General features: G+C 38.3%; 2 protein-coding genes across 3 annotated transcripts in view; both read left to right on the forward strand.

The window, feature by feature from the left end:
- The first annotated feature begins 40,206 nt into the window (after positions 1–40,206).
- On the forward strand, positions 40,207–56,558 carry acbd3 (acyl-Coenzyme A binding domain containing 3). The gene is made up of 8 exons (XM_056481170.1): positions 40,207–40,534; positions 41,968–42,109; positions 43,967–44,107; positions 44,304–44,462; positions 46,143–46,317; positions 49,374–49,557; positions 52,201–52,485; positions 54,682–56,558. Exons 1-8 carry the CDS (start codon positions 40,264–40,266, stop codon positions 54,894–54,896), a joined length of 1,572 nt encoding a protein of 523 aa, XP_056337145.1. The 5' UTR covers positions 40,207–40,263; the 3' UTR covers positions 54,897–56,558.
- A 5,162-nt stretch (positions 56,559–61,720) lies between these two features.
- nhsl1b (NHS-like 1b) overlaps positions 61,721–72,089 on the forward strand; it is a 166,240-nt gene continuing 155,871 nt past the window's right edge. For both annotated transcript variants that reach the window (XM_056445450.1, XM_056445452.1), the window contains exon 1: positions 61,721–62,262. In XM_056445450.1, coding sequence (XP_056301425.1) covers positions 61,941–62,262 — 322 coding nt within the window. In that variant the 5' untranslated portion in view covers positions 61,721–61,940. The remainder of the gene's footprint in view (positions 62,263–72,089) is intronic.

Below are 72,089 nucleotides of genomic sequence, written 5' to 3' on the forward strand. Positions count from 1 at the left end.
CTTTGTGTAGTCTCGTCTTTTTGCCCAGATTTCGGGATTATAAGGTAACATTTTCTCTGTTCTTTTGTGATATTTGTTAGTCTCTTTTTACCCAAGCTCAATGTTACTAACTAATGTTTTTTTTGTGTAGTTTTTAACTCGTTGTTGTTGTTGTTGTTGTTGTTGTTGTTGTCTTTTTTGTGTCTTTTTGTCTTTTTTTCCCAGGTTTCGGCATTGTAAGGTAACATTTTCCTTGTTTTTTATAATATTTGATATTTGTTTGTTTCTTTATACTCAAGCTCAATGTTACTGATTGATGTTTTCTTTGTGTAGTTTATATGTTGCTGTTGTTGTTGTTGTTGTTGTCTTGTCTCTCTCTTTGTGTCTTTTTGTCTTTTTATGCAGATTTCAAGATTATAAGGTAACATTTTCTCTGTTCTTTTAATAATGTTTGATGTTTGTTTGTTTCTTTATACTCAAACTCAATTTTATTAATTGTTGTTGTTGTCTTTTTAGTGTGTTTTTTGTATTTTTTTTAGGTTAAAAGGTAAAATTTTTGGTTTTCTGTTGGCTGTGTGAGTGGGGATGTGGTGGGTGGGCCATCATTTACTCAGCCATTGTATCTTGCTATTTTCTTTAAGCACTTTATACAGAGTTTTTCACTTTTTGTCTCTTTATCAAGTTATTGAGGTTATAATGTGATTATTAACATTTTCTGTGTTTTTCTTTGTGTTATTTGTTGTTTGTTTCTTGTTGCCCAAACTCGGTGTAACTAGTTGTTTTCTTTGTGTAGTTTCTTTGTGTAGTCTCGTCTTTTTGCCCAGATTTTGGGATTATAAGGTAACATTTTCTCTGTTCTTTTGTGATATTTGATATTTGTTAGTCTCTTTTTACCCAAGCTCAATATTACTAACTGATGTTTTTTTTGTGTAGTTTTTATCTCGTTGTTGTTGTTGTCGTTGTCTTTTTTGTGTGTCTTTTTGTCTTTTTTTCCCAGTTTTCGGGATTATAAGGTAACATTTTCTCTGTTCCTTTTAATAATATTTGATATTTGTTTGTTTCTTTATGCTCAAACTCAATGTTACCGATTGATGTTTTCTTTGTGTAGTTTATATCTCGTTGTTCTTGTTGTTGTTGTCTTTTTTTGTGTGTCTTTTTGTCTTTTTTCAAAGATTTCAGGATTATAAGGTAACATTTTCTCTGTTCTTTTGTGATATTTGTTAGTCTCTTTTTACCCAAGCTCAATGTTACTAACTAATGTTTTTTTTGTGTAGTTTTTATCTCGTTGTTGTTGTTGTTGTTGTCTTTTTTGTGTCTTTTTGTCTTTTTTTCCCAGGTTTCGGCATTGTAAGGTAACATTTTCCTTGTTTTTTATAATATTTGATATTTGTTTGTTTCTTTATACTCAAGCTCAATGTTACTGATTGATGTTTTCTTTGTGTAGTTTATATGTTGCTGTTGTTGTTGTTGTTGTTGTCTTGTCTCTCTCTTTGTGTCTTTTTGTCTTTTTACGCAGATTTCAGGATTATAAGGTAACATTTTCTCTGTTCTTTTGTGATATTTGATATTTGTTAGTCTCTTTTTACCTAAGCTCAATGTTACTTACTGATGTTTTTTTGTGTAGTTTTTATTTCGTCGTTGTTGTTGTTGTTGTTGTCTTTTTTGTGTGTCTTTTTGTCTTTTTACCAAGATTTCAAGATTATAAGGTAACATTTTCTCTGTTCTTTTAATAATGTTTGATATTTGTTTGTTTCTTTATACTCAAACTCAATTTTACCAATTGTTGTTGTTGTTGTCTTTTTAGTGTGTTTTTTGTATTTTTTTTTAGGTTAAAAGGTAAAATTTTTGGTTTTCTGTTGGCTGAGTGAGTGGGGATGTGGTGGGTGGGCCATCATTTACTCAGCCATTGTATCTTGCTATTTTCTTTAAGCACTTTATACAGAGTTTTTCACTTTTTGTCTCTTTATCAAGTTATTGAGGTTATAATGTGATTATTAACATTTTCTGTGTTTTTCTTTGTGTTATTTGTTGTTTGTTTCTTGTTGCCCAAACTCGGTGTAACTAGTTGTTTTCTTTGTGTAGTTTCTTTGTGTAGTCTCGTCTTTTTGCCCAGATTTTGGGATTATAAGGTAACATTTTCTCTGTTCTTTTGTGATATTTGATATTTGTTAGTCTCTTTTTACCCAAGCTCAATATTACTAACTGATGTTTTTTTTGTGTAGTTTTTATCTCGTTGTTGTTGTTGTTGTTGTTGTTGTCTTTTTTGTGTGTCTTTTTGTCTTTTTTTCCCAGTTTTCGGGATTATAAGGTAACATTTTCTCTGTTCTTTTGTGATATTTGATATTTGTTAGTCTCTTTTTACCTAAGCTCAATATTACTAACTGATGTTTTTTTTGTGTAGTTTTTATCTCGTTGTTGTTGTTGTCGTTGTCTTTTTTGTGTGTCTTTTTATCTTTTTTTCCCAGTTTTCGGGATTATAAGGTAACATTTTCTCTGTTCCTTTTAATAATATTTGATATTTGTTTGTTTCTTTATGCTCAAACTCAATGTTACCGATTGATGTTTTCTTTGTGTAGTTTATATCTCGTTGTTCTTGTTGTTGTTGTCTTTTTTTGTGTGTCTTTTTGTCTTTTTTCAAAGATTTCGGGATTATAAGGAAACATTTTCTCTGTTCTTTTGTGATATTTGTTAGTCTCTTTTTACCCAAGCTCAATGTTACTAACTAATGTTTTTTTTTGTGTAGTTTTTATCTCGTTGTTGTTGTTGTTGTTGTCTTTTTTGTGTCTTTTTGTCTTTTTTTCCCAGGTTTCGGCATTGTAAGGTAACATTTTCCTTGTTTTTTATAATATTTGATATTTGTTTGTTTCTTTATACTCAAGCTCAATGTTACTGATTGATGTTTTCTTTGTGTAGTTTATATGTTGCTGTTGTTGTTGTTGTTGTTGTCTTGTCTCTCTCTTTGTGTCTTTTTGTCTTTTTACCAAGATTTCAAGATTATAAGGTAACATTTTCTCTGTTCTTTTAATAATGTTTGATGTTTGTTTGTTTCTTTATACTCAAACTCAATTTTATTAATTGTTGTTGTTGTCTTTTTAGTGTGTTTTTTGTATTTTTTTTTAGGTTAAAAGGTAAAATTTTTGGTTTTCTGTTGGCTGTGTGAGTGGGGATGTGGTGGGTGGGCCATCATTTACTCAGCCATTGTATCTTGCTATTTTCTTTAAGCACTTTATACAGAGTTTTTCACTTTTTGTCTCTTTATCAAGTTATTGAGGTTATAATGTGATTATTAACATTTTCTGTGTTTTTCTTTGTGTTATTTGTTGTTTGTTTCTTGTTGCCCAAACTCGGTGTAACTAGTTGTTTTCTTTGTGTAGTTTCTTTGTGTAGTCTCGTCTTTTTGCCCAGATTTTGGGATTATAAGGTAACATTTTCTCTGTTCTTTTGTGATATTTGATATTTGTTAGTCTCTTTTTACCCAAGCTCAATATTACTAACTGATGTTTTTTTTGTGTAGTTTTTATCTCGTTGTTGTTGTTGTCGTTGTCTTTTTTGTGTGTCTTTTTGTCTTTTTTTCCCAGTTTTGGGGATTATAAGGTAACATTTTCTCTGTTCCTTTTAATAATATTTGATATTTGTTTGTTTCTTTATGCTCAAACTCAATGTTACCGATTGATGTTTTCTTTGTGTAGTTTATATCTCGTTGTTCTTGTTGTTGTTGTCTTTTTTTGTGTGTCTTTTTGTCTTTTTTCAAAGATTTCGGGATTATAAGGTAACATTTTCTCTGTTCTTTTGTGATATTTGTTAGTCTCTTTTTACCCAAGCTCAATGTTACTAACTAATGTTTTTTTTGTGTAGTTTTTAACTCGTTGTTGTTGTTGTTGTTGTCTTTTTTGTGTCTTTTTGTCTTTTTTTCCCAGGTTTCGGCATTGTAAGGTAACATTTTCCTTGTTTTTTATAATATTTGATATTTGTTTGTTTCTTTATACTCAAGCTCAATGTTACTGATTGATGTTTTCTTTGTGTAGTTTATATGTTGCTGTTGTTGTTGTTGTTGTTGTTGTTGTTGTTGTTGTCTTGTCTTTCTCTTTGTGTCTTTTTAGTCTTTTTACGCAGATTTCAGGATTATAAGGTAACATTTTCTCTGTTCTTTTGTGATATTTGATATTTGTTAGTCTCTTTTTACCTAAGCTCAATGTTACTTACTGATGTTTTTTTGTGTAGTTTTTATTTCGTCGTTGTTGTTGTTGTTGTTGTCTTTTTTGTGTGTCTTTTTGTCTTTTTACCAAGATTTCAAGATTATAAGGTAACATTTTCTCTGTTCTTTTAATAATGTTTGATGTTTGTTTGTTTCTTTATACTCAAACTCAATTTTACCAATTGTTGTTGTTGTTGTCTTTTTAGTGTGTTTTTTGTATTTTTTTTTAGGTTAAAAAGTAAAATTTTTGGTTTTCTGTTGGCTGAGTGAGTGGGGATGTGGTGGGTGGGCCATCATTTACTCAGCCATTGTATCTTGCTATTTTCTTTAAGCACTTTATACAGAGTTTTTCACTTTTTGTCTCTTTATCAAGTTATTGAGGTTATAATGTGATTATTAACATTTTCTGTGTTTTTCTTTGTGTTATTTGTTGTTTGTTTCTTGTTGCCCAAACTCGGTGTAACTAGTTGTTTTCTTTGTGTAGTTTCTTTGTGTAGTCTCGTCTTTTTGCCCAGATTTTGGGATTATAAGGTAACATTTTCTCTGTTCTTTTGTGATATTTGATATTTGTTAGCCTCTTTTTACCCAAGCTCAATATTACTAACTGATGTTTTTTTTGTGTAGTTTTTATCTCGTTGTTGTTGTTGTCGTTGTCTTTTTTGTGTGTCTTTTTGTCTTTTTTTCCCAGTTTTGGGGATTATAAGGTAACATTTTCTCTGTTCCTTTTAATAATATTTGATATTTGTTTGTTTCTTTATGCTCAAACTCAATGTTACCGATTGATGTTTTCTTTGTGTAGTTTATATCTCGTTGTTCTTGTTGTTGTTGTCTTTTTTTTGTGTGTCTTTTTGTCTTTTTTCAAAGATTTCGGGATTATAAGGTAACATTTTCTCTGTTCTTTTGTGATATTTGTTAGTCTCTTTTTACCCAAGCTCAATGTTACTAACTAATGTTTTTTTTGTGTAGTTTTTAACTCGTTGTTGTTGTTGTTGTTGTCTTTTTTGTGTCTTTTTGTCTTTTTTTCCCAGGTTTCGGCATTGTAAGGTAACATTTTCCTTGTTTTTTATAATATTTGATATTTGTTTGTTTCTTTATACTCAAGCTCAATGTTACTGATTGATGTTTTCTTTGTGTAGTTTATATGTTGCTGTTGTTGTTGTTGTTGTTGTCTTGTCTCTCTCTTTGTGTCTTTTTGTCTTTTTACGCAGATTTCAGGATTATAAGGTAACATTTTCTCTGTTCTTTTGTGATATTTGATATTTGTTAGTCTCTTTTTACCTAAGCTCAATGTTACTTACTGATGTTTTTTTGTGTAGTTTTTATTTCGTCGTTGTTGTTGTTGTTGTTGTCTTTTTTGTGTGTCTTTTTGTCTTTTTACCAAGATTTCAAGATTATAAGGTAACATTTTCTCTGTTCTTTTAATAATGTTTGATGTTTGTTTGTTTCTTTATACTCAAACTCAATTTTACCAATTGTTGTTGTTGTTGTCTTTTTAGTGTGTTTTTTGTATTTTTTTTTAGGTTAAAAGGTAAAATTTTTGGTTTTCTGTTGGCTGAGTGAGTGGGGATGTGGTGGGTGGGCCATCATTTACTCAGCCATTGTATCTTGCTATTTTCTTTAAGCACTTTATACAGAGTTTTTCACTTTTTGTCTCTTTATCAAGTTATTGAGGTTATAATGTGATTATTAACATTTTCTGTGTTTTTCTTTGTGTTATTTGTTGTTTGTTTCTTGTTGCCCAAACTCGGTGTAACTAGTTGTTTTCTTTGTGTAGTTTCTTTGTGTAGTCTTGTCTTTTTGCCCAGATTTCAGGATTATAAGGTAACATTTTCTCTGTTCTTTTGTGATATTTGATATTTGTTAGTCTCTTTTTACCCAAGCTCAATGTTACTAACTGATGTTTTTTTTTGTGTAGTTTTTATCTCGTTGTTGTTATTGTTGTTGTCTTTTTTGTGTCTTTTTGTCTTTTTACCAAGATTTCAGGATTATAAGGTAACATTTTCTCTGTTTTTTTTATAATATTTGATATTTGCTCGTTTCTTTATACTCAAACTCAATTTTATCAATTGTTGTTGTTGTTGTTGCCTTTTTTTGTGTGTTTTTTGTATTTTTTTAGGTTAAAAGGTAAAATTTTTGGTTTTCTGTTGGCTGTGTGAGTGGGGATGTGATGGGTGGGCCATCATTTACTCAGCCATTGTATCTTGCTATTTTCTTTAAGCACTTTATACAGAGTTTTTCACTTTTTGTCTCTTTATCAAGTTATTGAGGTTATAATGTGATTATTAACGTTTTCTGTGTTTTTCTTTGTGTTATTTGTTGTTTGTTTCTTGTTGCCCAAAATCAGTGTAACTAGTTGTTTTCTTTGTGTAGTTTCTTTGTGTAGTCTCGTCTTTTTGCCCAGATTTCGGGATTATAAGGTAACATTTTCTCTGTTCTTTTGTGATATTTGATATTTGTTAGTCTCTTTTTAACCAAGCTCAATATTACTAACTGATGTTTTTTTTGTGTAGTTTTTATCTCGTTGTTGTTGTTGTTGTTGTCTTTTTTGTGTCTTTTTGTCTTTTTTTCCCAGGTTTCAGGATTATAGCAACCCAGGCTCATTCTGAGAACGTAGTCCCGGGTACGTTTCTGGAGACCGCGAAATACGTAGCCGGGGGTACGTACGGCTGCATTTCATTTTTTTAAGCGAACGCTGCAGGGCGGTGTGACGCCGTTCCCTTCGGCGCTTGCCGGCCAGCCGGCAACTCGCCTCCGTGTGAAGGGCTTTCCCGCTGCAGCCAGTTTGTCCGGTTAGCTCTTCGTGTACTCTGGCGGACTCGAGGCGCAGAGAGGGGCTGACCACGACGACGACGACCGGGTTCGAGTCCGGGGAAGAGCCGTTCCAGAAATCAGGTAAGAAAACAAAAACAAAATCCAAAAAATGAAGCGAACAAGTTCGTCACAGGGTGAGAATGTGGTCAAAATCCGAAAACGTGGTAAAAATCGGACGAGGGCTTTTCTTTTTCTGGACGGCTTTTGTGAATCGTCGTTGGTTGGGTTTAGGGACGGAGGAGGGTGGGTCAGCCGATTGGCCGGTCGCACGGTCAATCATTCCGTCATGAAGACAGGCAGACAGGCGGAAGGTCGTTCGACAGCGGCCTCTAGCAGGTTTACGTGAGAACGGCGCGGGAAAAAGCACACACAGCAGCCTCTCGCGGACTCGCGAAAACAAAAACTGCTCAAATACCAAGCGGCAACCTCCCGCTCTCTCTCGGGAAGCCAATACGGAAGTAACTGAAACTGCAATTCATCAAAATTCCGCTAGTCCTGGCTCCATAATAGAGCAAGTGGCAATTGAGCCCACTGTTAGAATGGCCAATTTTACAACAGAAAAAAAGGTGTTTACAGCCTGGTACAAAGAACGATTTTGGGTCATATAGCTATTATTACCCTTCATGACAACTGTGAGGGGGGTGAATTTTTTTATAACTCATCCATTTCCTTTATATTAGGTTATATTAAGTTTGCATAATTAAGGGCGTGGCCACTTGAGTGACAGCTAGGTCTTGCTGGTCGCAGTCACTTCACCTCAGCTGAATCCGGCAGATTAGCCACTGATCTCGGCATATTCCTCGTATTTTTGTTTTGTTTTATGTGGCTTTACACAGTCAGCTGCCTTTTGGACTTATTTCTTACAATTATCAGATGATATGGGATGCTGTGTGCACTTAATTGTGCTCACAAACCATTCACGTGGCCTCGTTTCCCATGTGAGTAAAGTTATATACTTGTATATGATCTCTATAAATGTATTTGTTTTATTTAAGATCATTTATCATTAATATTTTTCTTTAGACCCATAAAGCACTCCAGAATGTGACAGATTGATTAGCTGTAGGCTCTAGAACAGTCATCTGAAGCGTTATCATACAGTGTTGTGCTGGATTTCATCAATATTCTTGCATTTACTAACACAGACTATATTTGAAGTGTTTGGAAGTAATTCGCGTTTTCCTTCTGTAGAAAAACGTCATAAGAACAATGTTTAGTGGCTCACTGTATTACTACAGTGTTTTGAAAAGTCTAAACACTTTATTGATATAATGTACAGCCAAGCACATGTGGTCAGAACACAAACGAGTCGCAGGTAATAAAGTATCAAGCGTTTCTCCCAAAGTAAAGTCTGTCTGCTAGGTCTAAGCAAAGTGCCAGCAGGCGTCTGTAGCTCCGCCCACTCTCCGCCTCTTTGCCCTTATTTGGTATTCCGCCGTGGGTGCGATGACGCGCGAACAAAATGGCGACGGTTGGCCGCGCCTACTAGTAGCTTCTTTTGCAGTGTTCAGAAACCTATGGGTGACGTCACGGATGCTCCGTCCATATATTTTACAGTCTATGTCAAATACGTACCTCCCGGGACGTATTTCGCGGTCTCCAGAAACGTCCCCGGGACTACGTTCTCAGAATGAGCCTGGGTTGGATTATAAGGTAATATTTTCTCTGTTCTTTTTAATAATATTTGATATTTGTTTGTTTCTTTATGCTCAAACTCAATGTTACCGATTGATGTTTTTTTTGTGTAGTTTTTATCTCGTTGTTGTTGTTGTTGTTGTTGTTGTTGTTGTTGTCTTTTTTTGTGTGTCTTTTTGTCTTTTTTTCCCAGGTTTCGGCATTGTAAGGTAACATTTTCCTTGTTTTTTATAATATTTGATATTTGTTTGTTTCTTTATACTCAAGCTCAATGTTACTGATTGATGTTTTCTTTGTGTAGTTTATATGTTGCTGTTGTTGTTGTTGTTGTTGTCTTGTCTCTCTCTTTGTGTCTTTTTGTCTTTTTACGCAGATTTCAGGATTATAAGGTAACATTTTCTCTGTTCTTTTGTGATATTTGATATTTGTTAGTCTCTTTTTACCTAAGCTCAATGTTACTTACTGATGTTTTTTTGTGTAGTTTTTATTTCGTCGTTGTTGTTGTTGTTGTTGTCTTTTTTGTGTGTCTTTTTGTCTTTTTACCAAGATTTCAAGATTATAAGGTAACATTTTCTCTGTTCTTTTAATAATGTTTGATGTTTGTTTGTTTCTTTATACTCAAACTCAATTTTACCAATTGTTGTTGTTGTCTTTTTAGTGTGTTTTTTGTATTTTTTTTAGGGTAAAAGGTAAAATTTTTGGTTTTCTGTTGGCTGAGTGAGTGGGGATGTGGTGGGTGGGCCATCATTTACTCAGCCATTGTATCTTGCTATTTTCTTTAAGCACTTTATACAGAGTTTTTCACTTTTTGTCTCTTTATCAAGTTATTGAGGTTATAATGTGATTATTAACATTTTCTGTGTTTTTCTTTGTGTTATTTGTTGTTTGTTTCTTGTTGCCCAAACTCAGTGTAACTAGTTGTTTTCTTTGTGTAGTTTCTTTGTGTAGTCTCGTCTTTTTGCCCAGATTTCGGGATTATAAGGTAACATTTTCTCTGTTCTTTTGTGATATTTGATATTTGTTAGTCTCTTTTTACCCAAGCTCAATATATCTGACTGATGTTTTTTGTGTAGTTTTTATCTCGTCGTTGTTGTTGTTGTTGTTGTTGTCTTTTTTGTGTGTCTTTTTGTCTTTTTTCCCAGATATCGGGATTATAAGGTAACATCGTCCCTGTTTTTTGTGATATTTGATATTTATTTTTTTGCTTTATACTCAAGCTCAATGTTACTGATTGATGTTTCTTTGTGTAGTTTATATGTTGCTGTTGTTGTTGTTGTTGTTGTTGTTTTGTCTCTCTCTTTGTGTCTTTTTAGTCTTCTTACCCAGATTTCAGGATTATAAGGTAACATTTTCTCTGTTCTTTTGTGATATTTGTTAGTCTCTTTTTACCCAAGCTCAATATTACTGACTGATGTTTTTTGTGTAGTTTTTATCTCGTTGTTGTTGTTGTTGTTGTCTTTTTTGTGTCTTTTTGTCTTTTTTTCCCAGGTTTCGGCATTGTAAGGTAACATTTTCCTTGTTTTTTATAATATTTGATATTTGTTTGTTTCTTTATACTCAAGCTCAATGTTACCGATTGATGTTTTCTTTGTGTAGTTTATATGTTGCTGTTGTTGTTGTTGTTGTTGTCTTGTCTTTCTCTTTGTGTCTTTTTAGTCTTTTTACGCAGATTTCAGGATTATAAGGTAACATTTTCTCTGTTCTTTTGTGATATTTGTTAGTCTCTTTTTACCCAAGCTCAATGTTACTTACTGATGTTTTTTTTGTGTAGTTTTTATTTCGTCGTTGTTGTTGTTGTCTTTTTTGTGTGTCTTTTTGTCTTTTTTTCCCAGTTTTCGGGATTATAAGGTAACATCTTCTCTGTTTTTTTTTGCAATATTTTATATTTGTTTGTTTCTTTATGCTCAAACTCAATGTTACCGATTGATGTTTTCTTTGTGTAGTTTATATCTCGTTGTTCTTGTTGTTGTTGTCTTTTTTGTGTCTTTTTTCCCAGATTTCGGGATTATAAGGTAACATCTTCCCTGTTTTTTGTGATATTTGATATTTGTTTTTTTGCTTTATACTCAAGCTCAATGTTACTGATTGATGTTCCCCTTCTAGGGAACTTGAACACTGCGTCTAACCAGAATGCTAGGGGAACACCTCTTTTATACGTGTCTTGAAGCACATGTGAAATCAGTCTAATGGAATTAAGCGGTGTCGTCAGACCAGAGAGTATATAAGCCTGCACTGAGCATTCAGTGTTAACTTCAAATTTGCTTGAAAGAAGTAACAGGCAGAAGAGAGTATGGCGGAAGACGCAGTGTCTCGTTCCCTCTCGGGGAACTATGGTTACATACGTATGCACATATACATTCAATTTTTCTTGGTCCGACGACGGAAATGGGGGCGGATTAAAGGCCTGCAGCACAGCAGGTCTCGCCACATGAGTGGGCACCTTCGGCACATACCCAGGTCTGGGATAAAGAAAGGCTTTAGACATGCCCTGAGCAAACTCCAGAAATGAAGGTGCAACCGACAGAGCCTGGAGGTCACCAACCCTTTTTAGAGAAGAAATAGCTAATAAAAAAGCTGTTTTTAGTGTCAGAAACTTATCTGAAGCCTCCTGCAGTGGCTCAAATGGGGGAACAGAGATGCCCTCGAGCACCAATGTTAAATCCCATGTCGTTACTCTGTGTGTGCTGATAGGCCTTAGCCCTATGGCTCCACGTAGGAAGCGATGAATTAGCGGATCCTGCCCTAGTGACTCATCATCTAGGAGGGAATGGTAGGCCGCTATAGCTGAAACATACACTCTTAGAGTGGATGCACCTAACCCAGCAGACAGGAGATCTTGGTCCCTCCTGATGAGGATCTCCCACGGGAGACCCGCCAGCAGGGTTATGAGGTCTGAAAACCAAATTCTTGTAGGCCAAAACGGGGCTACCAGCAGTAACTGAACCCCGTCGTGATGGACCCTCTCAAGAACTCCTGGGAGCAGAGTGACCGGGGGAAAAGCATTCAGACGTAGCCTCGGCCACATCTGCACCATGGCATCCAATCCCAGAGGGGCTGGATGCGAGAGTGAAAACCACAGTATGCAATGCGTGGTCTCTTGGGAAGCAAACAGGTCTACCTGCGCTCTCCCGAATTTTTCCCAAATGGTCTCCACCACCTCGGGGTGAAGTTTCCATTCCACGGATCTCACCCCCTGCCTCGACAGGAGATCTGCTCCCATGTTCAGATGGACCGGGACATACATTGCCCTGATGGACAGAATTTTGTTCTGGGCCCACAGGAGGATCCGATGTGCCAACTTGCATAGCATTCGAGACCTCAGACCCCTCTGATGGTTGATGTAAGCAACCACCGATGTGTTGTTCGTGTGGACTAGAATATGATGGCCCCTTAAATCCGGGAGAAAGTGTTTTAAGGCCAGAAACACGGCCATCATCTCCAGGCAGTTTATGTGCCAAGAACGATGATGTTCTCCCCATTGTCCTGCTGCAGGAAGCCCCCTCAGGGTTGCTCCCCAGCCCGTTAAAGAAGCATCTGTCATAATGACGCGATGACAGACAGCTCCCAACACTGGGCCCTAGGACAGGAACCAGGGCATTTTCCACATACTTAAGGCTCGAAGGCAGCGCCGCGAGACCTTGATCATGCGGAAAGGATTCCTCTTGAGGGGAAACCCCCTGGATTTGAGCCACCACTGCAGGGGTCTCATGTACAGCAGACCAAGCGGAATCATGCTGGCTGCTGATGCCATGAGCCCCAACACTCTCTGAAAGTGTTTCACAGTGATGAACTGGCCTAGTTTGACTCTGTGTACGGCTGACTGAATCGAAGCGATTCGTGGCGGGGACAGCCGTGCTCGCATCGTCATGGAGTCCCATAGCACACCTAAAAAAATGGTCGTCCTGGCTGGAACAAGCACACTTTTTGCGGTGTTTAACCGAAACCCCAACCTTCTGATATGGGTAAGAACGACATCTCGATGTCGAACTGCCATATCGTGAGTCTGAGCTAGAATTAGCCAATCGTCTATGTAGTTTAGGATACGTATACCCTGCACACAAAGTGGTGCTAGTGCCACTTCGACTACTTTGGTGAAGGTTCGAGGTGACAGAGCTAGGCCGAATGGAAGAACCCGATACTGGAACGCTTTGCCCCCGAAAGCGAACCTCAGGTACTTCCTGTGTTGGGGAAGGATGATATATGGAAGTATGCGTCTTTCAGGTCTATTGTCACAAACCAGTCCTTGGACTGAATTTGTGACACCACATTTTTGATGGTTAACATCCTGAACCTGAGCGCCCCGACGGACCGATTTAGATTTCTCAGATCTAATATGGGACGCAGTCCCCCATCCTTTTTGGAACTATAAAATAACGGCTGTAAAACCCTGATTCTCTGTTGAGTGGGAGAACACGCTCTATCACGCCTTTTTTTAATAGAGCCAGTACTTTCTGTTCCATAACCAGAGCCTGTTCTGGCTTCACTATGGTGGGTGTAACACCGTTGAAGTGAGGTGGCCGTGCACAAAACTGTATTTTGTAGCCGTGTTCCACCGTGAACAGGACCCTCTGAGACACCATCGGCAGGTGTTTCCACGCTGCCAAAAAATGTGCTAGGGGTACCAGCCTCTCGAGACTGGCCTCTGGTTGCTCTTGGACCCTCCGAAGAGGGGGTGGGGCCCCCAATGCCCTCAGACACTGAGGAATACCCACCCCTGGAGACAAAGATCCCCCCACCAACGTAAGTGGTAAGGTGGTGTGTCCCTTTCTCCACGAATCCTGGTTCAATAAGGGGACCGAATGGTGCTCTCGATGTCCAGGGGGGCCCTGGGAAGCCTGACTCCCAATACGTCAGGACTTCCTTTTATCCTTCGCCTTCCTCGAAATTACTATTTTCCTTGTGGGATTTTTTGAGGAAGGCTCAGGCTGAGAGCGTGCTCTCAAGGCCCTCTTTTCCTGAGGGGGAGCCCGAGACGCCACACTCTCCTTTTGTACCGCACAATATGAGGAGCTGGTTGACGGCTGGGGCTGTCTTTTAACAGCCCCCTGACTTTTAGATTTTGGGTGGAGAAAGTCCCCGAGGGAGCTAGAGCGTTTTTTCACTCTGTCAAAGGATTCGACGACGCAATTGACGGCGTCACCGAAAAGCCCTGAGCTCGATATTGGAGCGTCCATAAAAATAGCTCTATCAGTTTCTGACACCTCTGCTTGTGTCAGCCAGAGGTGCCGCTCAGTAGCCACCAGGGTTGCCATAGACTGCCCCAAACTAGAGTCCGCCTCTTTAGTAGCTCGTAAAGCTAAATCCGATGCCCTAAGAGCTTCTCGAAGCTGTTCGGGTGTTGCTCCCCCACTATCTAAGCACTCTTTTATTAGGTCAGCCTGATATGCCTGCAACACTGACATAGTGTGCAGGCATCTGACAGACTGACCAGCTGTCATATATGCTTTGCCGACTAGACCAGATGTGACCCTTAATGGTCTAGACGACAAAGGATGGACCCTTGCAGATTTTAAATCTGGACGAAGATGACATGCTAGATCCTCTTCTATTTTTGGCATTTCTGTACATGCTTTTTCCCCCATTCCACGAACTGCTGAATAAATAACCGTTTTTGGTGTCATTAAACGAGCTGAATACGGATTATTCCATGATTTAGAAACAGCATTATGTAGTTCGGGACAGAAGGGGAGGTCCCTCAGTGGAGGATCAACTCTGCTGGGTAATTCTCTCTCATCCAGCATTCCTGTCAGATGCAGCTGCTGCTGCTCATGTGCTGGCTGCCAGTCTATTACATCAAACCTGTCAGCAGCACGTGAAATCACCTCCACTAACTCCTCATATTCTACTGACTGGGGTGGCAGATCCCCCGACCCTCTTTGGCTTTGCTGCAGCGGCGCATCGGTTTCCTCGGCACACAGCGTTTAAAGTTTTTTTCTGCCATATCGAAAACAAAAAAGCAAGTTTGTCAGTTTTTTTGTATTTTGTGTATGCAAAATCAGTAATGAATGGTCACAGAGAGGCTGTTTTTTCACGTGCGTGCTTCTTGAAAGCAAAGAAGTTAACACTGAATGCTCAGTGCAGGCTTTTATACTCTCTGGTCTGACGACACCACTTAATTACATTAGATTGATTTCACATGTGCTTCAAGACGCGTATAAAAGAGGTGTTCCCCTAGCGTTCTGGTTAGACGCAGTGTTCAAGTTCCCTAGAAGGGGAACATCAATCAGTAACATTGAGCTTGAGTATAAAGCAAAAAAACAAATATCAATAATTCCCTCTCGGGGAACTATGGTTACATACGTAACCTGAGACGTTTTCTTTGTGTAGTTTATATGTTGCTGTTGTTGTTGTTGTTGTTGTTGTTGTTTTGTCTCTCTCTTTGTGTCTTTTTTGTCTTTTTTCCCAGATTTCAGGATTATAAGGTAACATTTTCTCTGTTCTTTTGTAATATTTGATATTTGTTAGCCTCTTTTTACCCAAGCTCAATGTTACTAACTGATGTTTTTTGTGTAGTTTTTATTTCGTCGTTGTTGTTGTTGTTGTCTTTTTTTGTGTGTTTTTTTTGTCTTTTTTTCCAGATTTCAGGATTATAAGGTAACATTTTCTCTGTTTTTTTATAATATTTGATAATTGCTCGTTTCTTTTTACTCAAACTCAATTTTATTAATTGTTGTTGTTGTCTTTTTTTGTGTGTTTTTTGTATTTTTTTTAGGTTAAAAGGTAAAATTTTTGGTTTTCTGTTGGCTGAGTGAGTGGGGATGTGGTGGGTGGGCCATCATTTACTCAGCCATTGTATCTTGCTATTTTCTTTAAGCACTTTATACAGAGTTTTTCACTTTTTGTCTCTTTATCAAGTTATTGAGGTTATAATGTGATTATTAACATTTTCTGTGTTTTTCTTTGTGTTATTTGTTGTTTGTTTCTTGTTGCCCAAACTCGGTGTAACTAGTTGTTTTCTTTGTGTAGTTTCTTTGTGTAGTCTCGTCTTTTTGCCCAGATTTTGGGATTATAAGGTAACATTTTCTCTGTTCTTTTGTGATATTTGATATTTGTTAGTCTCTTTTTACCCAAGCTCAATATTACTAACTGATGTTTTTTTTGTGTAGTTTTTATCTCGTTGTTGTTGTTGTTGTTGTTGTCTTTTAAGTGTGTTTTTTGTATTTTTTTTTAGGTTAAAAGGTAAAATTTTTGGTTTTCTGTTGGCTGTGTGAGTGGGGATGTGGTGGGTGGGCCATCATTTACTCAGCCATTGTATCTTGCTATTTTCTTTAAGCACTTTATACAGAGTTTTTCACTTTTTGTCTCTTTATCAAGTTATTGAGGTTATAATGTGATTATTAACATTTTCTGTGTTTTTCTTTGTGTTATTTGTTGTTTGCTTCTTGTTGCCCAAACTCAGTGTAACTAGTTGTTGTTTTCTTTGGGCCTGTTTCAGTAAGGAGGTTCAACTAACTCTGAGTTTTAACTTGAACTCTGAGTTGATTTACCGAGAGATTAAAAACTTAGAGTTTTCAGTTTTAGAATAGCTGATCTGAGTTAGGTCAATCAACTTTGAGTAGACCAACTCAGAGTTAAGCGCGCAGAACGCAACTATAAAAAGGCATTATCAATGGAGCGCAGATATTACGAGTGACCATTGCAACATCTGAAAAAACAGATCACCGTTTCATTCTCCAACTGAATTTGATGTGCTCTTGCAGAGTTAAAGCAAATGTGACCAAATATTTTAAAAAGCAACACCACTGCATCAGGGAAACAGAGACAACGTGTGAAGACAGCTGCTCAAGTTAATGCGTAACTTTACATTTAAATATTTAAATATTTAAGTATTATATCATAAGTAATGTAATGTGTGACATTTATAAATTTTTTACACACAATCCCACATTTTTACATGTTTTAGTAGATTTAAAAGTGCACTTGTGTGTGTCTGCCTTTTTATTGATCAAGTGATGGAGGTTGATATGACATTTAGAATGTAAGCATAACTAAACAATAGTTTTTAGAAAGAATAATAATCCCATTAATCTAGTTACAGGACATGTCTCTGTCGAAGGTCAGTGAATTTAAGCTAATTATTTATTAAAAAAGGACAAGCCATTCTCGTACGTGACTTTGTTCTTTGTGTGACTGAAATGTTGGCAATAGCTATGTTTACATCCAAATATATTAATTAAATGTATGTGTAAAACTGGAATAACGCATAAAAGATGTGCGAATAAAGCAGCATTTTCATCCAATGAGTCACAGAGAATAAAATTGTCACTTCCTGATTAAACCGGCGCCAAATATCAACAGTAAAAACAGAATTTACTGCGGTAGAAGAAGCTACGTTAATCTTTTCATTATTTAATAAAAGTACTTGCGCCTCAGAAGACAATGCTGACACACAATGAACACGTGGGGGCGTTTGAAGCATGAGACGTGGAGAACAGACGCTCTTGACATGCTCCAGATGCTTTGGAGGTCATTAATAATATAATAACATTAATACTGATACAGTTAAGGCGTTTTAGAATGACCAAAACAACATTTAAGATGTGTTACAGTGTGCTCGGCCCACTGGTTTGTCCATACACACATATTTTCATCATCATATGATCTCTTATAACAAACCTTTTTTAATGCACATAATGTAATTTGTTCAGTAAAAGTGTTTACATAGTTTATGCGCATCTCTTCTGTTGAATAAAAGTTTATCCTACTCGGTTATGCGCGTTTTTTATGCATACCTTCAAAAGTTATGTGCATCATGACATTTCCAGCAATCGTTTTTATGCGCATCTCCAAAATGAGCATTAAAATAGGTGGGGGAAAACATAAAGGCTAAGACGAGAAATGCCACTTCGTCTTTAAAAAAGGGGAGGAGACCGACAGAAACTCAGAGTTTAGAGAATAAAACTTGCTCCTGACCAGGTTAGATTGACAGAGTAAGTTACCACAGTAACTGACTCTGAGTTAAAGTTACCTCTCTGTCAGAAACAGGCTTGACTTACCCTGCTTTCTCGAGTTTAACAAACCTACCATTTTGAAAGGAAAAACCCAGAGTTTCTCTCATTTCAGGGTTAAAATACTTTTTAGTTTTTACTTATCCTCCTTTCTGAAACAGACCCTATATGTTGTTGTTGTTGTTTTGTCTCTCTTTGTGTCTTTTTGTCTTTTTCCCCAGATTATAAGGTAACATTTTCTCTGTTCTTTTGTGTTATTTGATATTTGTTTGTCTCTTTTTACCCAAGCTCAATGTTTCTTTCTTTATACTCAAACTCAATGTTACCGGTTTATATTTTCTTTGTGTTGTTTATATGTTCTTGTTGTTATTGTTGTTGTCTTTTTTTGTGTGTCTTTTTGTCTTTTTTCCCCAGTTTTCAGGATTATAAGGTAACATCTTTTCTGTTTTTTATATTTGATATTTGTTTGTTTCTTTATACTCAAACTCAATGTTGCCGGTTGATGTTTTCTTTGTGTAGTTGTTATGTTATTGTTGTTGTTGTTGTTTTGTCTCTCTTTGTGTTTTTTACACAGATTTTGAGGTTAAAAGGTAAAATTTTTGGTTTTCTGTTGGCTGAGTGAGTGGGGATGTGGTGGGTGGGCCATCATTTACTCAGCCATTGTATCTTGCTATTTTCTTTAAGCACTTTATACAGAGTTTTTCACTTTTTGTGTAGTTTCTTTGTGTAGCCTCGTGCTTTGTTGTTGTGTTTTTTTTGTGTCTTTTCGTCTTTTTTCCCAGATTTCGGGATTATAAGGTAACGTTTTCTCTGTTGTTTTTTATATTTGATCTGTTTGTTTCTTTATCTTCAAGCTCAATGTTACTGATTGATGTTTTCTTTGTGTAGTTTTAAAAGTCATTGTTGCTTTTTTTGTGTGGTTTTTGTCTTTTTTCCCAGATTTGGGGATTATAAGGTAACATTTTCCTTGATTTTTATAATATTTGATATTTGACTCAAGTCTCTTGCTTTGTTGTTGTCTTTTTTGTGTGTCTTTTTACCCAGATTTCAGGATTATAAGGTAACATTTTCTCGCTTCTTTTGTGATATTTGATATTTGTTAGTCTTTTTTTACCCAAGCTCAATGTTTCTGACTGATGTTTTTTTGTGTAGTTTTTATCTAGTTGTTCTTGTTGTTGTTGTCTTTTTTTGTGTGCCTTTTTGTCTTTTTTACCCAGATTTCGGGATTATAAGGTAACATCTTCTCTGTTTTTTATATTATTTGATATTTGTTTGTTTCTTTATACTCAAACTCAATGTTATCGATTGATGTTTTCTTTGTGTAGTTTATTTGTTGTTGTTGTTGTTTTGTCTCTTTTTGTGTTTTTTTCTCTTTCTAAACAGATTTTGAGGGTAAAAGGTAAAATTTTTGGTTTTCTGTTGGCTGAGTGAGTGGGGATGTGGTGGGTGGGCCATCATTTACTCAGCCATTGTATCTTGCTATTTTCTTTAAGCACTTTATACAGAGTTTTTTCACTTTTTGTCTCTTTATCAAGTTATTGAGGTTATAATGTGATTATTAACATTTTCTGTGTTTTTCTTTGTGTTATTTGTTGTTTGCTTCTTGTTGCCCAAACTCAGTGTAACTAGTTGTTGTTTTTTTTTTTTTTTTGTAGTTTTTTTGTGTAGTCTGGTGCTTTGTTGTTGTCTTTTTTTGTGTGTCTTTTCGTCTTTTTGCCCAGATTTCAGGATTATAAGGTAACGTTTTCTCTGTTCTTTTGTTATATTTGATATTTGTTAGTCTCTTTTTACCCAAGCTCAATGTTACTGACTGATGTTTTCTTTGTGTAGTTTTTATCTCGTTGTTGTTGTTGTTGTTGTTGTTGTTGTTGTTGTTGTTGTTGTCTTTTTTGTGTGTCTTTTTGTCTTTTTTCCCAGTTTTCTGGATCATATGGTAACATTTTCTCTGTTTTTTTTTGTGATATTTGATATTTGTTTGTTTCTTTATACTCAAGCTCAATGTTACCGATTGATGTTTTTTTGTGTAGTTTATATGTTATTGTTGTTTTCTTTTTTGTGTTTCTTTTCGTATTTTTGCCTTGATTTCGGGATTATAAGGTAACGCTTTCTCTGTTCTTTTATGATGTTTGATATTTGTTTGTCTCTTTTTACCCAAGCTCAATGTTACTGACTGATGTTTTTTTGTGTGTAGTTTTTATCTCGTTGTTCTTGTTGTTGTTGTCTTTTTTGTGTGTCTTTTCGTCTTTTTGCCCAGATTTCGGGATTGTAAGGTAACATTTTCTCTGTTTTTTTATATTTGATATTTGTTTGTTTCTTTATCTTCAAGCTCAATGTTACTGATTGATGTTTTCTTTGTGTAGTTTTAAAAGTCATTGTTGCTGTTGTTGTTGTTGTTGTCTTTTTTTGCGTGTCTTTTTGTCTTTTTTCCCAGATTTCAGGATTATAAGGTAACATTTTCTCTGTTCATTTGTGATATTTGATATTTGTTAGTCTCTTTTTACCCAAGCTCAATGTTACTGACTGATGTTTTTTTGTGTGTAGTTTTTATCTTGTGGTTCTTGTTGTTGTTGTCTTTTTTGTGTGTCTTTTTGTATTTTTTTTCCCAGATTTCGGGATTATAAGGTAACATTTTCCTTGTTTTTTATAATATTTAATACTTGTTTGTTTCTTTATACTCAAGCTCAGTGGTTCTCAAACTGGGGGTCGCAGAGTAATTTCAAGGGGTCGCGAGAGTGATTTAAAAATTGTAATTTTCAGTGATTATAATAACTATTTTTCAGTATTACAAGTGAAAGCTAATATTTTCAGATTTCTTAAAAAATATTACTGATAAATTCATAAAGTATTTAGGACACGTTCAGGCAGAATGCATCTTTGTACTTGAAACGCAGTGCTCAGGAACAGTTAAAGACTTGTCATGTCAACTTGCCACAGTAAACAAAGCCAAGTGGTGCTCAAAGCCTGCAACGCTTGCCCCGCCTTCGCGCTCTTCATATAGGCCCGCTGCTCTAAGAACTGAACACAAATGGATTGGCTAAAATAAGCTGTCAATCACTCAGTCAATGCCTCCTGTCTTCAGATGACAGGAGCTACAACCGCGAAAATATAAAGCGCTGAAGATGAGAATGAAAACAACACTGACAGATTTTGTTTTAGAAACACCTAAAGCTACAAATAATGGCACATCTGATTACTGATTATGTGGTGAATGTTAATCCACAATCTACATTTTTTGAAGAGTGGATAAAAGACTTCCATTGGCTTCAAGTCCGCTCTGAAAATAACAAAAGCATTCATTGTTAAGTCAGTGGGATGGGATTTTCAGGTAACTGTTTGCCACATCTATACATTTTAAGCATTTAATCCTTTATTTAATGGCCAGATGATGTCAGCTGGGCAGCTATATGTAAACGTTAACACCAGGTACAGCATCGCAAAAGGGCTTGCACTGACTAAGATTAAACTAATATTGCAGCTCATGAAAAGACCGGTATTGCTATTAAAATGACCTATGCATTTAATAAGGTATATGTCAAAAGCATCTGTGCAATATCAGACACCACCCGTGAGAACACAGCACAGTTACCGTTAACAGATTCATTAATGAATTCATGTCAAACAGTGCGTGCAGGGCTGGTGAGCGGTCTGTCTGTGTATGTTTTGGTCACTCAATTATGCTATAAAAATGTATTTTCTTGTGATAACGGGATTTCATAGAGACATATTTTCTTCACGAATGCATATATATTTTTTGCTTGTTAGTTTTGATTATTGTTGGTTTCAAATTTTGGCTGGTGCGCCTACATTTTTAAAGATAGGAGCACCAGTACTACCAAGCAAAAATGTTAATTTCGAGCCCTGTAATGTATAGTAAATATAGTTAAAATATTGTGAACTGCTTAAAAAAGGTTATTTTTATTGTTTGTATATACTTTGTTAGTGGGGGGTTGCGAGTTCTTACATTAGGGGTCGCTGGTTTAAAAGTTTGAGAGCCACTGCTCAAGCTCAATGTTACTGATTGATGTTTTCTTTGTGTAGTTTATATGTTATTGTTGTTGTTGTTGTTTTGTCTCTCTTTGTGTTTTTTACACAGATTTTGAGGGTAAAAGGTAAAATTTTTGGTTTTCTGTTGGCTGTGTGAGTGGGGATGTGGTGGGTGGGCCATCATTTACTCAGCCATTGTATCTTGCTATTTTCTTGAAGCACTTTATACAGAGTTTTTCACTTTTTGTCTCTTTATCAAGTTATTGAGGTTATAATGTGATTATTAACATTTTCTGTGTTTGTCTTTGTGTTATTTGTTGTTTGTTTCTTGTTGCCCAAACTCAGTGTAACTAGTTGTTGTTGTTTTTTTGTAGTTTCTTTGTTTAGTCTCGTGCTTTGTTGTGGTCTTTTTTTGTGTGTCTTTTCGTCTTTTTGCCCAGATTTCGGGATTATAAGGTAACATTTTCTCTGTTGTTTTTTGTAATATTTGATCTTTGTTTGTTTCTTTATCTTCAAGCTCAGTGTTACTTATTGATGTTCCCCTTCTAGGGAACTTCAACACTGCGTCTAACCAGAACGCTAGGGGAACACCTCTTTTATACGCGTCTTGAAGCACATGTGAAATCAATCTAATGTAATTAAGCGGTGTCGTCAGACCAGAGAGTATAAAAGCCTGCACTGAGCATTCAGTGTTAACTTCTTTGCTTTCAAGAAGCACGCGCGTGAAAAAACACCCTCTCTGTGACCATTCAATACTGACTTTGCATACACAAAACTGACAAACTTGCTTTTTTGTTTTTGATATGGCAGAAAAAACTTTAAACGCTGTGTGCCTCCATGTCCCCGTTTTATCACGGCTGGTGACTCACATGATTTGTGTTTAGAGTGTTTGGGAGAGGAGCATGCCCTGGCAGCATTTGAGAATGCTGACTGTGTGCACTGTGATGCTCTCTTCCGCAAAGTGCTGCATAGTCGGAGGGAGTTCTTTAATAAAACTCCCGCGGCTCGCGCTCCTCGCGGTTCGGGTCCCGCTCGTGCTGAGGCTGAGCGTAGACTTCGTTCATGGGGTTCACAATTAGATTTAGCGGACGAGATGGAGACGGACTCTGTCCTTTCTCTTCCTCTATCCGCGAGATCTAATCCTCTCTCGGGAGTGTCAGAAGCATGCTCTGCGGTTTCTTCTGCGCCTCGTGGGAGGGCGGGGTCATCCGTTTCCGAGGAAACCGATGCGCCGCTGCAAAGCCAAAGAGGGTCGGGGGATCTGCCGCCCCGGTCAGTAGAATATGAGGAGTTAGTGGAGGTGATTTCACGTGCTGCTGACAGGTTTGATGTAATAGACTGGCAGCCAGCACGTGAGCAGCAGCAGCTGTGTCTGACAGGAATGCTGGATGAGAGAGAATTACCCAGCAGAGTTGATCCTCCACTGAGGGACCTCCCCTTCTGTCCCGAACTACATCATGATGTTTTAAAATCATGGAATAATCCGTATTCAGCTCGTTTAATGACACCAAAAACGGTTATTTATTCAGCAGTTTGTGGGCTGGGGGAAAAAGCATGTACAGAAATGCCAAAAATAGAAGAGGATCTAGCACGTCATCTTCGTCCAGATTTAAAATCTGCAAGGGTCCATCCTTTGTCGTCTAGACCATTAAGGGTCACATCTGGTCTAGTCGGCAAAGCATATATGACGGCTGGTCAGTCTGTCGGATGCCTGCACACTATGTCAGTGTTGCAGGCATATCAGGCTGACCTAATAAAAGAGTGCTTAGATGGTGGGGGAGCAACACCCGAACAGCTTCGAGAAGCTCTTCGGGCATCGGATTTAGCTTTACGAGCTACTAAAGAGGCGGCCTCTAGTTTGGGGCGGTCTATGGCAACCCTGGTGGCTGAGTTGTCAGAAACTGATAGAGCTATTTTTATGGATGCTCCAATATCGAGCTCAGGGCTTTTCGGTGACGCCGTCGATCGTGTCGCCGAATCCTTTGACAGAGTGAAAAAACGCTCTAGCTCCCTCGGGGACTTTCTCCCCTCAAAATCTAAAAGTCAGGGGGCTGTTAAAAGACAGCACCAGCCGTCAACCAGCTCCTCATATCGTGCGGTACAAAAGGAGAGTGTGGCGTCTCGGGCTCCCCCTCAGGAAAAGAGGGCCTTGAGAGCACGCTCTCAGCCTGAGCCTTCCTCAAAAAATCCCACAAGGAAAATAGTAATTTCGAGGAAGGCGAAGGATAAAAGGAAGTCCTGACGTACTGGGAGTCAGGCTTCCCAGGGCCCCCCTGGACATCGAGAGCACCATTCGGTGCCCTCATTGAACCAGGATCCGTGGAGAAAGTGACACACCACCTCACCACTTACGTTGGTGGGGGGATCTTTGTCTCCCGGGGTGGGCATTCCTCAGTGTCTGAGGGCATTGGGGGCCCCACCCCCTCCTCGGAGGGTCCAAGATCAACCAGAGGCCAGTCTCGAGAGGCTGGTACCCCTAGCACATTTTTTGGCAGCGTGGAAACACCTGCCGATGGTGTCTCAGAGGGTCCTGTTCACGGTGGAACACGGCTACAAAATACAGTTTTGTGCATGGCCACCTTACTTCAACGGTGTTACACCCACCATAGTGAAGCCAGAACAGGCTCTGGTTATGGAACATACCGTAAAGTACTGGCTCTATTAAAAAAAGGCGTGATAGAGCATGTTCTCCCACTCGACAGAGAATCAGGGTTTTACAGCCGTTATTTTATAGTTCCCAAAAAGGATGGGGGACTGCGTCCCATATTAGATCTGAGAAATTTAAATCGGGCCTCAGGTTCAGGATGTTAACCATCAAAAACGTGGTGTCACAAATTCAGTCCGAGGACTGGTTTGTGACAATAGACCTGAAAGACGCATACTTCCATATATCCATCCTTCCCCAACACACAAAGTACCTGAGGTTCGCTTTCGGGGGCAAAGCGTTCCAGTATCGGGTTCTTCCATTCGGCCTAGCTCTGTCACCTCGAACCTTCACCAAAGTAGTTGAAGCGGCACTAGCACCACTTCGTATGCAGGGTATACGTATCCTAAACTACATAGACGATTGGCTAATTCTAGCTCAGACTCACGATATGGCAGTTCGACATCGAGATGTCGTTCTTACCCATATCAGAAGGTTGGGGTTTCGGTTGAACACCGCAAAAAGTGTGCTTGTTCCAGCCAGGACGACCATTTTTTTAGGTGTGCTATGGGACTCCATGACGATGCCAGCACGGCTGTCCCTGCCACGAATCGCTTCGATTCAGTCAGCCGTACACAGAGTCAAACTAGGCCAGTTCATCACTGTGAAACACTTTCAGAGAGTGTTGGGTCTCATGGCAGCAGCAGCCAGCATGATTCCGTTTGGTCTGCTGTACATGAGACCCCTGCAGTGGTGGCTCAAATCCAGGGGGTTTTCCCTCAAGGGGAATCCTTTCCGCATGATCAAGGTCTCGGGGCGCTGCCTTCGAGCCTGAAGTATGTGAAAAATGCCCTGGTTCTTGTCCCAGGGCCCAGTGTTGGGGGCTGTCTGTCATCGCGTCATGCTTATGACAGATGCTTCTTTAACGGGCTGGGGAGCAACCCTGAGGGGGCTTCCTGCAGCGGGACAATGGGGAGAACATCATCGTTCTTGGCACATAAACTGCCTGGAGATGATGGCCGTGTTTCTGGCCTTAAAACACTTTCTCCCGGATTTAAGGGGCCATCATATTCTAGTCCACACGGACAACACATCGGTGGTCGCTTACATCAACCATCAGGGGGGTCTGAGGTCTCGAATGCTATGCAAGCTGGCACATCGGATCCTCCCAACCCAGGCTCATTCCGAGAACGTAGTCCCGGGGACGTTTCTGGAGACCGCGAAATACGTAGCCGGGGGTACGTGCGGCTGCATTTCATTTTTTTAAGCGAACGCTGCGGGGCGGTGTGACGCCGTTTCCCTTCGGCGCTCGCCGGCCGGCCAGCCGGCCGCTCGCCTCCGTGTGGAGGGCTTTCCCGCTGCAACCAGTTTGTCCGGTTAGCTCTTCGTGTACTCGAGGCGCAGAGAGGGGCTGACCACGACGACGACGACGAGCGGGTTCGAGTCAGGGGAAGAGCGGTTCCAGGAATCAGGTAAGAAAACAAAAACAAAATCCGAAAAAGTGGTAAAAACCGGACGAGGGCTTTTCTTTTTCTGGACGGCTTTTGTGAACCGTCGTTGGTTGGGTTTGGGGATGGAGGAGGGCGGGTCAGCCGATTGGCCGGTCGCACGGTCAATCATTCCGTCGTGAAGACAGGCAGACGGGCGGAAGGTCGTTCGACAGCGGCCTCCAGCGGGTTTACGCGAGAACGGCGCGGGAAAAAGCGCGCACAGCGGCCTCTCGCGGACTCGCGAAAACAAAAACTGCACAAATACGTACCTCCCGAGACGTATTTCGCGGTCTCCAGAAACGTCCCCGGGACTACGTTCTCGGGATGAGCCTGGGTTGGATCCTCCTGTGGGCCCAGAACAAAATTCTGTCCATCAGGGCAATGTATGTCCCGGTCCATCTGAACATGGGAGCAGATCTCCTGTCGAGGCAGGGGGTGAGATCCGGGGAATGGAAACTTCACCCCGAGGTGGTGGAGACCATTTGGGAAAAATCCGGGAGAGCGCAGGTAGACTTGTTTGCTTCCCAAGAGACCACGCATTGCATACTGTGGTTTTCTCTCTCGCATCCAGCCCCTGTGGGATTGGATGCCATGGTGCAGACGTGGCCGAGGCTATGTCTGTATGCTTTTCCCTGGAGAGGGTCCGTCAAGACGGGGTTCAGTTACTGCTGGTAGCCCCGTTTTGGCCTACGAGAATTTGGTTTTCAGACCTCATAGCCCTGCTGGCGGGTCTTCCGTGGGAGATCCCCATCAGGAGGGACCAAGATCGCCTGTCTGCTGGGTTAGGTGCATCCACTCTAAGAGTGTATGTTTCAGCTATAGCGGCCTACCGTTCCCTCCTAGATGATGAGTCACTAGGGCAGGATCCGCTAATGCATCGCTTCCTACGTGGAGCCATAGGGCTAAGGCCTGTCAGCACACACAGAGTAACGACATGGGATTTAACATTAGTGCTCGAGGGCATCTCTGTTCCCCCATTTGAGCCACTGCAGGAGGCTTCAGATAAGTTTCTGACACTAAAAACAGCTTTTTTATTAGCTATTTCTTCTCTAAAAAGGGTTGGTGACCTCCAGGCTCTGTCGGTTGCACCTTCATTTCTAGAGTTTGCTCCGGGCATGTCTAAAGCCTTTCTTTATCCCAGACCTGGGTATGTGCCGAAGGTGCCCACTCATGTGGCGAGACCTGCTGTGCTGCAGGCCTTTAATCCGCCCCCATTTCAGTCGTCGGACCAAGAGAAATTTAATTTACTCTGCCCAGTTAGGGCTCTGGATACATATGTTAACTGGGTTATCAACTGGAGAAAGAGTGAGCAGTTACTGGTCTGCTTCGGACCCTCAAAGAGGGGGAGTCCGGCGAACAAGCAGACAATAAGTAATTGGATAGTTGAGACTATCTCAGTTACCTCTCAGGCTGCTGGACATCCCGCACCTAAATTTAAGGCCCACTCCACAAGGGCTGTAGGGGCCTCCAAAGCTTCTATTTCGGGCTCTGCCCTTTCTGATATTTGTTTGGCGGCAGGATGGTCGACGCCACATACATTTGTGCGTCATTATCAACTCGATGTAGACCCCTCACCAGGGTCCTCTGTTCTCACTGCGTAGTGTGCGTTCACAGTCAGCATTGAGTCTGGCCTAGTGGGTATTGTGTTCCCCTAGCGTTCTGATTAGACGCAGTGTTGAAGTTCCCTAGAAGGAGAACATCTCAGGTTACATATGTAACCATAGTTCCGCGAGAGGGAACGAGACACTGCATCTTCCGCCATACTCTCTTCTGCCTGTTACTTCTTTCTAGCAAATTTGAAGTTAACACTGAATGCTCAGTGCAGGCTTTTATACTCTCTGGTCTGACGACACCGCTTAATTCCATTAGATTGCTTTCACATGTGCTTCAAGACTCTCTGGGAACTATGGTTACATACGTAACCTGAGACGTTTTCTTTGTGTAGTTTTAAAAGTCATTGTTGTTGTTGTTGTTGTTGTCTTTTTGTGTGTGTGTTTTTTGTCTTTTTTCCCAGATTTGGGGATTATAAGGTAACATTTTCCTTGATTTTTATAATATTTGATATTTGACTCAAGTCTCCTGCTTTGTTGTTGTCTTTTTTGTGTGTCTTTTTTTGCCCAGATTTCAGGATTATAAGGTAACATTTTCTCACTTCTTTTGTGATATTTGATATTTGTTAGTTTCTTTTTACCCAAGCTCAAAGTTACTGACTGATGTTTTTTTGTGTGTAGTTTTTATCTAGTTGTTCTTGTTGTTGTTGTCTTTTTTTGTGTGTTTTTTGTCTTTTTTCCCAGTTTTCGGCATTATAAGTGTTAGGGAAGCAGACGGACAAGTTAGGTGAGTATATAATGAAAGATGTTTATTACAGCAGAGGAGCACACAAGGATAACAATGGGGATGTGAATGGAGTATGGTTGAGCTGATATTCCTTCTTCGGAGCAGGATGGATGACAGACACTGAGGGAGGCCGAATGCACACACCAGAGGGCTTGCGGGGAAGACAGACTGAAGACACACTCAATACAGACAGGACACCGGGAACACTGGACAGACTGGAACGAAACAGAGATAAGGTAAGTTCAAGAGATTAGATCAATGTGATAGTGACTACCAGGAGGTACTCGCTATGAGTCCGCTTCGTGGGAACGAGACCGGACACTGACTGAAGTGAGGTGTGTGCTTATATAGTGAATGGAAGTGATTGGGTGCAGCTGTGCGTGGTTAATACTCAGGTGACGGTGATCGTTGCGTGATGCTGGTGGAAGAGCCTGGCCAATCCGTGACATTACCCCCCTCCCCAGGGCCCGCTCCTGAGGGCCTAGACCGCCGACGCCGTGGTGGTCTACCTCGTCCACGAGGTGCTGGGAACTCGGGGTGATTGGAGTGGAACTCCTCCATAAGTGTGGGATCTAATATATCGGATCTGGAGACCCAAGACCTCTCCTCTGGACCATATCCCTCCCAGTCTACGAGGTATTCCAGATGACCACCACGACGTCGGGAGCGTAGAATGTCCTTGACCTTGTATATGGATCCTTCTTCAGACATCAGTGGAAGAGGGGGTTCCTCTTCATGGCCAGGCTCTGTGGAGGGAATCAGAGGGTCGTGAAAGGGTTTCAGGAGTGACACGTGGAATGTGGGGTGGATTCTGTATTGTGGTGGTAACTGTAACTTATAGGTGACTGGGTTGACCTGTTCCAGGATGGTGAAGGGACCAACAAATCTAGGACTAAGTTTTCGGGAGGGCAGTCGCAAGCGGATGTCTCTGGTGGAGAGCCAAACTTTCTGCCCCGGAGCATAGATAGGTCCAGGAATCCTCTTCTTGTCTGACACCTCCTTGGCTCGGCGAACTGCCCTCTGGAGATGGTGATGAGCATCGTCCCAGACCCTCTCGCTCTCCCGGAACCAGTAATCCACTGCGGGGACATCATAAGGTTCGCCATCCCAGGGAAAGAGTGGAGGTTGGAAGCCCAGAATACACTGGAATGGCGTAAGTCCGGTGGTAGGTTGCCGCAGGGAATTCTGGGCGTATTCCGCCCAGCCCAGAAACTGGCTCCAGGAGTTCTGATGACCGTGACAGAAGGTCCTGAGGAACCGCCCCACTTCTTGAATCTTCCTCTCAGTCTGGCCGTTGGTCTGTGGATGATAGCCAGACGAGAGGCTGACGGTCACACCTAGGAGTCTAAAAAAGGCTTTCCATAGTCTGGAGATGAATTGGGGTCCTCGGTCCGAGACTATGTCTTCAGGTAGCCCAAAACATCGAAAGACATGGTTAAACAGGTTTTCAGCGGTTTCTAGGGTTGTGGGTAGACCCTTCAGAGGAATCAGACGACAGAATTTGGAGAATCGATCTACAATGACTAAAATGCAAGTATTACCTTCAGACGATGGGAGGTCTGTCATGAAGTCAACTCCTAGGTGTGACCAGGGGCGGTTTGGGATGGGCAAGGGATGGAGTTTTCCTGCAGGTAGATGACGAGGACTCTTTGACATGGCACATTCTCTACAGCCTTGGATGTATCTTCTCACATCCCTCGCCATGTTCGGCCACCAAAAGCGTTGGGATAGCAGCGAGAGGGTGTTGTTGGCCCCGGGATGCCCTGTGCCCAGAGAGGTATGACTGGAGTGAATGAGATCTACCCGTTGATTTTCAGGGATGAATCGTCGATTGGGGGGACAGCCCGGCGGAGTTCTGGACTCTGGGGTGGCGACAGCTGTTGGAGCGGACCAGGTGATAGGACAGACAGTGATCTGATCTGGGAGGATTTTGGCCGGGGTCTCACTGATTTCCTGTTGGTCATGGATTCTAGAGAGTGCATCTGCCCGGATGTTTTTGGATCCTGGTCGATATGATATGGAGAACTGAAATCTGGAGAAGAATAAGGACCACCGGGCTTGACGAGGACAGAGTCTTTTTGCATCTTTAAGGTATTGTAGGTTTTTGTGATCGGTGATCACCTGGAATGGGTGTTTAGCTCCCTCCAACCAGTGTCGCCACTCCTCCAGGGCGAGCTTGATGGCTAGAAGTTCACGGTTCCCGATGTCATTGTTCTTTTCCGCCGGGCTGAGCTTTCGGGAGAAGTAGGCGCATGGATGGAGTAGTGAAGGATTACCCTGGAGCTGGGACAAGATGGCTCCTACTCCGGTGGTAGATGCATCCACCTCGACCACGAAAGGTAAGTCGGGATTGGGGTGAGTCAGGAGTGGAGCCTGCGTGAAGGACTTCTTGAGTCTTTGGAAGGCTGCGGCCGCTTCGGGTGGCCAGGATAGCGTTTTGGGTTGATTCTTTAGGAGGTTGGTGAGTGGAGCGGTGATAAGACTGTAGTTGTGGATGAAACGTCGATAGAAATTGGCAAACCCTAGGAATCGTTGGAGTTCTTTAATGGTTTTAGGTTCAGGCCAGGAGATGACGGAAGTGACCTTCCCCTCGTCCATGCGAACCCCTCTTCGATCAATGATGTATCCGAGGAACTGAACAGATGGTAAGTGAAATGAACACTTCTCAGCCTTGAGATACAATTTATGCTTCCTTAGGGTTTGTAGGACCTCCGCAACGTGGTGGCGATGTTCGGCCTCACTCCGGGAGTAAATCAGGATATCATCAATATAGACGATGACGGAGATATGGAGGAACTCCCGGAGGACTTCGTGGATGAAGTTCTGGAATACGGAGGGGGCGTTGACCAGACCATAGGGCATGACCAGGTACTCGTAGTGCCCAGTAGGGGTCACAAACGCCGTCTTCCATTCGTCCCCCTCGCGTATTCGTACCAGGTTGTATGCGCTGCGGAGGTCCAGCTTGGTGAATATCCGGGCAGATCTGAGTTGTTCCAGGGCCGCAGGGACGAGGGGAAGTGGGTACCTGAATTTGATGGTACCTTGGTTCAGAACTCGGTAATCTATACATGGCCGCAGCCCTCCATCCTTCTTGGCCACGAAGAAGAAGCTTGAGGCAGCGGGTGACGTGGACTGGCGAATATACCCCTGACTCAGAGCCTCCTGAATGTACTCCTCCATGGCCTTAGTTTCCGGAAGGGACAACGGGTAGATCCTACCTCTGGGCATAGGAGCATCTGGAAGCAGGTCTATGGCGCAGTCCCATGGCCGATGTGGAGGTAGCTGGGAAGCTCTCTTGGGGCAGAATACATCCTCGTATGAGGAGTAGATCTTCGGGATCTGGATGGATCGTTTCTCGACTGGACTTTCGACAGACGTGGCGTAGACAGTTATGGGTTTCTGAATCTGCAAGGGTAGGTCGGGAAAACAGCTGGAGACGCATTCGTTACCCCATCTTTTAATCTCTCCTGTGCCCCAAGAGAGGATGGGATCATGCTTCACCAGCCACGGGCGCCCTAGGATGATGTCCATTGATGCTCCCTCCAGAACCAGAAATTGAATCTCTTCTTTATGAAGTAAACCCACTTGGAGAGTGACGGGTTCACTTTTACGATGGATACGTGCCTGGGAATGGATGTAGTTGGTGATAGGCTGAATCTGGTAGACGTGCGTCGAGGCCTCGGTGTGGAGTTGGAGGTGGCGACAGAGGGCGTAAGAGATGAAATTTCCGGCTGACCCGGAGTCGATGAGGGCCGTACATGAAATAGAGACAGAATGGGCAGTTAACTGAACATTGGTGGTGAGAGGGTGCATTTTTTCAATGGGAGAACTGAACACACTCACCAAGGAACGTACTGGACGAATGGGACAGTCCTGCCTGACATGTCCTTCGGCACCACAGTACATACACAGACCCCGGGTCAGCCTCCTCTGTCGCTCAGTGGTCGTGAGTCTACCAGATTCGATGATTATAGGTTCTGGTTCTGAAGGGACGACTGGCTCTGGCGGACGAAGGAGTGCTTGAGACACTGAGGGTAGGTCATGCTGGTAGATCTTCAGACGATCGGAACATCGAAGTGATTGTTGGATGAATTTTTCCAACCCCATGGTATCGTCGAGGGCTGCCAGCTGTAACCTCAGGTTGGGCTCCAATCCGAGCCGGTAAGTGGTTAGGAGAGATCGCTCATTCCATCCACTAGCAGCAGCCAGAGTACGAAACCGGAGCGCATAGTCCTGGGTGGACATGGCTCCCTGCTTAAGATTATATAATTGTTCTCCGGCTGCTACTTCTCCATCTGCACGACCAAAGACCTCCTTGAAATATGTGGTAAAGTTATGAATGGAATTGGTTACCGGCCCAGATTGCTGCCAGATGGTCTCAGCCCACCGGAGAGCCGACCCAGAGAGAAGGGAGATGATGAATGCAATTTTGGACCGATCTGTGGGGTATAAATCTGGTTGCATTGTGAATATCAGAGAACATTGTAATAGGAAGCCATTGCACTCCTCCGCCCCGCCAGAGTAGGGCGCTGGTCGAGCCATGGGACTGGATGAGTGGGTGGACGGTGAAGAAGTGCTCGGTGCTGGTGGTGCTTCGGGAAGTGGAGTAGCTGACAGTAGAACTCTCTTCAGTGAGTCCACCAACTCCTGAATGGGATCGGGAGTGCTCATGCTGTATTGAAGTGTAGGTCCGGTCTTCTGTTAGGGAAGCAGACGGACAAGTTAGGTGAGTATATAATGAAAGATGTTTATTACAGCAGAGGAGCACACAAGGATAACAATGGGGATGTGAATGGAGTATGGTTGAGCTGATATTCCTTCTTCGGAGCAGGATGGATGACAGACACTGAGGGAGGCCGAATGCACACACCAGAGGGCTTGCGGGGAAGACCGACTGAAGACACACTCAATACAGACAGGACACCGGGAACACTGGACAGACTGGAACGAAACAGAGATAAGGTAAGTTCAAGAGATTAGATCAATGTGATAGTGACTACCAGGAGGTACTCGCTATGAGTCCGCTTCGTGGGAACGAGACCGGACACTGACTGAAGTGAGGTGTGTGCTTATATAGTGAATGGAAGTGATTGGGTGCAGCTGTGCGTGGTTAATACTCAGGTGACGGTGATCGTTGCGTGATGCTGGTGGAAGAGCCTGGCCAATCCGTGACAATAAGGTAACATTTCCTCTGTTCTTTTTTATATTTGATATTTGTTTTTTTCTTTATACTCAAGCTCAATGTTATCGATTGATGTTTTCTTTGTGTAGTTTATATGTTGTTGTTGTTGTTTTGTCTCTTTTTGTGTTTTTTTCTCTTTCTAAACAGATTTTGAGGGTAAAAGGTAAAATTTTTGGTTTTCTGTTGGCTGAGTGAGTGGGGATGTGGTGGGTGGGCCATCATTTACTCAGCCATTGTATCTTGCTATTTTCTTTAAGCACTTTATACATAGTTTTTCACTTTTTGTGTAGTTTCTTTGTGTAGTCTGGTGCTTTGTTGTTGTCTTTTTTGTGTGTCTTTTCAGGATTATAAGGTAACATTTTCTCGCTTCTTTTGTGATATTTGATATTTGTTAGTCTCTTTTTACCCAAGCTCAATGTTTCTGACTGATGTTTTTTTGTGTGTAGTTTTTATCTAGTTGTTCTTGTTGTTGTTGTCTTTTTTGTGTGTCTTTTTGTCTTTTTTACCCAGATTTCGGGATTATAAGGTAACATTTTGTCTGTTTTTTATATTATTTGATATTTGTTTGTTTCTTTATACTCAAACTCAATGTTATCGATTGATGTTTTCTTTGTGTAGTTTATTTGTTATTGTTGTTGTTGTTGTTTTGTCTCTTTTTGTGTTTTTTTCTCTTTCTAAACAGATTTTGAGGGTAAAAGGTTTTCTGTTGGCTGTGTGAGTGGGGATGTGGTGGGTGGGCCATCATTTACTCAGCCATTGTATCTTGCTATTTTCTTTAAGCACTTTATACAGAGTTTTTCACTTTTTGTCTCTTTATCAAGTTATTGAGGTTATAATGTGATTATTAACATTTTCTGTGTTTTTCTTTGTGTTATTTGTTGTTTGCTTCTTGTTGCCCAAACTCAGTGTAACTAGTTGTTTTTTGTTTTTTTTTTTGTAGTTTCTTTGTGTAGTCTGGTGCTTTGTTGTTGTGTTTTTTTGTGTGTCTTTTCGTCTTTTTGCCCAGATTTCGGGATTATAAGGTAACGTTTTCTCTGTTGTTTTTTATAATATTTGATCTGTTTGTTTCTTTATCTTCAAGCTCAATGTTACTGATTGATGTTTTCTTTTTGTAGTTTTAAAAGTCATTGTTGCTGTTGTTGTTGTTGTTGTCTTTTTTTGTGTTTTTTGTCTTTTTTCCCAGATTTCGGTATTATAAGGTAACATTTTCCTTGATTTTTATAATATTTGATATTTGACTCAAGTCTCTTGCTTTGTTGTTGTCTTTTTTGTGTGTCTTTTTGCCCAGATTTCAGGGTTATAATGGCCCGTTTCCACTGAGTGGTACGGTACGGTTCGGTTTGGTTTGGTACGCTTTTATTGCCGTTTCCACTGTCAAAAAGCGTACTGAACCGAACCGTACCGTACCACTTTTTCGGCACCCTTTCGAAAGGGTACCAAGCACGAGAAAGGGTACCAAAAGGCAGATTGGTTTACAGAGATACGTCATTCGCTTACGCAACAAGCCAGAATGAAAACAAAAAACCCGCCATGTTTGAAATACACAGCTGAGAGATTATAGCGGAATTATTTACACATATAATAAGGAGCCAAGGTCGATCTGGGCTCAAACAAACCTTGTCGTCTTCTGGAAGAACAGCCACAAAGCCAAGAAGAAGAGCAGATTTACCCTGTGCCCCGTAGTTTTTTACGAGCCAGTCTGAGGCGCGAGCGGTTTCGCTTTCTTGCTAGCGCTCGCGCGCGTCTAACATTATATCTGAAATAACAAAAGGAGCACATTATTTTTTCAGCAAATGTGAACAAAATGCCACGTATAACTAACTTATTATCTTCACCTTTCGGACTAATATGAACCGGGAATGAGGGAATTACTGTCTAACAGAGGCTACATGTGCTGCTGAAGATTACAGACACAGATAAGAGGTTTTCACTGACTGTGGGCTATATTTTGTGTTGATTTTGATCCTAAATACGGGCGAAATGTCTGCTATATGTAGTTCTTCTGTAGTTGGTAACATATCGGAGACTGTAAGGGGCTGTATGTGTTTATATATGTTCATTTATTTAGTTATTTTATATAATTACAGACGTTACAGTAGGCTGTTTCGCACTGTCATTGATCTGCAGTTATAATCAACTCATGTTCATAGAAAAGTTAGTAATAAACATTTCTACAAAAGTATTTATGTGTGCAAAGCATCTGTGTTGTGAGAAGTGCTTTTCATATGATATGTGAACGACCCATACAGCTTTATTGTAGACATTTCCTCGAGCTAGAATGACGTCGACTGAAACTTTCTGTCATACACCACGCCCACCAAAAGGGTACCTTGTTAATGGAAACGCAAGCCTGATAAAGGTGACCTGTACCAAACCGAACCGTACCGTACCATACCAGTCAGTGGAAACGAGCCATAAGGTAACATTTTCTCGTTTTACCCAAGCTCAATGTTTCTGACTGATGATTTTTTGTGTGTAGTTTTTATCTAGTTGTTCTTGTTGTCTTTTTTGTGTCTTTTTGTCTTTTTTTTCCCAGATTTCGGCATTATAAGGTAACATTTTCCTTGTTTTTTATAATATTTGATATTTGTTTGTTTCTTTATATTCAAGCTCAATGTTACCGATTGATGTTTTCTTTGTGTAGTTGTTATGTTGTTGTTGTTGTTGTTGTTTTGTCTCTCTTTGTGTTTTTTACACAGATTTTGAGGTTAAAAGGTAAAATTTTTGGTTTTCTGTTGGCTGAGTGAGTGGGGATGTGGTGGGTGGGCCATCATTTACTCAGCCATTGTATCTTGCTATTTTTTTAAGCACTTTATACAGAGTTTTTCACTTTTTTATCAAGTTATTGAGGTTATAATGTGATTATTAACATTTTCTGTGTTTTTCTTTGTGTTATTTGTTGTTTGTTTCTTGTTGCCCAAACTCAGTGTAACTAGTTGTTGTTTTCTTTATGTAGTTTTAATGTTGCTTGTGTTTTTGTCTTTTTTTGTCTTTTATACAGATTTAAAGGTCATGATTAGGCCCCCACGAAATCTGCATGTACAGAATTCTGCAGATTTCCGCAGATTTTTAGCCCATCGTTTGTTTTGTTGTGTAAATGTCTGCAAATTTCGATTTATTTGTTTTTTTTTATTAATTACAGTAATATTATTGACTAATATGAAAATATTTATATGATTTATTTACAATACAGTTTATAAAGTAATATTTCTGTCTTTAAGTAGATATATTTACAATATACATGCTACCCCTGGGAGACATTATTAGAAGACATGGGATCAGCTTTCACTGCTATGCAGATGATACTCAGTTATATATTTCAACTAAACCTGACGAGACGTCTAAACTGTCCAAGCTAACGGAGTGTATTACGGATGTTAAAGACTGGATGAACAACAATTATCTTCTCTTAAACTCAGACAAAACAGAATTATTACTTTTTGGGCCTAAATCCTGTACACAGCAGATCTCACAACTCGACCTACAATTACAGGGATACAAAGTTAGCATTAGCTCTTCTGTAAAATATCTGGGTGTCATATTAGACAGCAATTTACTTTTTGAAAATCATGTACGAAGTATGCTATCCATCTCAGATGCAGAAAAGCTAGTCCATGATTTTATGGATTTTACGACTTCTAGGCTGGACTACTGTAATGCACTGCTTGCTGGTTGCCCAGCATCCTCTATTAATAATAGTACAAAATACAGCGTCCAGAGTTCTTACCAGGTCTAGAAAATTTGATCACATCACCCCAATTTTATCCTCCTTACACTGGCTGCCTGTTAAGTTTCGTATTGATTTTAAAATATTGCTTCTTACCTATAAAGCTTTAAATAATCTAGCTTCTGTTTATCTAATCAACCTTCTGTCTCGCTACAATCCAACTCGCTCTTTAAGATCTCAAAACTTAGGGCTTCTGGTAGTACCTAGAATAGCAAAGTCGAGTAAAGGAGGTCGAGCCTTCTCATTTATAGCTCCTAAACTCTGGAATAGCCTTCTTGATAACGTCCGAGGCTCAGACACACTCTTGCAGTTCAAAACTAGATTAAAGACCTATCTTTTTAGTAAAGCATACACTCAGTGCATCACTTAGCGGTATGATACATGAATGTGCTCCACACAGGTTTCTTCATCTCATTTATATACTCTATGAACAGCAGCTACGCTAATTATTCTCTTTATTCTCCATTTCCACCTGGGGATACTCTTCCCGAGGCCCTCAGACCACGCAGCGCTACTGATTCGATCCAAGACCAGTGACGAGATGATCCCAAGGTTTCCATAATCCTGGACCATGCCGTATCCTGAGCAGCTGCTGTGGTGGTCATGGAGGAGTGGAGAGCATGAGACTTTCCTGTGACGCTCCAGGGACAGACGAGTCTTCGCTGAGGCCCAGCTTTAACCCTCCGGTGTTTAGACTGCAGCTCTGCACAAGACGTTTGACCAGTGGAGAAATTGTCGTACACATCAAGCCTGAGCCTCGAGAGAAGGTTTTTTTTTTTCGTCACTTTCGGCAATTGGTGAAGTTTTTTCCTCGCGGCTGTCGGCACTAGCTTGCATGGTTCGGGATCTGTAGAGCTGCGCATCGATGGATTTGCTGTTCAGTATTTGGACTCTCAGTGATTATTAAACCACACTGAACTGAGCTAAACTGAACTGAACTTAAACTTTGAAAACTGAACTACACTATTTCCATTTACTATGATCTTTCATGTGAAGCTGCTTTGACACAATCTACATTGTAAAAGTGCTATACAAATAAAGGTGAATCTTTAATTGTCTCAGTTTGATGTTTTCTTCGTGCATTTTATGTGGCGGGTCATGCACTCCTCAGCGTATATTCTGTCTCTAAGACAGCTCTCCTGACCGCACTGGGTTCTATTAAAAGGCTCGAGGACCCTAAAGGAATTTTCAGGCAGATCTTTGATCATAGAAGACGGGCGGTGTGGTGGGTGAGCCATCATTTACTCAGCTATGATACATTGTTTGTTTTCATCCATGTCAGTTTAAGTGTTTTATTTTCAGGATTTTTAATATGCATTTTAACAATTATTGTTCTCAGCATATTATATCTCAGCAATGCATATTAATCATCAAAAATGTGTTTTTTAGATATTTACAATAGGAAATTGCTAAATATCCTGAAGGGATGCCTTAATTTAATATTTTAATAATGTTGGAATAATATTGTACTGCACTAAGCCAATATAATTCAATATAACTCTGCTGATCGTTCCAGCTTTTATTTAAAGGGTTGAGGACCTAGAGGCATTTTCAGGCAGCAAATCTTGCCTGAATTACAGTCCAAAGCTACTACCATTCCATTTCAAAACTCAGCTATGGTAAATTGTTTTCATGTATGTCAGTTTAAGTGTTTTATTTTCAGGATATTTAATATGCATTTTAGAAATGCTCTTAGCAATGCATATTAATCATCAAAAATTGTTTTTATATATATTTACAATAGGAAATTTACTAAATATTTTACGTGGAACATCTTAATTTAATATTCTAATAATGTTGGGAGATTGAATCTATCTCACAAGTCCCCATTTCAATACATTCACTTTTTTTCTGCAAACAATGAATTTCACAGCTGTGATGAAACTGTTTCTCTTCTCGTATATCTGCGAGGTTAAAGCTTCATGGTTACTGGTTGAATCCAGTGGACTAAACACATGTGGACCTTAATAAAATAAATAAAATCATAAACAAATATGTTGTTCTCTTCTTGTTTATTTTCATGAAATTCTATTATAAGCGATGCGGTGGCGCAGTTGGTCGTGCCCAGGGGCGTAGTAGACATTTTAAAAATGGGGGGGACGGCTGTATGAGATCATACGTTCATATAATTATTAATCACCTGTTTCTAAATGGTCCGTCTCTAAAAGTGAGGGGGACGGGTTGCCCCCCCCACCCCCCCGGTTGCTACGCCCCTGGTCGTGCTGTCGCCTCACAGCAAGAAGGTCGCTGGTTCGAGCCTCGGCTGGGTCAGTTGGCATTTCTGTATGGAGTTTGCATGTTGTCCCCATGTTTGCGTGGTCCGGTTTTATGCGGTAAAGGTAGGTTAAAATGTCCATAGTGTATGGAAGGGCATCCGCTGCGAAAAATATGTGCTGGATAAGTTGGTGGTTCATTCTACTGTGGCAACCCCGGATTAATAAATGACTAAGCCGAAAAGTAAATGAATGAATGAAATTCCATTATAGTCAAATAAGAACATTTGTAACTCAATGATAGAAGTGTCACAAACCTTCAGTAGTATAAAGCACAGTGACATTAGCCTAGCTGGTTTACAAAGGCCTAATCATAGGAATGAGTGAGATTTGATGATGGCAGATTTTAACAAACAATATTTTCAATCCTTAATAACATGAACAAACAGTAAACAACAAATTTATAGTAAACAAAAATTAACCGATAAAACCATTTTGCAAAGTGATTTATAGGGTTAACTAGCCTCTATCTCCCTCTGCTGGATAAACTAACTACATTCATGCATGTGTTGCTCATAATATATTCCCCACAATGAATTTACCAAGGCTGTATATATAAACATTTGTTTGTAGCAGCTTGTTAACAATAATATTAATAATAATAATATATATTTTTTTTATAATGACTTCAGTCGGCCTTAAAATTGCTGTTTTATTCCAGTCTGTGTTTACAACAGATTAAGGTAGCATAGACAGGTTCATGGTAGATTTATTTTATTAATGAATAAATACAAGAATACTCGGGAGTAAAGAAAAAAGTATATAAAACAAAATAAAGTATATAAAATAAATTACATAATTAAAGACAGTTAGGGTCTTGTGGATTAGGATTTTTATACGGCTTTTTTCGTAGTGTTGTTCCTAATTGTTTTTATATATAATGTGGCAAAGCTTTACGTATAGCAAAAAAGAGGTTTTTGGTTATTAAATTTGCGTCGATGAATTTTATAGCAGATCTAAAGCTCTTGTTGTAGAACGTTTGTACGTCACGTTGCCGGAAGTTCCGGTGGAGCAGGACGGAAGTAGGTACGTGGCTGCTTCAGCTGACATTCTGCACGATGGCGACAGAGGTTCAGAGCGGCGACCTCAACAGTGCAAATTCAAGCCGGCTCGAAGTTTCTATCGACGGTTTGACTTTAAGCCCGGATTCCGAAGGCGAGCAGGAGCAGGCCGAGACGCCCGATGGCCAGTCGGCGGAGCAGAGCCACGAAAACCCTGAGCAGAGTGTCGATGGGGAGGAGGGCGAACCTACCAGCAGCGCTAATATCGAGAGGAAATGGGGCTTTGCTTTAGTCGAGCTCTACGGGCTGGCGCTCAGATTCTTCAAAGGTATTTCTATCATTATACACACGCCATTAGGCTCACTGAATGTATAAGCGGTAGCATTGTCATCTGGTGTTATACGTTACAGGATAAGCTCGAGTTATTGATGTCGCGATCTCCTCATCGGGGTCCTGTCATCAGTTTCAGTTATCGTTTTTGGTTAAAAGTTCTGCTTGTAGTTCACTTGAGTCTCAGTGTTCAGGTTTGAGGACTTCTAGAGGAACATCTCTGTTGACAGCAGCTCCAACGTTACTGTACGTGTCATGTGCCTGACTGATGGCTGTAAATCACAGACATGCTATGAAAGCGTGTATCAATATTCACTACACGCTAACGTTAGTGCTGAGGTACTTGCTTAACGTATTGACGTAAAGTTTAATTTTCGCACAATCGTTCATTTAACGCTCATTTAGCATGCTAATTTGAATATTGCGTCTGAAATCGCATTTAAATGACTTCAAAACAACATTAGCGGTAACGTTATTTAATCGAATGAGAACAACGTTGTGTCTTCTTAGTCCTTGGCTGCTATTATGATTTTACCATTTAGAATTTGCAAATAATACTGTTCTGAATGATATTATTAATGAGAAAGTCCGAATGTGCGAATATAAACCCAACTTTACCTCACTGTCAAAGTTAAGTCTCTAACAGCAGAACTGATAGCACCCAGGGTTGTGTGTTTTGTTCCAGCACTTGTGTTTTCCGTCTGTTAAAATATTTAGTTCTTCGTTTCCACAAGTCTACACTCATTTCTTGTTTGTGGGCTGATGAGTCTAGCATGTGTGTGTGTGTCCATCAGCTCTGTAGTCTGTTAAGTGCTTCAGCTCACTAATTAATAAACATTAATGTACAACGGATGCTCCTTTCTAGATGGTTCAGATTCCGGCTGAGCAGCGATGCTTGTTGTATATCATGTGCTCATCTCAAAGCAAATATGAACAAAAATATAAAAAATAAACTAAATAATATTGTTATACAGTTGCCTGTGCAAATCGGGTTTGTGATCTCAACCACTTGCGCTTTAAGAGTTTAAAAGCATACAGCATACAAGGAAAACAAAGCAAATACCCAAGTGTGTTCATAACTGTCTGGAACACAAGCTTCCTGTTAATAAATGATGTGTCCACCGATGCAAATTTGACCTTTAGACCATGCACAGAGGCTGTGGATTAAAGGTAAAAAAAAATTAAATGATGTTCAGTTTCTTGCACAGACCGATCATTTTGCTGCATAAAACCTTGATGTATCATTAGGAGCCATGGGTATTCATTTGTTTTGGCAGTATATGTTGAATATAGTTCATCTGGACAGCTTCTTGAATGTTCAACTCAAAAATATACTTTAAATAATAACCCAGTGCTGATATACACTTTTTCTAATGTAATGAGAACCTGTTTCAGTTTTAAACATTTCATGTTTGCAATGTTTTCCCTCAGAGAAAGACGGGAAAGCCTTCCACCCGACCTATAAGGATAAACTCCGTCTGGTAGCCCTCCACAAACAGGTGTTACAGGGCCCTTACAACCCAGATGCTTCCCCTGAGGTGGGCTTCTTCGATGTGCTGGGAAATGACCGCAGGTCAGCATGAGGGTTTCGTCTTTGACCTTACACAGCCTCCCTGTTGTTCCCATTAGCAATTTTATTAAAATAATTTACTGTATTATTACTATGTTCAGGTTTCTCATCCTTTTTGAAAGTACTTTAATTTCAGCAATATGGATTCTAAGCCTGGATAGTACCTAAAAACAAACATGGGTCCTTGAAAGTGCTTGAATTGAATTTGAAATGAAATTTGTTTATGGTGTTAAGAAATTTTTAACTTGATAATGTTAAATTTAAACCTTGTACAAGAACGATGACAAATTTTATCAATAATTCAGAAAGCGCTTTTGAATATCACCAGTATTGAATTCCACAAATGTTATTAAAGTTCTTTGAACACTTTATAACCCTTTAACTACCCCACCAAGAAAAAAATGTTTGGATTGCATTTCTTAACACACTCAATGCATTTCTATTCAACACATCCCATAATTTCTAAAATATCAGCCTCACCAAATGGTTGATATGTTGGTTTATGGTAAAAGTACCGGACTTAATACATATACTATGAAAAATCAGTGTAAGTGTAAGACCAAATTATTTAAAAAAATATTCAAAATAAAACATTTTTGAATACTCAATCATCTTTTTTTTTTTTTTTTAAGTATGCCATAAAATATTTCAGATTCTTATTTAACATGCTTTCCTGTTTTTTTAACAATAAAACCAAAATCAGGTGTAGTTTTTATTTATTTATTTATTTTCTAAATGCTGTGTCTGTAAAACATTATTTAAAACAGTCATTCCTTAAATCACTTTAACAGTCATTATTTAAAACAGTAAAAATATGGTCAACCGTTTGGTAGAGGGGCAGTCAAAGGGTTAAAATGGCCAACATTTTTGAAAAACTACAAAAAAAAATCTTTACCCTTACAATTTAATTGAAATATCAAGCGTTAATGAAATGTTGAGTAAGGACTTTCATGGTGCTACATATGCTGGTGGTGTGAATTACAAAGGTGCTTGATTTTAAATGAATGGTGCTGTAAAAAGTTCTTTAATCTGCTGCTGTTCTACTCATGAAAGAGTGGAAACCCTGCATGTTACTAAACGCAGGAGAAATGAGTGTTTAAGCACTACTAAAGTGTTGTCTCTGAACTGTATTTAGATGTACGTCAGTGTCTGAACTCTAAAGACATTAAAGGGTAATTATTCAAATATGTCAAAATGTTTTGTTGTTTTTTAAAGCCTTGTTTCATGCATAGAAAGCATAATAAATGCAAAATGATGTGCACTTTAATATTTCAAATATCGTTTGTGAGAATATTTAAATGTAGGTGAAAATGTTTTATCATCATTCAGCATAGCAGATCAATTTGTCAAAATGAAACCACGTACTGAATCTTATCTGCATTTATTAAAATGCATAAACGGTTTAATGATTATAATACATTTTATTTTATGATTAAAACATCTCACTGATTTTACCTGGTTTTAAAGGGAAGGGGGCAAAGCTTAAAGCTTAAAATGACTCGGAGATAATGTTTTAATGCATCACAAATAATAGTTGTTTTTTTTATTTATTTTTTTTATTTGACTGTGCGGATTTTTTGTAAACTGCAATGGGTTTTCAGTAAAGCATGGTCAAAATGTGTGATTAATTAAACGGCACACATTCTAATGTACATAAAAAAAAACAAGTATAATACAGCGATTTTGTTTTATTTATGCTTGAAAATCTCTTTCCCTTTCAGACTATTATACATAGTGTTTAATAAACGCTATTTGTTTAAATCATACTTATCCTAAAGTTTTTTTTTTTTTGTATATTTAGAGAGTTTTTGATGTGCTTGTATATATGGGCATCCATTTAAACAGCTGTCACTTTTGCAGGAAAGAATGGGCCTCTTTGGGCAACATGGAGAAGGAAGACTCCATGCTGGAGTTTGTAAGGCTGCTGAATAAATGCTGCAATTTATTTGCACCTTTCGTTGCATCACACAAGATTGAAAAGGAGGAGCAAGAAAGAAAGAGGTCAGACTTACAGATAAAGATTGATTTTTTTTTTCTTTAGTAATGCATCAATGGAGTCTCTTATTGTTTAAACCTTCAACCTGGTGGGTCTCTTGAGATACATACATGTTTCAGATAAATCCACTATGGCAGCAAAAAGTTATTGGCCTTTAATTAAACAACTTTTTAATCCTGAACTTGCCTTTTTTCTGAGAAGGAGGGAGGAAGAGGAGCAGCGGCGCAGAGAGGAAGAGGAGTATGAGCGATTGCGGCAGGAGGAGGAGAGACGCAGACGTGAGGAAGAGGAAAGGCTGAGGAGAGAAGAAGAGGAGAGAAGACAAATTGAGGAGGAGCGACTCCGTATAGAGCAGCAGAAGTGAGTGACGATGCTGGAGTTATTTCACATCTCAATTCCAACTAGTTTTGAGAAACTTAAAGGGGATCGTTTCAACCAAAATTCCTCTCATCATTTACTCTGGCTTAACTTGTCACAAACCTGTTTGAGTTTCTTTTTTATTTTTTGTTCAACACCAAAGAAGATATTTTGAAAAATGTTTGAAATAACATTTATATAGCACATTTCATACACACTAGAAAATTCAAAATGCTTTACAAAGACAAGATTAAAAGAAACTTCAGAAAAAAAGCAACTAAGAATTAAAATGATTAAAAGCAAATTACAAATGTGTCAAAACCGGTTTGAAAGTACAAATAAAAAAAAGCCAACCAGTGACTTCCATAGGACGAAACATTTATCCTATGGAAGTCATTGGTTAAAGAACATTATTCAACATATCGTCTTTTGTAAGAGAAACTCATAAAGGTTTGGAATCACTTGCGGGTGAGTAAATAGTGAGTCAGTTTTCATTTTGGGCCAATCTGTTGCTTTAAAGGTAGAATAAATTACAAAACTTGCACAACCTGATTTGCTGGAGAAGTCATCTCTTGAGTTGCTGAAAGTCAGAGGCAGTCTGCAGATTTAAGTGCGTTGGAGTTAGTAGTGTAAAAAAAAAACCTAACTAATGTATGAAGGGCTGAGATATTTATTTAGAGCTTCAAACCATGATTTTATTGGGTTGGAGGATTTCAAACATGTTTTAATATTTAGAGCCGATTTTAGGACTTGGACTATGAAACATTTTTTTTTTTTTTGATAAACAATATTTGCTGAGTGTGTTTTTGTGATGGTAAGCTAATTTGTAGTGTCTGTCATTGATAAATATGACACTGAATTTGCCAGTTTGAGATTCATTGAAACGTTAGTTCAAATGATTCATTTAGAACAGCAGAAATCGCCACATACACTTAAATAGAGCACTCATCAATTCCACAATGCTCCACAATAACGAATGTACAACCCATGTATACTCAGCGGCTAGAAAATAGCCACAGCAGAATCCTATTGGTGTAAGTTTGTAAAAATAACCTAAACAATTTATACTGTATATATAAAAGGAATGCTTGTTATTCTAAATGACATGGCTCAGCACTTCACCTCCAGTGTGGAATGATCTTAATAGTCTTTATCACACATTGAATGCTTTTATACTTGTTTTTTTTTTTTTTTTGCATGGTTGTACTTGTTAATTCCACCATGTTTATAATTAAAGTGGCAAACTCAATATTATCTTAGACTATAAATAACACCCCCCCCCCCCCAAATTCTGAATGATGCCCAGTTTTTCCTTTGTAACCATTTGCAATGTGAACATGTTATGATGGCTAGTGATTTAAAGTCTGTTTAGAGTAGAATAAAACCAGCCCGTAGTGTTGGACTTATACCCACATTCTGACTTTGATGTCTTATGATGCTAAATCAGTATCAAAACGGCCATGGATGACAGATAAACTTAAACTAAGACGATCAACACTTTCAATTATTCAAAACAAATCTCTATAGCTTCAAACTCATGACAGCTGAAAAAGCAAGAAAGCCTTTTTGCAGCATCAAGTATAATGGATGTTTGCTTCTGTTGTTGAACCTCTAGTAAAGGTTAGATGTGTAATTGTGCACTTTAGATTTATTTATTTATTTTTTATCTTTCTGGTGTATCAGGCAGCAGATCATGGCTGCACTGAATGCACAGACAGCGGTTCAGTTCCAGCAGTACGCAGCGCAGCAGTATCCTGACAGTCCTGAACAGCAGCTCATCCTCATCCGGCAACTGCAGGAGCAGCATTATCAGCAGTACATGCAGCAGCTTTATCAGGTGCAGCTCGCTCAGCAGCAGGTGAGACATGACCATCATCTTACCACTCATATGCTCATTCTGCTTTTGTGATCTTTTGTTACTGTGATCTTAATTACAAACTTGCACTACAGTTTAAAGTATGGTGTTATTGCATTTTTTTATATATTTAATTTTTAATTAGAACTTTTATTTTATTAAAGATGCATTCATTGGATGAAAATGACTGTTAAGACATTTTATAGTCATTAAAGTATATTTTAAATAAGTGTTCTTTTCCTGTTCTTTACAATTCTGAATAAAATGTTTGATGGTTTTCACAAAAACATTACACAGAATAACTGGTTTCCACTTTAAAAATAATGGGAATTTATCTTGGACACCAAATCATCATATGTAGCCCCAGTCTTATGTTGCATGGGCATATTTATTTGGCAATAACCAAAAATTCATTGTGTGGGTCAAAATGATCAGTTTTATTTGAATGCCGAATATCATTAGAATACTAAGTAAAGATAATGTTCCATGAAGATACGTTGTACATTTCTTACTTTAGGTATAGATATATCAAAACTTAATTTTTTAATTAGTACTATGTATTACTAAGGACTTGATTTGTTAAATTTTAAAGGTGATTTTCTTAATATTTAGGTTTTTTTTTTTTCAGATTTGTAAATATTGTCCAATCTTAAACTATAAATCAATAGAAAGATTATTTTTGCATTTTTAGATTGTTTATGTACCAATTACAAACCCGATTCCAAAAAAGTTGGAACACTGTACAAATTGTGAATAAAATCTGAATGCAATGATGTGGAAGTTCCAAGTTTCAATATTTTAATCAGTATAGAACATAGATGACGTCAAATGTTTAAACTGCGCAAATGTATCATTTCAGGGAAAAACAAGTAGATTTTATATTTCATAGCATCAATACATTTCAAAAAAGTTGGGGCAAGGCCATGTTTACCACTGTGAGGCATCCCCTCTTCTTTTTACGGCATTCTTCTAATGTCTGGGGACTGAGAAGACAATTTGCTTAAGTTTAGGTTCTCCCATTCTTGTCTAATACAGGCTTCTAGGTGCTCGACTGTCTTAGGTCTTTGTCGCATCTTCCTCTTTATGATGCACTAAATGTTTTCTGTGGGTGAAAGATCTGAACTGCGGGCTGGCCATTTCAGTACCTGCAGGCTTCTGAACTGAGCGCTGATAATAACTTGGTTTGTCCATGCCCTCTTTAGTCCAGATGACATGGCATCCCAGTTTTCCAAAAAGAACTTCAAATTTTGATTTGTCTGACCAGTTTTCCACAGTCCATTTTAAATGAGCCTTGGCCCAGAGAAAACACCCGAGCTTCTAGATCATGTTTAAATATGGCTTCTTTTTTGACCTATAGACTTTTAGCCGGCAGCGGCGAATGGCACAGTGGATTGTCTTCACCAACAATGTTTTCTGAAAGTCTTGAGCCCATATTGTGTTTTCCATTATAGTAGTTACTGTTTGTGATGCAGTGCCGTCTAAGGGCCCAAAGATCATAGGCATCCAGTATGGTTTTCCGGCCTTGACCCTTACGCACCCCGAGATTGTTCTAGATTCTCTGAATCTTTGGATAGTGTTTTGCACTGTAGATGGTGATAACTTCAAACTCTTTGCAATTTTTTTACTGAGAAACTCCTTTCTGATATTGCTCCACAATTTTTTTGGCGCAGCATTGGGGAAATTGGTGATCCTTTGCCCATCTTGACCTCTAAAAGACACTCTGAGCGGCTCTTTCTATACCCAATCATGTTGACAATTAACCTAATAAGTGGAAAATTGATCCTTCTATTGTAAATAAAATATAACCTTACGAGATTTGTATATTATTGCATTCCCTTTTTATTCACAATTTGTACAGTGTACTAACTTTCTTGGAATCGGGTTTGTATTTAAAAAAAAAAGACTCATGACTGGTTTCACTTATGATAAAATGATTACTGAAAGATTGAGACTATTATAAGACTAAAGACTATAACAACTGTACAAATTCTTTTTTACCAGTACAAGACAACAATAAATATTAAATATGAAAATATAAACAGTCACATTCAATTTTAAAGATATTATATAATATTTCTGTTCTACAGTATATCAGTGAAGTATTTACAGTATAATACACTATTGTATTGGTCTACATAAAAGTACTTTCAAAAGCATGTATAAGTCTTACTGACCTAAACTTTTAAACTGTGCATATATATGCTGTGGATATGTGCATTAGCTTTGTATCACAGCACTAATGAGTTATTGGTTGTATTTTAGTGAAGACTTTCTCAAAACACCTGCAACCCACCAGTTATGTATGACTGGTATAAAGAACTAAACAGCAGTTGGTAACATTTGTTGTCTAGGTGTGCAGTTGGAAGTAGATTATTTTAAATACTGTGAAACGATTTATTGTCACGAAATGGACTTTGACTCGCGGGTGTTACTTTATTATGTTACAGTGGTTCTCATTAACTGTCCATATTGGTTTGAGCGTTGCTGTGCTTATTATACACTTTAGGTTCTAGGTTGTAGATATCCACCTGAGCTTCTAAATTTGGTAAGTGATGTTAGAGTTGATTTCTCAAGAAGTTGCTGATTTAAAAAAAAATTATATATGTGTGTGTGTGTGTGTATATATATATATATATATAAAAAATTATATATACACACACATACATACATACATACATATTTGGAAATTGTAGAATTTAACGGTAAAGTTCTAGACTGATTTTTGGTGCGAATCTTCACTTGCCTCATGATTCGAATTGAGTATAAATCTTTTTGTATTTAAATGCTCCATGACGCATCTTTTCCCATTATCCAGCTTTTTATAATAGTAATTTGACTACTGAATTAATAATCACTTGATATCTTTTTATTTTATCTTTATGTCATTTGTAAATTAGTAGATGCAAAAAACAGACTAACAAATAAAACATCAGACAGCAGCAGGTATACTCACCAAATACAAACTGAAATACACAACAAGAAAGATATTTTAAAAATAGGATTTGTGTGTACCTGACCATTTAAGTAGTGCCCTCTGTTTTTTTTTTGTTTTATTTTAGGCCGCTTTGCAGAAGCAGCAGGAGGATGCGATAGTGTTGTCTACATTAGAGGCCAGTGAGGTTTCAGCACCTTGTGGAGAAGAGGCTCCTACACTGAATGGTCAGGCAGAGTCCACTACTGACAGCATAGAGAGAGACCAGGACCTGGAGCCTGCAGACGAGGTCACTGAAAATGGACCCACCGGTGAGTTTATGAACCTGCTGGTGAATTTGTGTTTTTAAAGGTTATTTCTACATATCTTTGTGTGATGTAAACTTGAGAGAAATTGAATTTGCCTTTTTAAAAAGTGTATTTGTAAACTGTAAATCAATGAACTTTATGTAAAAAATATTTTGGTATGCAGCATTTAGACAATTCACTCACATGAAAGTAAATGGCTTTCAAATGCTGTTTATTTATGGGGTTTTTTGCACATGTGTCTGATGCCTTATTTCCAACTGGTATTAGCGTGCAATTTCAGAGATTTTTTTATTTTCCTTCATTCTTTTGCATTTCAGTGTAACTGTAGGATTCTTTCACTTTAATTCTCATTCATTTTGAAATTCAGACTTTTTTACTTTGTTTAGATGAAGTTACAAGTATCTTTTAGTTGATGCTTTATTTCACTTGAAGATAAATTGGATTATCATCAATATCATTATTATCATCAATAAATTGGAGGCGTAGCTGCAGACTTTCCTCTATCTAATTGGGGCTTTGTCCTCAATATTAGGTAGCTTACACACACAGTTTAGTCATGCTTCCTCTCCTTGTAAGTTCAGACTTTGCAAGTTTGGAAAACGCACTCGTCGACACGTCGAGTAAATCTTCAAAGGGAACAGTGTACCTTATAACCTTATTCACATCACTCTGGCTATGCTGTCTCACTTTCTGAACAATAAATAAAAACATGATGCAAGCAACTGTCAATTTTCATTTTGATGTTAGCAACTTAACAGACACTAAAAATGTTGAGGTGTTGTGTAGCTGCAAAATATGACCTCTTCATGCATATTTATAACAAAACGGAGCCGATAACGTTATGCGTCTTTTCATTTTCATTGAAAATACGAAACATACTCTCTCTTTCATTGAATATCAGTTTTAATAATCAATAATGGCCATTATAAAAGTATAATGTACAATAAGTTTATTCATTATAGGAAATAAAGACAAGCAATCAGTCATATGTGCAGAATCAGTGTCCGCGGTTACAGTAATTAATCTATTAACTTATATTTGTGCTCAGCCAAAGCATGTTACCTGAGAACAAGTAATAGATTCAAAATACCAAAGTCGGGGAATATGTTGTTAGATCTAGACTACAAGATGAATTAAATAGCACGTTTAACAAATATAGTGAGATTAGATCCAGCGGTAGATCCTTGATTAACAGTCCGACGTGCACAGCTCGATGGGTAAATTTGCTCAAAGCATGCTGTAGTGCATGCCAGAGTGTGTGTGTGTTCACGTGATGTGCGTTTTCACCGTTTTAATGTAGACTGAGATTTGTATAGAAATGCTGGGTGAAACGCTAGTGTAGACGCGGATTGTTTTCATTTAAAACGCCGTTTTGAAACTAAAACGTGTTCGTGTAAACGCGACCTGAGAGTGACTGGAAAAGTGAAGGTTTTAAAAACACCAAGGTTTTCTGTTAAACCGACCCTATGGTATATTTAAGTTTGTTTTTGCAGCTATTTCATTTAGTGTTTAGAGCAACAATATCTCCACATCAAATGCTATTGGTCAGCCCATGATTCAGCAAACATCTGAAAAGCAAATCGCTTTCAAACCAACATCCCGCATGCTATAGAGCTGAACAGTGCAGCGGCTTTATATCCAAAGAAAAGAAAGATCTCCAAAGATGTAAAGAAATCAGTGTTTTTGAATCTAATGAAGACAGCAGAAGTCAATGAATTAGTTTAATTATTTAGCTTGCTTTGACATGTTTACTGTTCCAAAATATTTTAAATGTTTATTAAAATAAAATATATTGTGTTCAGTGGGGAAAAGTTGTTTTTTAACCAGACATTTAAAATACAACATGTATTAGAGCAGCAATCACAATATCCTCACACCGTGAAACCGTGATCTTTTTTATGCAAGGTTATCATACCGTCAGCCCATACCTTTGTTTGTCAAAAATTTTCATTTAAATATGTCAATGCTGAAATGGAACAGCACCTTTTGCAAACTAAAATGGGGGTTTTCAGTGTTTTCAAAATGCTCAGTTTTTGTCGAAGATGGCTGAGAAGTGTGTATCAAAGGCAAAAACATAACAAATCTTGTGCGTTTAAAAACAAAAACTCACCTCTGTAAACGGCATCCAAATATATGTCAACACTCTAGCACTTATATATCCTCTTAAGGCCTAAATTTTTAAAATGCTTTTTTATTTCTCTTTGCTATTTTGCTTATCGGAACCTAATTAGAATAAAAACCTAAGTATCATCTTTTGATATGATGTACTTTAATAGAAAAATGATGTCCATATATGTGGACTCGTGGTCTCAATTTACATATAACACTTTTTCCTGACTGTTTTTTTAATGCATATATAATATATAATTTTTTTTTTAACTTGCTTGAACTATTAGAGAGTAAAAACATTTTTTTTCCCATTTTGGACAGTTAAAAATAGTGTTTAGGACATTTCATATGCTGCAAAAATATGTTGCAGGATGACACTGTATGTCTGTAACAAAAAATAAAACATTCAAAGTATTTTAAATAGCCACTTAAGAGCTAAAATGTGCTGTTATGTGGACACTCAAGCCCTAGGAGGTGAAGATACTCATAAAAAAAAACCTTCCATATTGACTCTTATATCATATTTCTGCCTCTCAGACTCTCCCCCTGTAATAGCTGCCCCCTCCATGTGGACCCGGCCACAGATAAAAGACTTTAAAATGAAGATCCGGCAGGATGTGGACTCTGTTATCACGGTGGGACGGGGGGAAGTGGTGACTGTCCGGGTCCCAACACACGAGGAGGGCTCCTATCTCTTCTGGGAGTTTGCCACCGACTATTACGACATTGGCTTTGGGGTCTTCTTTGAATGGACTGACTCTACGAACGCTTCAGTCAGCGTGCATGTCAGTGAGTCTAGTGACGAAGAAGAGGAGGAAGAAGGTGAGAGATGTGTTAGGCTATAGTAATACCATATCAGTTATTAGCAGATACCTGTATAGGATATGCTCACTTTAAATACATTTTTAATTAAAGGTGCTGTATGTAAGTTTTTGACTCTTCTAAAGCAAAAAAATAACATAATATGTTTGCAGATATTTAAGAAGCATGCTAAGTGAACATTCTTGTTTATCTGAAAAACAATAGTAAAGTCCGTTATTCTGCTTTAAAAATGAGAGTTACGTTTTCGTCTTTATTTTGGTCATTTAACCTACCCAATGCCAGTTAAGCCAAGTATATTTCAGCGCCTCGGGTTGCCTTTGTGGAAAACATTTCCATTATTTCATTCAGTCAGCAAGGCTCTCAGAGTGTGCATCCGCTGCTGAAATGCGACCTCTGGAAGACTGTAGCAGACTCCACATGAGGTGGTTATTAATTAGCAAATAATATAAATATTACTAATGTAAACATTGGGTGAGCAGGTTACATTGTAACCCTCTGTCCTAACACCACACTACGTGACAAAATATGCAGTATTAAGTAATTTGTCTGTTTGCACCTGACGAAACACGGCAGAAATTTAAATACAGGCATTGCACAGAATAGTGCACTCACTGCAACAAAATGGTAAGGTTTATAATCTAATTAATACATATTAAACCTCTAACATTATGAAATGTACATGCTGAATCACTGATTCTAAAGTTCTCAAGTTAAACGTCAAACGGTTTATTTTATTTTCAAGATCTGAGCTGAACTATCTGCTGCTGCTCTCAGTGGTATGGCAATAAATGTCATGTAAAAAGGCATTCAAACTCACATTATTAGCATTTAACACTGATTAAAGCTTATGAGGTGTACCTGAGGAGATCATTGTCATAGTTTTCTGTTGTTTAGCTACAAGAAATAGAAGCAGTTTCTAAAATATAAATTTCAGGTGTTGTTTAGAACAAAACCTCTTTTTACATGGAAAATATTCCTCCCATCGCGTGTCGTTGATTTTATTTAGAACACAATTTAAATCAGCCTGTAGGCTCGATAGTCAGCCACACTTCTGTTGATGTCATCAGTCTGGCAACCTGCGCTTTCGTTTGTTTTGAACCCGGTGTGCATTACCTAGTCCAAGCACTGGGTGTCAAACTTACATACGGTTCCTTTAACATATAAATGTATTTCAGCAAATCTGAGGCCATTTGTTCAAAAAACTACACACTACATCAGTTAGGGTTAAACAGAGTTTGTGTTTGTGACATCTTGCAAAGCCCATCAGTTAAAAGCCCTGCTTTTTTGTATAATTTCTAGCATTTAAGTGAAAAAATAATTAGAATTCATGTTTCTCAGCATGAGGGCTCATTCACAACAAACGTATCTTTGTTTTAAAAAATGCGAGACAAATCGGTTCAGAATGGTTTGAAAAAAAAAAGCACAGCATAAAGAACCAGGGTATCCTGACAGCCATTGAGAGCTTGTAAACAGAAACTTGCAACAAAACTCCGCCTCCGAGTTCTTCTGATTGGTCCACTGCTGTGGAACTGACAGTAATGAGCTGCTCTGCATGTGAAAGTTGAAGATCTTTCAACTTGACAGCATCAGTAACGCTCACACGCATCCATTAAGTGCATTTTCACATTGAAAAACAATAGAAAAGTAGCGCATTAAAAGGAAAAATGCATTGTGTGAACGGCCCCCTAAATGCGTCTCTGAATGTACAGCTCTTACTGCTGCTCTCTGCCACAAAGAAATTCATTAGTATAGTGGTGGTTACTTGTGTAAAGTCAAATAATTCATGTTCTGCGGAGATGCCCATTAAATGCAGAAATGTATATTACTTAATGAATATGTTATTAATATTGAATTACATGTATATTGATTATTGATTATATTAATTAAAGTAGTTAGTGGTTTTATTTTACAGCACAACTTTTACAATAATAATGTATCGATGTTTTAATGATAATAATAATAATTTTAAAACTATATTTTAAATAAATCTGATTATTAATTTTACATTTCATTTAAATTTTATATAGATATATATTGTATATGTGTGTGTGTGTGTGTGTGTGTGTGTGTGTATGTGTTTTATATACCAAGTAAATGAATTCTATTACTATTCAAATATTATGCCAGGATGTAAATATGCATGAAGTGTAGTTTTTATTTATTTAATAAAGTGAATTTATGTTGTCTTGACCTCAGGTGAGGGCCAGTCTGAGGAAGAGAAGGCCAAGAAGGAGTCTGGGAAACCACAGGTGGATGAGATCGTGCCGGTTTACCGGCGGGACTGTCATGAAGAGGTGTACGCTGGGAGTCACCAGTATCCCGGCCGTGGTATATACTTACTCAAGTTTGACAACTCCTACTCGCTCTGGAGGTCTAAAACCGTCTACTACAGAGTTTATTACACCAGATAAGCCTGGAGTCAAGACTGCGGGAAAGGGACATGTGTGTGTGTGTCTGTGTGTGTGTGTGTGGATGTTAAGAGGAAGTTGAAAAGATCAAAATAAGGATATTTACAAGAAGTCCACTACTGGGGGAGGGAAAAAGAGATTTAAAATGATTGCTTGTATGTGTGTGTGTGCAAACTTTATGAGTGCGTCTGTCATGCTGTTTGAGTCCAGGAGGATTGAGCCTCTGTTTTGCACTCTAAAAGATTTTGTGCTTGATATCACTGTCCTTAAACTCAGCGTGACTAACTTCATCTTCTAATTTCATCCAAAGAGGTGCAGGACAATTGCGTCTATCCTGGCTAAAGCAACCTATGATTAGACAACAGGCAACGGAGTAAACACTAACACTCCTTTCTCCTGGAGGACTCATTTAGGTCAACGCTGAGTAATTCAGCCAATGGCGTGCTTCTGTACATGTTTCTCCTCCCAATCAGGTGAGATCAAACAAACGGACCGGACTTTTCTAACGAAGGATCTGGAGGCCTTTAACGAATGGAGATTTTCTTTTTTCTTTTCTTCCTAAACCAGATGGATTGTGTCTAAAACATTTAATATTTATTAATCTCTGTGCTAGAGTAGGGTCATGTATGTGTCTGTCAGTCTTCTAACATTTATCTCATCTCTTCATCGTTCGCTTCTATGCTTCCACAGACTCCCTCACTTTTATTTTTTTCGTATTTCGTTTGTCGTCAATGCGAGATTTGTCGGTATTGACTTTTAACCCGCACAGCTAATAGTTTGAGATATCCTTGCCTTTCAGTTCCGTCGTTTCTTTGCTTCATGCATGCAGTTACAAACAGCCATGAAAGAACTTGCGTTTCTATTTCTCACACTTGGTTCTTCACGACAGTAACCATAATCTCTCATCGTCCATTATATTAATAAAGAAGTGTTTGTATAGCCGATTGATACTAACTATCAAAAAGTTATTTACGTTTGCTGATTAACATGTTCTGTTATTTATTGGACTGTTCAGTGCATTGAAGAATATAACTGAGAATTTTGCCGACTGTATTTTTAGTTTGTTTTTCGTTTGCTTCGGAGATATCTGCTAAGCCACTCTGGATTTGTCACTGGCTGTGTCGTCGAGTGAAATGTGTCGCGTTTATGATTGTACGTCAAAGACTGCTATCCGACTGTGATCAAACGTCGTCCGTGTATATACAGATGCTGTTACACTGTGTTCACTTGATGAATAAAGAAAGCAGTGCGTTTGGGAGTGTTCAGAGCTGTGATGATGATGATGAGTGTTCATGTAGAAACCGTCATGCTAAAGCTGTCCAAAGACTACATTCATGTCACATGTACAGTCGATTGGTTACAGAAGTTCCTGTGTTGTATGTTTGCTTTGTTTTTCATATTTTGTAATGCTGATTTCAGGCCTTTGTATAGTAATATGTAACGTCAGGCGGACAGCTTTTTGAGGAAAAATGCAAGAAGCTGTTGGATGGTTCATCTGAAAAATTGTCTTCATATTTAAAGTGGAAAAGCCAGTGATTTTTGTCCGAGCGTAAAGGCATGAAGAAGTGTTTTTGTATTGGTTTCGCTAGTGTGATCTGATGTGTATGCATTCGAGGGTGAGTGTCCTGAAGCGTATATTTGATTAAACTTGCGATCCTCTCTGTATGTATACCTGCCGCTTCTTTTCTGATAACGGTGTAGCCATGCTCCTGTTGTACATATGGTGCATCCGGAAAGTATTCATAGTGCTTCCCTTTTTCCACATTTTTTTATTGTTACAGCTTTATTCCAAAATGGATTAAATTCTTCCTCAAAATTCTACACACAATACTCCATAATGACAGTGTAAAAAAAAGATTTGTTGAAATTGTTGCAAATTTATTAAAAATAAAAAACCTGGAAAATCACCTGTACGTAAGTATTCACAGCCCTTGCTCAATAATTTGTTGATGCACCTTTGGCAGAAAATACAGCCTAAAGTCTTTTTGAATATGATGCCACAAGCTTGGCACACCTGTCTGTGGGAATTTTTGACCATTCCTTTTTGCAGTACCTCTCAAGCTCTAGCAGGTTGGATGGGAAGCCAGAGTACAGAAATTTTCAGATTTCTCCAGAGATGTTCAATAGGATTTAGGTTTGGGCTCTGGCTGGGCCACTCAAGGACATTCACCAAGTTGTTGTAAAACCACTCCATTGACATTTTGGCAGTGTGCTTTGGGTCATTGTCCTGCTGGAAGATGAACCATTGCCCCAGTCTGAGGTCAAGAGCACTTTGAAGCAGGTTTTTATTCTGGATGTCTCTGTACATTGCTGCATTCATCTTTCCCTCTATCCTGACTAGTCTTTCAGTCCCCACAGCATGATGCTGCCACCACCATGCTTCACTGTAGGGATGGTATTAGCCTGGTGATGAGCGGTGCCTGGCTTTCTACAAACGTAACGCCTGGTATTCACTCCAAAGAGTTAAATTTTAATCTCATCAGACCAGAGAATTTTGTTTCTTATGGTCTGAGAGTGTGAGTGGTTCCGTCTGGCCACTCTACCATACAGGCCTGATTTGTGGATTGCTGCACAGATGGTTGTCCATCTGTAAGGTTCTCCTCTCTCCACAGAAGAACACTGGAGCTCAGACAGAGTGACCATCGGGTTATTTATCACCTTCCTGGTTAAGGTCCTTCTCCCCCGATCACTCAGCTTAGATGAGTCTCTAGGAAGAGTCCTGGTGGTTTCAAACATCTTCCATTTACGGATGATGGAGGCCACTGTGCTTATTGGAACTTTTAGAGCAGCAGAAATTTTTCTGTAACCTTCCCCAGCCTTATGCCTCGAGGCAATCCTGTCTCGGGGGTCTACAGACAATTCCTTTGTTTTTATGCTTGGTTTGTGCTTTGACATGCACTGGCAACCCTGGGAGCTTATATAGACAGGTGTATGCCTTTTCAAATCATGTCCAATCAACTGAATTTACCACAGGTGAACTCCAATTAAGCTGCTGAAACACCTCAAGAATGATCAGTGGAAACAGAATGTACCTGAGCTCAATGTAGAGCTTCACGGCAAAGGCTGTGACTACTTCTGTACATGAGATTTTTCAGGTTTTTTTATTTTTAATTAATTTGCAACAATTTAAAAAAATCTTTTTTCACATTGTCCTTATGGGATGTTGTGTGTAGAATTTTAAGGAAATAAATGAATTTAATCAATTTTAGAATAAGGCTGTAGCATTAAAAAATGTGGAAAAAGTGAAGCGCTGTGAATACTTTCCAGATGCACTGTACCTGAATGATGAATGCTCATTAGTTAAGGCTGCAGAATCTAGCAGTTGATCAAATCAAATTGAATCATTCAGAATTTATTCTGATTCTTTATTATTTATTCTGCAACTTATTTTTTTTTTATATCAGTTTAATCAAAGTCAAGTCATTGATTTAATTATCACAAATTTTAATAATCACCCAAATATTTTATAATGTGGTAACTAAACTTTTAAAAATAAACATTAGGGGAGAGCGGGGACTAAATAAATAGTTTTTTGCGGAGCCCTGACAACTTTTGCTTTCCAGGCTATAACAGCACATTCTGCATGTAATGCTTGATGGAGCTGCCAAATATCATGTGATTTCAGGACCGTGTCCCGCAGTTAACCCCATATTTCTGTTTTTAAGTGCAAAAAGTAAATTATTGTAATGGTTCTTTTTTCGTTATTACAGGTTATGTTTCTCTTTTCATGCATCACAAGAATGATCAATCTACCAGTTGTTTAGTTCAATAACACGACCTTAATTTGCAATATCTGAGTTTTAACGGTTCCAGTGGGGACAAAAGTAACACTTGTTTATATCCCACTGCTGATATTTATACCTTATTTTTCACTTCCACATTAGAGTTTGCAGTATTTGGATTCAGATTGTTTTAAAAAAATAATTCAAAAATGTTAGAAAGTGGACTGCTTTTGAAACATTTGATGGAACTGAAGTGGAAAATAAAAATGCCGTTTCATTTTTTTTTTTTTTTTTTTTTTTTGCAAAAAATAAAGAGCAGAAAATGTTTGTAGTTAACATTACCAATGTCATAGTCAGATATATTTAAAATAAACAAGATTAAGCCAGTAAATCTAGCAAATATTGTTGTGTTAAATTTGATCCACATGCGTGTTACTTTGGTTGATGAGGTCAAGGTGCAACTTTTGTTTAAAGTGAAGTTATATTGGAGTTGTTCTACATTGATACAAAATGACACCTGATTTTGACAGACCACTCTTATGAGTTAGTTACCACAGCAAAATATAGTTCTGCTAAAAACATTATCTTTTAATATTAGTTTATGAAAAATGGTGCTTTCGTCCGCGCTCTTCCCCTACTCGTAATTTCTAAAAGCACAAACGCCAATACCATATGATTTTACATTATCAACTTAATCATACATTCAGCTATTAGGGATGGTTTTGAGTAAAACTTCTACAAATTTCTCATAGATTTGCTTACAAATTTTAAATAAAAGTTCTCCACATCTGCATAGAGCCCCAATAATTTGCATTTGTATTGTACTTGCTGGATTTTTATTTAACATTTAGAGCTACAAAATAATTTTGTTGGTTGTTGTGATTAAAAATCATTTCACCATATATTAATTTGCTATTTTATGCACAAGTAGACTCTAAATTACTACATTTTTATTGAAAATTTGAGAATTTTTAAATAATGTTATGAAATAGTTTTACTCAAAATATTAGATTTTTGTAAATATGTTTTAGTTCAGAGCTTTTTTTTGTGGAAAAAAATAACAAAAATATTCACTTTTAAGACCTGTTTACACTAACATTGTTGCTTTACTAACAATGAGACTGTTGTGATGGTAGTTTGGAGCAGTTGTGACTCATCGTCAGTGTAATCCTGTACGCCACAGAGGTCATGATTTTCCTATGCAAAAGGAAGTTTCACAGGAAAATGAATGGTATCAGTCTGATCCAGAAATGATGCCTCAGCTAGTTCCATTGCCCTGACAAACAACAGTTCATTTTCCTTATCACTGCAACAGGATTCACCCCCCTCCTCCCCACCCCAAACTACACTCGCAACCAGTAGATGGCGCTGTAGCGTCGCTATTTGGACATTTGAACACAAGATCTCCAATCCCTTTGGCTCCACTTTTGATTTGTTGTCTTTTTAACTATGTACATGAAAAAGATTGTCAAATACAAGCTACTTACCATGTATATGATGTAATGAAATGAAGCTGGAGCAGATTTACTGGGTGACATTTTAGTTTAGTCAAATCTGTGTCATTACAAATTTAACAATAATCAAGCAGAGTTGTAATTACTAGTAGGTAATCTAAATCCAAGTACATTTTTATCAAATAAATCATTTAAATGTTAGTACAATAGCACTTCATGAACTTACCATAAAGTTCTACACATTTTAGATATGTCCATTGAGGCTTTAAAAGTTGAAATGTTTAAAAAAAAAATTTAATTAACACAAACTGCAATTGCTTACAGTTTAAAGTTAAATGTTCTGATTCTAAAAATTGTAATAATTAATTTACCACTGTATGGGTGGCACGATGCTCAGTGGTTAGCACTGTTGCTTCACAGCAAGATAGCCACTATTTCGAGTGTCGGCTGGGCCAGTTGGCATATCTGTGTGGAGTTTGCATGTTCTCTCCCGTGTTCGTGTAGGTTTCCTTCAGGTGCTCCAGTTTCCCCCACAGTTCAAAGACTTGTGCTATAGGTGAATTGGGTAAATGAAATTGACCATAGTGTATGAGTGTGTCAGTGAATGCGAGACTATATGGGTGTTTTCCACTACTGGGTTGCAGCAGGGAGGACATCCGCTGCGTAAAAAAATGCTGGAATAGTTGGCGGTTCATTCTGCTGTGATGACCCCAATCAGGGACTAAGCAGAAAGTATGAATGAATGAATTTACTACTGTAAATTAAAATTATGTAAAGAACTACTGTAAATAAAGTAGTAAAAGTAAAATATTTAAAAACATTCATTCATTTATTTTCTTTTCGGCTTAGTCCCTTTATTAATCTGGGGTCGCCACAGTAGAATGAACCTCAAACTTATCCAACATGTGTTTTTTACACAGCAGATGCCCTTCCATCTGCAACTCATCACTGGGAAACACCCAAAATACTCATATTCACACACATGCACTACTGCCAATTTAGCTTACCCAATTCACCCATAGTGCATGTCTTTGGACTTGTGGGGGAAACAGGAGCACCTGAAGGAAACCGACAAGAACACGGGGAGAACATGCAAACTCTACACAGAAACGCCAACTGACCCAGCCGAGACTTGAACCAGCGACCTTCTAGCTGTGAGGCTATCATGTTACCCACTGTGCCACCGCGTCACCTATTTAAAAAACACATGTACATATTCATAATTTAAATTAAGACAATATATTTAAACAACATTTTTGTCAATACATTGAGATATAAGTTCCATATATGATATATGTGCAATCCGAACATGAACTTGGATGTCATATAATTAATTTGCATATATTGCCATCTATCAGATTTTTACATGGGCTACTACTTTATATTAGGTGTTGCAAAACATTTAATTACCCCTCGTTTTTTTTGAACATCCTTTCAAAGGTGGTGTGTAAAATATAAGAAATACTGAAAAGCATTCCGTATTCATCCAGTGAAATACATTCATACAAAATACCCATCCCGGGTTTTCCTTGCAGCCGGTGCTGAATGCAGGTAACCGCTCCCTCTCACAGTGCTGCGGATCCGCCAATCCAGTTCCATCTTCCACAGGTGGTTAGGAGCCTTCTCCGTGTTTTCCATATACTTTCACTCCACTTTTTCGTCTCGGCTCAGTGCTTTCAAAAGCATGTTCCCCCGATGCTCGTGAACACCACCAAGCGCAACGTCCCGGGCTGCTTCTGCATCTTTCAAAAATTATGGCGGGACCCTTTGTAAACAGACCTTCTTCTCGCGGCAAATTCTGGGACACGTCGTTTGGATTTTAGACAACTTCTTCTACCCGATGCTCGCTTCAGATTTGAACAGGATTTAAAATGCCGTTCCCCCAGAGAGCCGTTGAACCTCAGCTGCTGTGCCGGTTGAGAGGGAGCGATGGACCCGAGAAGAGCTTCATAACAGCGGACGGTCGCAGAGTTCGCAAACCGGTTTTGTTTTCCTCTCTGGAGGAAGTTTGTTGTCATACGTTCACCAGCATCCTACATCAGCTGTCCGATCTATCCCGACACGCCAGTGACATATTCCTGGGAATTGAGACTCAAGCTGGGCTGATCTCACACAGGACATCGAGGATTCAAGCGCGTTTGGAGAGGATACAGCTCACAGTGCACACGCTCGACCCCAAATCGGTTAAAATACGTAAGTTTAGCCCTGTAACTTTACTTGTTGCCTCCATAAATATTTAGTGACGCATTTCTGACGTCAACTTAAGGTAATAAACATACACACGACCCATAGTATATACAGTATTTTCATATTTCATCAATTATTAAACACTGACTGAAGTATGCCTGCTAATTACTTATTGATTGAACTCTAAATCATATTTTCTTATGCTACTATTGATTCAGAAGAACACGTTTATTGAATGTTAATGTAGGTTTTTAAGACTCTCTGCATAAACTATGGATTGGGTCTGCTAGACAAAAGGCGAGTGTGAATGTTATGGGACAGAAGCAGAACACATGGAGCGGTGTTGGTGTAATTGAGGTGAGGTGAAGAGAAAGCAGTTTCCCTTAAGGGCCGAAGTCCTGTCAAAAGTGATAGATCTGCTTTAACGTACCATCTGCGCCCACCGACACCCCACAGCAGAAAGACAGCCCACATTCATTAGGGTGCATAGATATGAAGAAATGTATGCAGCAATGGGTGCGTTAAATTAGTCAAAGTGACAGTAAGCACATTAGCAGGGTTACAATAACACCTTTTCTAGTACTTAGTTTTTTTTTTTTAACTTAGCGCCACTGTTCATCAGATTACTATGGAAAAAGTGGAAATATTTCTAAATAAAATATAAGCCCATGATGATAATTAGAAATGTTTATTGAGCCACAAATCAGCTGAAAAGTCAGATTTGTCATTTCAGGAATAAGTTGAATGTTAATTATTATATATATTTATTATATATTGCGATATGGCAATAATCCAATCTCGATGATTATTTTCCATATTAAACGATAACAATATATTTCAATATAAGTTGTACTTCCAGATTTAAAAGAGAACCCCAGCAATGACTGAAGACACAAAAATTAGAGGGTCCATTGAAATGCATAACATTTGCAGCCGATAAATATTCGGTGGCCGAAAACTTGGTACATGTCCAATATTAACACGCTTTTAGAATCCCATTGTTGCATATTTTAGCTGTGTGATTTGCTCTTGGATCAACATAAAGTTAAAAAAGTCCAGAACTTATTGTTATTGACATCAATTTTATCGCTATTCGATATAATATCGTTTATCAGCCCAGCTCAAGTTTAAATATAAGTAATGTTTTGCAGTATTTCTGTCTTGGTGAATATAAGATTTAGGTTTTGGAAATACATTTTTATCTCAAACCTTTGAATGATTGTGTATACAGTATTAATAGAAAGATTCAGCATATATGAACAATCCCACATTTCTGTCATATTTCCATTACTGGAAGTAGGAACTATTTTAGTTATAGGAATGCCATTTAAGGAACAAATTTAGCTCCTCTGAATAGGGTTAAACTCGGCACAATATGAACTACCAGTGGCAATTTATGCAATGCAAATAGGAGCACAGAAGCTCCTCCGTACACAACTTTCAAATGCAGAGAAATAATAGATAGTATAATTGTACTGGTGTTACTAAGTAGTATTATGCAATGCAGCATCTGCTGTTTTTTTTCTTTCTTTTTGGGGCTTTTCTGTGAAGACAGCCGGCCGGTACAAATGTCATCTCCTTACTAGACATTGTTTGTTTACTCTTGTTTCCAGAAGTCAGACGGTAGTGTTATTCCAGACGGCAAACAATGATTGGTCAGGAAGCAAGGTGTAGTCTTACATGTTTGTTGTCCACGACGTGACAAAGTTAGGAGTGAAAGTTGCGGAATTTGACACAGTGACTGTCATAACAGAGAAAAATTGTGAAGCTGTTGTTACCAGAATGAACACATTTTTTTCTCTCTCCTCAGCTCAAAATGTTACAAAAGCACACAGTCTCTGCACAAACCCCCTAATGGGAACTGAAACTTTACTTTGAGCAATGCTGGAGTCGACACTGAAGCTCCTTGCTCGCCTTTTACTTTTTATGCTTTCTTTGGACTGAATCAGACACACTGTACATTTAGGCCTGTCACAATAATCAATATATCGACTTATCGCACAACACATGGACATGACCTCAATCATTTTTGGTAATGAAATATATATCACCCAATACATAAAAACAATTCTAGCAACATTTTAACTGATTGCGCAACCTCTCTATCTCTTTTGGAGGTATCAGTGTCAGCATGGTTAAAAAAAACACTATTTGCTATAAGTTGCTATAGTAAATTTTCATGTGGGTTTCTGACAACTGAAAATAGATCTGATAGCAGATATCATAGCCTCTGTTACTTTTTACCTTGCACTGTTTTGTTAACATATATTATTCTTCATTTGTTTAGGGTATACCTTTTCACATTCTGATTACAATACCTAATTATTAAATTGTTAAAAGGACTATAATTAAATGAAATATTTTTAAGAATAAAATATGATATGTTCTTTGGAAGAGTGTACTTGTATTGTGATAATATTATATTGTCATTCTGGCATTACATGAGCAGCATAAAATGATCTTTAAATGACAATAATATCATTTATCGCAATACATTTTGGTGCAATATATCGTACAACAAAAATAAACATTGTGACAGACCTATGTACATTGGTGTTGTGTAATAAACTGTCTTCTATAGGAAAGTTGTGTGAACTGTCAGTACTGCTGCTAATGGCATGAGTCATCAGTGAAGGTGAATAAAGGCTTCCAAAGGGGGAGGATGTCCTTCGATGTTTTACCCTTGAGATGATTCCTTCTAATGAACAATAGCATGTCACATTAGATGCTATAGTATAGACAGACAGGATGCATGACTCACTGCTGTTATCATTACTGGTATCGACAACAGTCTCATCACAATTCTGAAGTATTTTACAGTTTGGTGTGTCATTTACAGATTCATATGAATGCTATGTCATTCTTGAGTTTCGACTTTTATGATGATCTCTGTGCTTTGTAAAAAATGAATATCTGTAAAGTAAGAGTTTTTGTATTTTGTGATTAGCAAGTGTTTTTTTTGCGGTTGTGAATAGCATTATGGGACCTTGATCTGTGCTCTGTCAGGTTTTGCTCTTAAAAATTAAACTACAGTTCAACAAAGTGACTTTTTTTTGACATTTTAATAGTTTGAAATAATATTCATTTATTCATTCATTCATTTTCTTTTCGGCTTAGTCCCTTTATTAATCAGAGGTTGCCACAGTGGAATGAACTGCCAACTCATCCAGCACATGTTTTACGAAGCGGATGCCCTTCCAGCTGTAACCCACCACTGGGAAACATCCATACACACTTATTCACACACATACACTATGGACAGTTATGTGTGTGAATGAGTGTGTACGGATGTTACACACTTAGCCAATTCACCTGTACCACATGTCTTTGGACTTGTGGGAGAAACCGGAGCATCTGGAGGAAACCCACGTGAACACAGGGAGAACATGCAAACTCCACACAGAAACGCCAACTGACCCAGCCGAGGCTCGAACCAGCGAATTTCTTGCTGTGAGGCGAGCGTGCTACCCACTGCGCCACCGTGCAGAGAGAAATAGAGAGAAATAAGGATATGCATATGTTGAGATTGAATTATAATTAATTGTTTACATGTGTTTTTGAGGCCTGCGATTGTGTAATGAATTTAGAAAGTATTAAAATTGTACCATTAGTAACATTAATAATGACTTATTTTATTGAATTGTTTATTGTGATGCATTTCCATGGCAAAATCATCCCAATCAATCTAACATTATAAATTTGTTCCAGATAGAGATATAAAATCATCTGGTGAATTGTATTCATATCGCAATATACATTGCAGATTAAAATATATTGCAATGTTGCATATTTCCATTATCGTGCAGCCCTAGTTGGCAGTCTATTCCGCTGTGGCAACCTCTGAAATAGAGACTAAGTTTAGGAAAATGAATGAATGAATTACAGAAAATGTACTGGCAGTTTATTACAAGGTTTTTGTACCATAGTATACTACCCAGACAATATATCACTTTAAATTATTAAGAATATTAATAAAAGTAACTTAAAAAGAAAACTTTTCAAGGTTAAAAGTTGTTGGAAGATAGATCAAGGTCCATAATGCAATTCACATTCATAAATAAACGGGGAAAATAAAAGCATTAATCAAGATAATTTACCTATATTTGTAAGAGTGTGGTTTTGCCGACTATTAGGATGTTTTCAAAAGAACTCAAACTTGTTCTATACTTACAGTTTCTCATTTGACTGGGTTAAATTATCAGCAGTCATATATATTTTTCCACAGATGAGTTTGTAAGAATTGGAAAATTGTAGGCTGTCACCACAGCCCTGTTCAGCCTACATGTTTTCAGTGTAAATATGAAGTCTTCATCTTTATGGTGGACGTCATTAATATTTAATTGTCTTCTTGATATAGGAAGGAGGAGGAGGATAAACAAAAAGGATAAGAAAGGATTGTTTACATTGTCTGCTCCTCAGTTTGTATATTGTTTCAGATTTGGTTTACGTGAATTGATAAATTTTTTGTTCCTTGTGGCTTATCCTATGAGAAAGGAGTTAGACTTTAGCTCATTAATACTTCAAAATAATAATAATAATAATAAAAAACACTTAAAGGGCATGGATAGCTGCGAGCGGAAAGGAGGGGAGTGGGAGTGGCAGGGGAGAAAGAGGAGGGCAAGCAACTGTCATCTGTCAGTGGCCCATACTGACTCTGACTTAAACAAATATACAAGGTAAAACATGATTAACTGCAACATTTTAAGCTGGAAAAGTTCAAATCAAATGAAAAAAAAAACAGAAAATTCTGTTTGTCCTTTTAAAAGTGTATGCCCTGCTACATTACATTAATCTACAGAAAATGTAATTGTACATAACTACAATTATTAATACTATAATAAATATAATTGTTTACATACACAGTACACACTTTATTGTTTCAGCATCAATATCACAATGTATGAATCTGCAATAGTCACATCACAGGATCTCCAATGTTAAGTTGGGGTTCTCATTAACCAGAAAACACAGTTCAGACAGAGCATGTGAATTGTGGAGTTATCACAAAGTTTAACACTAACAGTGAAAGATTTTTATTTGTATTTGTATTTAAGACCTGTAACTGTGTAGGATTTCAAGCAAATATAAACAAAGAAGTTATGAAGTTTGAAGCTTTCACAATGCTTATTTTTATATAACTAAGACTATACAGTGCTGTTTTACATGTGATTATTAAATTTCTGTACCTAAATACGGTTAGATTCTAGGGAAAATCGTAAAACAACATTCATGTCTTTATTCTGTTGTATTCATCTATGTTTGTAATTAGTTTTTTATGTTTTATGCATGATTCTGTATCCCAAATAATCTAAAACCATGGTTTTTTCCAAATAGACTTAAAAGTCAATGAAATTATCGCAGACAAACAAAATATCACAATGCCTGTTTTTTTTCTTCAATATGGTGCAGCCCTACTATAAATGTGTATATAACGTATAAATATAAAAAAATAATTATGCACAAAAAACTGTACATAACCCACATTTATACAGCCCAGAACACTAATAATAAAAAGCTCATCCACACAGCAACAGATGTGGGTTAATCCACAAAAGTTTATATTGTTTCGCCTTTTATCCAAATGACACTGTTTCTGTCAACGGTTCAGAGTTGTTTTTTTTACAGCACTACATATTAGTGTGACATACATATTACACTGTTTTAACCCAGTTTTCCCATTTCCATCTGAAAGAAAACATTTCTTGAAATGATACATGAATAACCATGAAAATTTTAGAATCTGCAAAAAAAAAAAATTGTTGCTATCTGGATACAGCCAAAGATGAAGAGTGACATTGAAGTGTGCAGTGAAAGCAGTATGTAGGGCTCTGCTGAGGTGGAGGACATCTCTCTTGCTGAATCCCCATAGCTAAATGGATACACAATGCGGTGCAGGTCCCCTGCCTATCTGAACCATTGGCCCCCACCATAGCTGTTGAGGTAAATGTGGATGAACTGGCTGCAGCACATATAGAAGATGCATTGGAAATTAAATTCTCCAATACTTTTCTCGCAATAGAAAAATGCTTGCTACACACAAACATTAGATGTGTTGGTACTTGGTAGTTGATGGTCAATCAAATGCCTGCTGCCAGAGACTGCCCTGACAGCATCACGGGGAAAGCCATGTAACATCCCCGAACGCCTAATTACCGAGCGGTCTCTCAAACTGACAGGTCTGTAACTGGAAAGCATCAGATGTTGTCATGAATAATTAAAAAACAGTGTCTTCTGATAGGACAAGAAAACTCAGTCTAACAAATAATAATGCCACACCAATGCGCCATTGAAATGCTTTTTTATACCAATTTTTTAAAATCTGTTTTATCTATTATTTTCTGTAAAGCTGCTTCTGACTATGATGTGTTTAAGAGTTTATATGCAACATCCTTCATTTATTCTTTTAGGAAAAGAGAGATCTCCACTTAAGTATCATACTTAGAGGGAAAATGTGCTTTATGCAATTTTAAAGTTACATGAAGCTTGAAGCACCCAAATCAGAACTCTGTATCGGCCCATCACCATGACAAGGAATCGGTACTCCGTATCGGCTCCAAAAATCTTCATCGAAGCATCCCTGATTATGATGTGTGTTTTTGTTGGAGGTCAAAGGTCAAAGCCTGTGTTTGTGAATAACTTAAAGGTGTTGGGTCAAGGTCAGATTCTGTTGGCCTTAGAGGAAATCACATGAAGACTACAAGCTGGACAATCAAAGATTTTTCAATTATCCAGACATCATTAAAACGGAAACATTTTAACAAATATAAATAAAGAACATTTTAAAAGAATATATTATGACAAGGGTATCGCTACGTAAAACATATGCCGAAACAGTTGGCGGTTCATTCTGTTCTGGCGACCCCAGAAAAATAAGGGACTACAGTTTCCTCTAGGAATTTTTTCAGCTGTGGTGGCAGACTCTGTTGGGCTTTTTACACAGATCTACCAACTACCTGTGGAAGAGCGATTTAGTGCGTTTATGTAACAAGTGTGCATCCAACATTTATTAGGTTTGCTAGGAATATTTGTAAATGTCTCCAATAGACCTACAGAGAGGCACTAATGGGTCCTGAATTAAAGTGAAACGGTTATAAACTCCAACAAGATAAAGTCATTGTAGGCAGAGCCATAGACCTTTAACTATAAATAAAATATAATGGAAACTATGTTCGTCATAACTGAAAGCTACGTCGTGTTTGCTGGCCTCACGCATCACGCACCTGTCAGTTAGTCAGTCAGTTAGCATGTCACCTTAAAGGGTTAAACAAATAACACACAGCAGTACTACGATTACAGAAAAGTTCATGCTTATAATTCACTTACCTTTTAATACGTGTTGGTGTGATTATAACGCACTATTTTAAAAAACACTCAATGTTTTGAATGAGAAGCTGTAATGTAGCCGTGGCGGGATGAATTTTGGTGTGGCCCCCCGCCATAGAAGAATGTAGCGGAAACCATGGACTAAACCGAAGGAAAATTAATGAATGTAATAACAAAAACTTATACATTAATGCTGGCACTTGACTTCTACCAGGATTGGAAGTTTATCTGAAAATTTTGTTGATTTATTTTTTTTTCGTGAGCATTGTGAGTTTATATCTTATAGTTTGTTATATATAGTTAACTTAAGTAAACATTTCAGCTTTGATTATCACATTTTAACTTAAGCTTATAATTCTGAGTTTATGTCTTGCGATTCTGACATTGAGACATACTGTAACTGAAAGAAATAAAGTCATAATTATGAATTAGCCAGTAATCTCTTAATTGTGAGAAATGAAGTTGCAATTCTGAGAAAACTAAATCTTCAAACACACATTCATACATATTATCTTCATATTTGGCATTTTTCTCTCCGTATTTTAGTGTGCATGTCCATCTCTTCTTCCACACTTCTTCTAGCCTAATGCTTGACTTTGTTTTGCATATGATGGTCTGAAAGGGTGGAGCTGATCACACAAACAATAGTGCTTTAGTTTGCTATCTACAGTATATCAGTGAGTAAATGATCACACCAGTGTGTGTTGAGATCAAGAGATTGCTCTGTTCTCTGAGTGTGTGTTTACTCTACAAACCTCGGAGGTCTAATTAGACCTCATTTAGTTGTGCATGTTAATGTTTGTTGTCTGCTAGTAATCTCGGTGTGTGTTTGTGAGTGCGCATTTATAGCTCAAGCTTTTCTGTGAGCTTTTTTGGTAGTCAAGTGGTAAAAATGATCGTCATGTAGGGTTTGTAATTTCCTTAAGTGATGCATTTGTCTTCTACTTCTTTCTTTAAGTTGCTCTCTTTATTTGGTGTGTTTTGTATGCATGGACTCAGAAGAGATTTCTGGGTCCAAGTCCAACCCAAATCCAAAGCCAGACCCAGGGAAAACTGTCACCTTTAACCTCTGGAGAACTCGTCATGGGAAAACAGCAAAACTATTCTTCATTCTCTGACCACCAGACCTCACTCACTGATGTATGCAACAATGGCTGGTTTCACACACACATGCCCTCCGTGTACCTACAGCTTACATTCTTAGAAATGTACTTAAATATATAGCCTCAAATGCACATCCGCCTTTGGGGCAAGCTATTTTCAAAAGCCTGGTCAGTCGACCACTAAATGCACTGATTCACATTATACTTCATTTTACATTTTGTTTCCTGTGAGACTTTAGTCTCTGAATTGAGGGAATTTCCCGACAGGCTACTTTAAGGGTCTCTCTTTTAGTAATATTTATGTTTTTGAATGTTTGAATATTTTAATGGAGGTATTTTAGTTCAAAATATGGTACTGTAATCGGTATATCTGTGGTACTAGGGATAGCGCGATATATCGGCGGCCATATCGTTATCGGCCGATAAATGCTATGTTATCGATATCGATCCGAAATCAAAATTAGGCCGATATCTTTAAGCATATAATTTACGTAATTGTACAGAACTGCCTGCCTCACGCATACGTGGGCTAAACTTGTTCAGACTTGTCTAGTGCATTATAATGAAGCTCACCTCACATTGTTTGTTCCTTCAAAGTCCATCCTGTCTTTGTGTGGTATTGTTGTGCGTTAATAACACAATAAGTAACCATATTTCTTATCACCTGATTGTCTTTGTGTATTTTGGTTTAAGTCGTCTCAGGAAAAATATTACATGTGAAAACATAGCAGCGATGCACATGTGCTAAATGACTTGTTGGGTTGTTTGTAATCTATTATGATTATTTGTTCTTATCAACATGTTGCCTACTATGTGTTGTTGGTGTAAGATTGTATTCAGTTTGATCTGCATATATATGATGATTATAACGAGCGCATGTTTTTTCATCGATCATTTTCCTGCTATTGACAGCAAGAATGAACATAGAAGCGTTGTCTGTTTGACAAGCAGCACCTGTGTTCAAAAGAATCTAAAACGCCGAATGGGACGTATTTATGCTGCATTTTCTAGAGTAATACTGTCTGTATTTAGCTTTTCGATTGTACGGTGACTCTGAACTGTCAAAACGCCTCTCAAAATGCCTTTTCGGACATTACATATTTGTACATATAATATGTGTATTACTCTAACACGTTTTATTCAAGAACATTTGAGCTGGTTTCAGTTCTTAGTTCTTTCATTTTAATTTGGCTTAAAATATATTTAACTTGTTTGTTAATTAAGTCTCATTTTGTTAATTATTTTTATACAACGGTCAAGTTGCATGTTAATTTGCTATGTGCAAGGAAAGGGAAATAATTTTTGGCATGTTGATTTATGTAAAATCATGAATATAGGTCTATATAATCATCTTGCAATTTGAAAATTATACCTTTTTCACTTTGAGTAGGCTATTTAGTTCATAAG

This window comes from Danio aesculapii, chromosome 20 (assembly GCF_903798145.1).
Source record: "Danio aesculapii chromosome 20, fDanAes4.1, whole genome shotgun sequence".
Lineage (NCBI taxonomy): Eukaryota > Metazoa > Chordata > Actinopteri > Cypriniformes > Danionidae > Danio > Danio aesculapii.

Excerpts from the sequence above, each read along its gene's own strand:
- acbd3 (XM_056481170.1), top strand. The coding sequence starts at position 40,264 with ATGGCGACAGAGGTTCAGAGCGGCGACCTCAACAGTGCAAATTCAAGC. Across the intron at positions 42,110-43,966 it reads GTGCTGGGAAATGACCGCAG|GAAAGAATGGGCCTCTTTGG; the intron begins GTCAGCATGAGG and ends TCACTTTTGCAG. Across the intron at positions 44,463-46,142 it reads CTCCGTATAGAGCAGCAGAA|GCAGCAGATCATGGCTGCAC; the intron begins GTGAGTGACGAT and ends CTGGTGTATCAG.